At 37.0% G+C, this 72,089-nt stretch overlaps 3 protein-coding genes and 1 long non-coding RNA gene across 9 annotated transcripts; 1 reads left to right on the top strand and 3 right to left on the bottom strand.

Annotated features, from left to right (window-relative positions):
* Positions 1 to 32,973: 32,973 nt before the first annotated feature.
* Positions 32,974 to 33,599, bottom strand: LOC128204402 (calpain small subunit 1-like). Its single transcript, XM_052905820.1, has 2 exons — positions 33,455 to 33,599; positions 32,974 to 33,413 (listed from the first exon to the last, which is right to left on the bottom strand). The coding sequence occupies exons 1-2, from the start codon at positions 33,597 to 33,599 to the stop codon at positions 32,974 to 32,976; spliced, it is 585 nt and encodes a 194-aa protein (XP_052761780.1).
* Positions 33,600 to 39,222: 5,623 nt separating this feature from the next.
* Positions 39,223 to 46,520, top strand: LOC128205692 (uncharacterized). Of its 4 annotated transcripts, none has more exons than XR_008256311.1 (5): positions 39,223 to 40,695; positions 41,053 to 41,113; positions 41,738 to 41,910; positions 43,620 to 43,820; positions 44,236 to 46,520. It is a non-coding gene; the product is annotated as an uncharacterized LOC128205692 (long non-coding RNA). The 4 variants fall into 4 exon arrangements; XR_008256313.1 differs by having other exon boundaries at positions 40,673 to 40,695; positions 41,053 to 41,096; XR_008256312.1 differs by having other exon boundaries at positions 40,683 to 40,695; positions 41,053 to 41,122.
* A 72-nt stretch (positions 46,521 to 46,592) lies between these two features.
* LOC128205685 (uncharacterized) lies at positions 46,593 to 51,207 on the bottom strand. 3 transcript variants are annotated; one of them, XM_052907539.1, is made up of 3 exons: positions 47,779 to 51,207; positions 46,911 to 47,207; positions 46,593 to 46,805 (listed from the first exon to the last, which is right to left on the bottom strand). In XM_052907539.1, exon 1 carries the CDS (start codon positions 51,185 to 51,187, stop codon positions 48,806 to 48,808), a length of 2,382 nt encoding a protein of 793 aa, XP_052763499.1. In that variant the 5' UTR covers positions 51,188 to 51,207; the 3' UTR covers positions 46,593 to 46,805; positions 46,911 to 47,207; positions 47,779 to 48,805. The 3 variants fall into 3 exon arrangements, with proteins under 3 accessions (XP_052763499.1, XP_052763500.1, XP_052763498.1); XM_052907540.1 differs by having other exon boundaries at positions 46,593 to 46,785; XM_052907538.1 differs by having other exon boundaries at positions 46,791 to 47,207.
* A 6-nt stretch (positions 51,208 to 51,213) lies between these two features.
* LOC128204401 (uncharacterized) lies at positions 51,214 to 55,739 on the bottom strand. Its single transcript, XM_052905818.1, has 3 exons — positions 55,562 to 55,739; positions 51,354 to 54,990; positions 51,214 to 51,223 (listed from the first exon to the last, which is right to left on the bottom strand). The coding sequence occupies exons 2-3, from the start codon at positions 54,788 to 54,790 to the stop codon at positions 51,214 to 51,216; spliced, it is 3,447 nt and encodes a 1,148-aa protein (XP_052761778.1). The 5' UTR covers positions 54,791 to 54,990; positions 55,562 to 55,739.
* Positions 55,740 to 72,089: the final 16,350 nt, after the last annotated feature.

The following is a 72,089-nucleotide window of genomic DNA, read 5'->3' as shown; positions in this document are numbered from 1 at the left end:
TGACTTAGCTTGTGTTATGAAATGAAGCTAATTTACATTGCACAGTAAACACAATCAGTACAATCTTTGTAAAAAGTAACAAGGTTGTCATCATTTATGAAATAGATAAATGTCCCCGATATGGGGATGCTAGATGGACAGCTATTATTATATTGTCTAATAAAAGTTACAAGTTAAAAACTTTTATTTCATTAGAATTAAATATATTTCAACAAAATACTTCTAATTGTGCTCTACATGTCTGTGTGAAGATTGATTGAAATAAAACATGATGAAATCACAAAATTTATTGACAACCACATTCCTATTCTGTTGTACATTTCAGTAAATCTCGAATAAAATTGAGTAAGTTACATCTGAGCAAACATGAGTAATAAATGGGGACCGACGGACAGTGCGACTTTTATATCTCACCCTTTGGGTGCCATAAAATTAAAATGCTCACTAGTCTATTTAACCATGCAAATCATAAGTTAAGTTCAATATAACTGTATAGTGAAGCTCAATTAAAACGCACCGCTCAAAAAACATGATAAATATGTTTTGTGGTATACAAATAAAATCCCATCAACTGTCATAGTAATCTACACATAAATAGTGTATGGGAATTTCAAGCAGGCTGCTCTTTTACACTAACAGTTGAGTGTTGGAAATGATTAAGCAGTTTAATAATAATTAATATGGCCGCGTTAGAACGACTTTTTCCAGCTTGTCTGACGTTTACACTATTACTCTATCATACTGATGCGTCCATGTCACATGAGCCATTTCATTACGGCACTACATTGCGGTGCAAACGGTGTTTTTTTCTATCCGTTTAAAACGGCAATGTTAATATAAATATTTCAAGAAATATGATAGGATCAGGAAGTCAACAGTTCTTACGATTTGGCCGATTGCCGATTAACCTTTACTGTGACCTTGACCTCAAGTTAATAGTATGAGTGATAAAATAATTATTGCCACGCGTCAAATATTGATAATTTTGAACGTTGGCATTAAATGACTGTGTAAGATTTATACTATCAGTCAAATTTTACATTAAAAAACTACGATAACGATTGAGTGAGCTGTCATTGACTGTCAGAATAACAGTTTAATTCAAATTATATTTCAGATACATTCTATTTTCATTTCAATTACCTTCATGTTGTAAAATTACGATTATTTGTAATGCTTCTGTTTCAATATAACTACAACAAGTATATCAATATATGGAATTAAACGAATGGGTCATATAGTAAACTGAAAATTATAATTAGACGCTTTTTTAAAAACTGGTATCACGTCTCGCTCGGTGTACATTCAATGTCATCCTGTTTACATCGACCTAAACTTGCTTTAGGAGGCCAGAAAAAGGTCCTTTTGAATTTGATGAGAATTTAATGTTGTAAGTATATTAATGTTATTAAAGGTAAAACGATGATTTTTCTTATTATTAAGGCATAATGAATTATTTTCTCAACCAAAAGAATATATGTATATTCTAAGACCATAATCATACGGTCAGTTTAGCCATTGAAGATAAACGTTTATCACAGAACAGTGCAGGTTTTAATTGTTATACAACCATCACATATTTCCTTATATTTCAACAGTGAAGTAAATTGACATTGACTTCATTTTGCACAAATATATGTCAGGGTTTTTTTCGAAAACCAAAAAATAAAATCTTCATGATGGGGACTGTGTAACCATTTGTTATTTTCCAATAAACATTATTCTTATATTAAAGTCTTATCAATAAATAAGGGATTTGACTGCTAAAATGCATACTTATCAGCTGAAACATGTGTTTTCTTTAACCTCTCAAGCTAGTACTTTCCATTCTGTTACACACGATAGTTCGTTTGTAGTTGAGCGTGAATCTATGGTATTTTGAAGCATTTCTATACCCACTGTGTAGGAACGGACACCGGATATAGCTCAAAAAGTGATAAGAAAACAGACAAATATGCAGTTGTTTTTCTTTACCAGAGGTAAGATCTTGATGTGTTAACGCTTATCTACCGTATCCACAAATGAAACAAGTGTTTGAACTTATAGCTGAATGCTAAATTTGGCCTATGTAATACTTTAAAGTGCTTACGATTTAGCAGACCTCGAAAAATGTTTCTTCAAATCTGAGATGATCACCTCAAAACTTACAGAGTTTTGACAAGTATTGTTCTTTTTAGGAAATATATCGAATAAATAAAAAATCCGAATCGAAGGATTTCACAAGCATAATCTCAACTATTTTTATTGTTAGAACTGGCAATGTAACTTTTAAACTGTTAAAGATATGGCCTCAGAAATGTTCACAGTACTGTACTGGGGATAGCCGTATTATGTACTGAGGATAGTTTCAAAGTTGAGAAACGTTTTTTGGTGATAACATGTAAAATGGGACAACAATTGATAGTAACACTGTTAATATACAATATACATGTATGTCTATTTCGAACTTTCAAATAATCTGCACAAAGTGAGAGTACAATTTGATGGGAAATTATTGAGCAAACTTGAGTTAACAATGAGTTTGATCCATGCTCTTCTAAATGAAAGTGTATATGCTAGCTGCTTAAATATCAGGGTTGGTCACAATACATACTTTCTCACTGAAGTGAACGAGTAGAGACCATTATTCTGTTCTAAGTATTAGCAACATCGACCCAAGCTTAAAAAAAAGGCTTCACGTGTTCCACATTTGATCACATATCTCATTCCCTACTGATGACTTTCTGTGTGCAAAAACGTACCTACTAGATTTACAAAGCAATAATATATATATATATGAATAGCACCACATAAATTCTACGTCCATATGTTTTGTGTTCCACAATAAATCAGATTACCGGCATTTTAAATTATTTAGATATAGATATTTGCGACTCGAACGTTGATGCTTGTGAAAAACACGTCATGGTTAACTAATCTATATTAATGAATCAGTTTTAAGTGCATACAGATACAAAAAAACAGCAACTTTTTTTTTGCTCTCATCCTTCGATATGGACAACATCAAACAGTTTCCCTCGAGCTCGCGTAAAGGTAAATGGCCGTTATCATTATAACAGTCTCGTTATTTTAATTACATCGTTACTATCCTCAGTCATCTTAATAGCTATTCCCTGTGCAGTTATTTATTTGCTTCATCTATCCCCAGTACACCGCCAGGGCATCAAAAGGTATGAATATCTCCGTAACAACAAAACATATCGTATTGAAATCTAACACATTACTAGATAATGTAATAACAATGAAATCGCTCGATTCAATTTTATTCTTATTTTCAATTTGTTGATTAATGTTTGAAATCGTACCACATGAATGAACATTTGTGAGCGATCATGCAACTTTCGGCGAGAATTGGGCTATTATACAAAAGAGGAAACACATTTCCATCATAGTCGTGTATTGCACAGGGTCAAGTTATTTGAAACTCTTCGATATTGATAAATATATAACCATAAAATACAAAAAATGATAGAAAACTTTCCTTGTGTCAAAATCAAACGCTTATCGATTTATCATTTTTTGAGCTATATCCGGTGACCGTTCCCCCAGAATGATACCACTGGCACCGGATTTTTAAACTCAATCATTTTTTTTTTAATTTCAAATAAAATCTTATAATTCCGAACTAAAAGTTATAATACCGAAAATGTGAAAAAATATTGAAAAATATTTTTGTCATAAATATGCACTCTGTACTGTATAATATACTAACATGGTATTGAACGTTTTGCTACCCGGGTCACGTAATCATCTAATTACTCAGTTATCGGAATTTAGGGATATGATATCCATCTTCCAAACACTCCACCTTAGCCCGCGAAGAAATTTGCCTAATATCATACGATTTTTTTTACTTTATTCCCATTATTCTGTTTTCCTAGATTTTCTTCCACCCTTGACTTCCGGTTTCAGAGTAAGGTTTTATAACGGCTCATTTCATTGGTTCATGAACCCCGCGAGATGTTTCGCGTACAAGTGTCAACAACTGTAACATTTGGAACGAAAACGTTAAACACAGCGAAGTCTTTGGCATTAAGAGTGACTTTAGCGTGCTTATTTCGGGTCAGGCTGGTTCTGGAATTACACATACCATCGAAGCCGAATATGAAATTTCATGAGACAACGGAAAGTGGCTTAATATGCATCACAGGATTGACTTGTTTCCTTGACAGTGATCTTGACGCAAAAACTGTTCACAGGTAAGAAGTGCAAAATGTTTTATTTATAAAAAAAGAGCTGTTCACCAATACGCCGGTTAAATAATAATCTATATAATTGTAGAAACATGCATGTATTTTGTGTTTGGTTCATTTACACATGTATATTTATTAAGTAACATTATATATTTTATACATTTTGTAGTTTATGCTTTGTTTTTATGCATGCTCTCAGAAATGAGTGTCATCTCAATTTCCTTTGCAATTGCCAAAATTCTTTTAAAGGGACTTGGTCATGTTTTGATACCAAAAAAAAAAAATATTTTCTAAAACTGTAAATGAATAATATTATGTTAACATTAATTTTACTTGTATCACATTTACATAAATAGTTCAATGTTTGATATCAAAATAGTAAAAACATCGGGAATAAGTAATAAAAGAGATCGATCGTAAGTTTGATTTGAGTCTACTCGAGGAAACAAGTAAATGATTAGAAAATGGGTAGTCTAAAGCTAGGGTATGTGCCTGTACATGTATACTTGAGTTGTCTACAGGCATATACCATAGCTTTTGCTGAAAAGTTGAATATCAATAAATTAATTTTCATAACATTTATTATGAAGCAGATGCTTCATGTCCATGTGTGCATTGTGCATTAATTAATAGATTAAAAATGGATGTACAGTTGTAGCTAGGTTAAAATAAACCTGTAAAATCAGTTTTTATATCTTTGCAGGGAAGTGATGGATGGCAACACCAGTATTCGTGATGGTCATATATTGAAGCGTAGGCTTGTGGACTACAGTTCCACAGAGTGAGTCTGAGATACACCCGCACTATCTCCTATTACACCAAGATCTGGGCTCAGTGCAGATGTTACTTTGCGCTGTTAACAGTTTTTAACATGATATCACTACAACCTGGAAACAATGACTTAAATAATGACTATCTGCCGTCTTTATCTTTTTAAGACTTGGTATTTTGTTCCAGCTGTGTGTCATTGGTCAATAAAAGATACTTACAGTTGCTGAAATAGTATCTTTAGAAATGCATGAAATGTTGTATAGGTATAATGCTATATAGGTATGTATGTATTTTCTCCTAAGCTCAATATAGGGGTAGTAAATGTTTAGTTTCTCAGACCATTTTGTAATATTTCAGTAGGGAGCTGCCTCGGAGCACATAATGCTATTGTTTTTCCAGGGTAATTGCTTTCAATTTGTATTATCAGTTTGGCTTTAGAGCTGCACTCTCACAGTTTGACAGAGATATGAAGTTTTTTTGTCTCAGAATAAGTTCATGTTGGCATTAAAGCCTTAAATTCAGTTATCTATATAAAGGTAAATTACAATAGAACAAATCTCAATTGTTTGAAAGAACGCCAAAAATTCATTTACTTTAAGCGTTAATAACACTTTTTACCATAAAACATCCATTTTCTAACAAAAATATGAAAAACTACATTCAAATCTTACCATAAAACATTAATTTTCTGACAAAACATGAAAATCTTCATTCATATCTTTTGTTAGCAGTCTTTTATCACTATTTACCAGACATTCACTCCGTAAGAGTGCAGCTTTAAATCACTATAGAGCAAAAGCAAAATATTGTTTTTAAATGCAACTTTGAAGATTCATGCTTCAAAAGAAGCACCCTTAAAAGTATCAAGTGTTACTGATTCTTTTCGGCACAATATAGCATTTTTTAAACTTTTTATGAATAATCTTCATTATAGAGCTCTTTTGGAACTTAAAGTGATTTGTTACATTTTTAACTAACTTTTATTATGCTTACTGTATCAATTTTGACCAAGTCCGGTTTAAGTCATTATAACCATTTTATGTTTGTTTTTAATGTAGCTGTGTTGTAATAAAACTTATATAGCAAGATTTGTCTAATAAAACATTACAAATAATTTGCTTGATTGTGATGAAAGTTGATAACATAACAGCCTTAGTCTGTTTGGTAGGTAGAAACCAGGCGCATAGATACACGAAATACACGGCTGAATCCACATGATTCTGACAAAAAATAAAACAGTTCAGCCAAAGCTACATAATCACTATGCTTACTTTACAACATGATGTAACAGACATATGGACATTGTCATCGAGTATGTACACTTCAATGGCAAAAAGGACAGATAATTAAACTTCAGTAAGACAATCTGAGTGTTTTTCACATTATCGGACCTTTTTTGTTTGCTATTTTGTAGAAAAAATCTGCTGAGAAAAGAAATTTGTTGATTTATTATCCTAAAACTATCCATTTTTCAGTCTAAAGGACCTCAGAACGCCCAGAACACCAGATTGCTCCATTGTTTTCAAAATGTTCATGCCCCCCCCCACCCCGCAGCACAATTATGAATCAACATAAATAAAGTGCTAGCTAAGCCCCTGGAAACGGGTACTGTGTACATTCGTTCAAGAGGTCATCAGAATGTTCCATTTGTCACCAGGTTGGATATAACCAAATAACTCTTGGATTGGAGGCTGACATCTTAATCAACCAAACCACTTTCACCCTTTTTGAGTAGTACATTGGAAAAGACATCAGAAGATGATTCCTTCGAAAAAAAAATCCTATTATAGGAATATGTATTTACTTTTATTTACTTTTTTTTATTAATTATATATTTTTAAATTATCTATTTATTTTTTATTTATTTTTTGGGGGGACGCCGGGTCCGTTCCCCGATAGTTGTTAGTGGTTAGTCACTAAAATATCAAGAACAACAGAGAGTCTTCATTATATTTATTGATTTTACTTCGTTCTGAATAATAAGAATGTAGCAATATATAAGAAATGAACTGCTATGTTGAGTGCAATGTGAGCGTTGTTTTCTGTTATAAATATGCCTTAATCAATATTACCATTGTATTGCATCATTGCAACTTCATATTTTATGCGGACTTGCTTGTTAACGGAGTAGAAGGGCCAAAATGTAAGAATTTCAGTTTCTTAACGTTTTGAGATTTTAAATACGCCACAATGGAGGACATTTCATTCGACCGATCGAATGTCATGTTACAAACTGGACGATAAACAGTAATAAAACCGGTAGTCAAGAGTAGAAAAATGGGAATAAAGTTAAAAAAAATGAATGATCGGCGAATTTCTTCCCGGGCTAAGGTGGTGTGTTTGGAAGATGGATATCATGTCCTAAAAATCTGATGGCTTTTAATCTGCATTAGTTCTTTTGAACTGAGTAATTAGATGATTACGTGACCCGGGTAGCGAAACGTTCAATACCATGTTAGTATATTTTACAGTACAAAGTGCATATTTATAAAAATAAAAAATAAATCAATATTTTTTCACATTTTCGGTATTATAATTTTTAGCTATAAGATTATTTTTTGAATTTTTAAAAAAAAATGATGGAGTTTGAAAATTCGGTGCCAGTGTTCTTTACATGAATTATAAGCATTTATAGATTGTGTTTTGTTCATGTGTGGAAATGGTCTGTGTATTATTGACGTATTCCCTACCACCCAACTTTATGTATTAACCCAGAATGTTGAAAGTATATTTATTATTTTATATTAAGAATATGCTTTCAAGTTAAGACAAAACAATATACTTGAAACGTCTCCAATAATATATACCTAGCTAACTATGCTTCATTCAAATAAATAAATGTTTTAAATGTCTACATCTAGGTTAATACTACTTTGTAGCATACAGAGACAAGCCCAAAAGCAATACATTCAAGTTTGAATCATTACCAACTAATTAAAAAAACTTTTTATATAGTGATGGTGAAAATGTTGCTTTAAAAAAAACCTTTACTCGTTTCTGAAAAATGAGTTCTCAGTAATTTCCCTAAAGCTCTTACTTAGAATAATGTTTCATAACGTTTTGTTTTTATTTGTTTTAGTTGTCATGTTGTCGTGATTGAGTTTTACCTATGATATTTTAACATCACGTCGACAAACGTGTACATTGGACATTCGTGTTGTAATCCACGTCGATTGCTTTATACATTCTTAAAAAAAATGCTACTTTGAAGAGCCTTACCTGACTTTGTTTTCGTTAATTTAAGCTTCTCCATTTCTTCACTTTCTTTCTTTTGTTTTTTACTCAGTTCGTTTTTCCCCTTCTCAATGGTGTCTTTTAGTTTAAATATGCCTTCTTCGATTGTCTCATTCAGAATGTTCTTAGCATTGACTACGCACAAATCCAGCTGTGCAAGAGAATTGTCAGAAGATTTCTTTATATCGTTAATGACACTCTCACCTTGTTCCCTTATACTGGACATTAACATATCGTTGAGTTTTTCAATGTCACCCTTTATCTCACTTGCACGTTCGCTGTAGTTTCCTTCTTTAGCACAAGCAAGTTCCGTGATTTCTTGAACGCCTTTGATAGTAGCATCTTCAATGATATATTTTAACCAGTCCGCCTTGGGATCTATAATTTGGGTCTTCAACTGAAAGCAAAATAGAGTAAATATGTAATGATACTGTAACAAATGTTGACCCTGATTTGATTATTGTAATAAATGTAACCACATAACTCCGATTTGATGCCAGTCCGAAAACTCGATTTTGAGTGGATACTCAAATTTCTCAATGTAACCGGTGCTACCATTGAAAAATGGCAAACGCGCTAGTATATAAACTGTTCAATGAATTTCATTGATAATAGCAGGATAGGCCAGAGTCTACATGTACAGCTTGAAAACAAGAAAATGTTGGAACCACGACAAGAATGAAAGTCCACATACTATAAATCATGTTGAGGGGTAAAACTAATACGGCCATATGGATATGATGACATATGTTGATGCTGTTGCCCATTTAGTAAAACTGTAATAAATGTGTGAGAAAAGGTAGCATAAAATATTTGTATTAGGTGTTAATATATGTTTTAGCTTCATATCAATTAATACATACATTAACAAGAAACGCCGCAATGCGACGAAACCAGGTTTTTAATGATTGACAGAAGAACTTCAGTCTGTGTCTGTTTTTCTATTTTTATTAACAGTGACCTTGACCCTAGGGACCCCAACTGCAATCACATGAAAGGTATTCATAAACTCTTCCAATAGACCAAGTTTGGTCAAGATATGTCATCCCTAGCTAAAGTTATTCAGTTTCAACCGTTTTTCTATTTTTAGTAACAGTGACCTTGACCTTTACCATAGGGACTCCACACGCAATCACATGAAAGGTATCTATAAGTTCTTCCTGTACACCAAGTTTAGTCAAGATATCTCATCCCTAACTGAAGTTATTTAGTTTCAACCGTTTTTCTATTTTTAGTAACAGTGACCTTGACCTTGAACCTGGGGACCCCAATCGCAATCCCATGAAAGGTATTAATAAACTCTTCCTATTGACAAAGTTTGGTCAAGATATGTCAACCCTAACTTAAGTTATTCAGTTTCAACTGTTTTTCTATTTTTAGTAATGACTTTGACCTTCACCCTAGGGACCCAAATGCAATCTAATGCAAGGTCTCTGTAAACTCTTCCTATAGATCAAGTTTAGTCAAAATTTGTCATCCCTAGCTAAAGTTATTCAGTTTCAACCGTTTTTATATGTTTAGTAACAGTGACCATGACCTTGAGCATAGGCACCCCAAACGCAATCCTATGAAAGGAATCCATAAACTTCAGAAAGTTTAGTCAAGATATGTCATCCCTAGCTAAAGTTATTCAGTTTCAACCGTTTTTCTATTATTAGTCACAGTGACCTTGACCTTGAACCTAGGGACGCCAAACGCGATCCTATGAAAGGTCTACATAAACTCTTCATATTGACCAAGTTTAGTCAAGATATTTCATCCCTAACTAAAGTTATTCAGTTTCAACCGTTTTTCTATTTTTAGTAACAGTGACGTCGACCTTGACTCTAGGGACCCCAAACGCAATCCAATGAAAGGTCTCCATAAACTCTTTCTACAGTCCAAGTTTAGTTAAGATATCTCATCTCTAACTAAAGTTATTCAGTTTCAACAGTTCTTTTTTTAAGTGACAGTGACCTTGGCCCTAGGGACCCCAAACGCTATCCCATGAAAGGTACTCATACACCCTTTCTATAGAACAAGTTTGATCATGATATGTCAACCCTTACTAAAGTTATTCAGTTTGAACTGTTTTTCTATTTTTATTAACAGTGACCTTGACCCTAGGGACCCCAAATGCAATCCAATGAAAGGTATCCATAAACTCTTTCTATAGACCAAGTTTGGTCAAGATATGTCAACCCTAGCTAAAGTTATTCAGTTTCAACTGTTTTCTTTTTTAGTAACAGTGACCTTGACCTTCACCCTAGGGACCTCAAACGCAATCCCATGAAAGGTCTCCATAAACTCTTTTTATTGACCAAGTTTAGTCAAGATATGTCAACCTTGACTAAAGTTATTCAGTTTCAACTGTTTTTCTATTTTTAGTAACAGTGACCTTGACCCTAGAGAACCCAAATGCAATCCCATGAAAGGTATCCATAAACTCTTCCTATAGATCAAGTTAAGTCAAGATATGTCATCCCTAGCTAAAGTTATTCAGTTTGAACCGTTTTTCAATTTTTATTACCAGTGACCTTGGCGTTGACCCTAGGGACCCCAAACGCAATCCCATGAAAGGTCTCCATAGACTCTACCTGTTGACCAAGTTTAGTCAAGATATGTCAACCCTAACTTAAGTTATTCAGTTTCAACTGTTTTTCTATTTTAGTAACAGTGACCTTGACCCTAGGGACCCCAAACGCAATCACATGAAAGGTCTCCATAAACTCTTCCTATAGATCAAGTTAAGTCATGATATGTCATCCCTAGCTAAAGTTATTCAGTTTGAACCGTTTTTCAATTTTTATTACCTGTGACCTTGGCGTTGACCCTAGGGACCCCAAACGCAATCCCATGAAAGGTATCCATAAACTCTTCCTATTGAAAACGTTTGGTCAAGATATGACAATCTTTACTAAAGTTATTTAGTTTCAACCGTTTTTCTATTTTTAGTAACAGTGACCTTGACCTTGACCTAGGGACCCCAAACGCAATCCTATGAAAGATATCCATAAACTCTTCCTATTGACCAAGTTTGGTTAAAATATGTCAACCCTTACTAAAGTTATTCAGTTTCAACCATTTTTCTATTTTTAGTAACAGTGACATTGACCTTAACCGTAGGGACCCCAATCGCAATCCCATGAAAGGTCTCCATAAACTCTTCCTATAGTCCAAGTTTAGTCAAGATATCTCATCCGTAACTAAAGTTTTTCAGTTTCAACCGTTTTTCTATTTTTAGTATCAGTGACCTTGACCTTGTCCCTGGGGACCCCAAAGCAATCCCATGAAAGGTCTTCATAAACTCTTCATATAGACCAAGTTTGGTCAAGATATGTCAACCATAACTAAAGTTATTCAGTTTCAACCATTTTTCTATTTCTAGTAACAGTGACCTTGACCCTAGGGACCTCAAATGCAAACCCATGGAAGGTATCCATAAACTCTTCATATAGACCAAGTTTGGTCAAGATATGTCAACCATAACTAAAATTATTCAGTTTCAACCATTTTTCTATTATTAGTAACAGTGACATTGACCTTGAACCTAGGGAACCCAATCGCAATCCCTTGAAAGGTACCCATTAACTCTTTCTATAGACCAAGTTTGGTCAAGATATGTCAACCCTTACTAAAGTTATTCAGTTTCATGGGTGAGTTTGACGCCGCCCGCCCACTCGCCCGCCCGCCCGAACAACGACGTTCGCCTTTCTAATAATCAGGTTTCACTATGTGAAAACCTAGTTAAAAATATTTAAATATGTGCTATACTCTTAAAATGCATTATTGAAGAATATAATTATATCTATAGTGTGCTGAGTAATTATATATATTCATAATTTAATATATATTCTTATGTTTTTTCCATTTATTCATGCATTTTTAACTATATGAACTTTCATGAATTGCAAATAAAAATCAGCTCTATATTTGTTTTCTTTTTATAAAATTTAAAAACAATTTTTCTTAAAACTATACACGCAACTTTTTCAGCACAGTATAGCAATTTTCGCCAATTATCACCTATCAGCTCTATTGTTACAACACACAATACATCCCCCCAATCACAACCTCAATTTCTAGTAAGAAGCAAGAATAAGCGGTTGGGAAAGTGCAAACACACCTATGTAAACGCGTAACCCAATATTCAACTGAGGAAATAAAACACTTCTTTTCAATACTTTGTTACACACTAATACTCTTGTTATACGTAACAATTGCATTAACCACCTCAAATAGGATTGTTTTTTTCAGATTGTAACAACCTTTTAAAATAGGGGATGAAAATGGGTGTAACATGTCAAACCCGTGAAAACCATCCGCATTCTAGACTTGTTACAGGTTACTACACCCTGATAAGGTTGATACTACATGAGTTACAGCACATATATTTTAATATAAAATCTTGTTACAACCAGTTCCGTGTGTTATGTGTATCAATTACAGTCACAGCTACAAATATGTAATTTCCTAAGAGTTTTACAATATGGGGCATAATAGGAATGAAGCTTGTCAAAGATGGCTTAAAATCAGCGGTCTGGGCTTGATACATGGTGTAACACGATATTATATACGTTAAAAAAGCGAAAAAAAACATTTCGATCAAAATGAAATGCGAAAAAAGATTTTTAAGGATCAGTGTCACAGGTGTTGGCTTTGTTACACCAATATAAACATCCCGGGATTTGAAAAGGTGCGCCAATATCGGGTTCTGAATGTGACATGATTATTATAAACAATGCAATCATAAGACATGTGTCTACGACAAGATAGAATCAGTATTTTTCAGCCAGCCTTTGTATGTCAATTTTATGTCTCTCTTACTATCTGTCCGTAAGTCAGGAATCTCTCTCTACCTTATAAGAAGCCAAAGCTAAATTTAAATATTGTTTTCAAATACTTTTAAAGTCATCTTTATCATGATCTCTTAAGCAAAAATCTGATCTTATGAAATATGTTGATAAAATGAGACGAAAAAGCTATGTTTGTTCAGAACTACCCGCGTCTTTCTGGACACAAACATCCGGTGTATAATTGATTTGTATATTTCTAAAAAGAATGTATTAATGTATACATGTTTATAAAAAAAACTGACTTCTTAATATAATTATGAAGCTATCTTGCCTGTATGTTTATCATAGTTTCTTATATCACCATTTTAATATTTTGTCTCCCAAACCACTTTACATGTAAAAATATTTATTTTCATTTCACTCGCGTATATATCGTTTACCTATTGGTCGCTATTTTGTCCGCATATCAACCTTTTATCTCATCGCCAAATCTATATTCCACCTTATTGTGTTTTACTTTACCTCATCCAGCTGTTTGATTGCTTCCAGTATTTCTGGATCTCCCTGGAAATCTGGGTCGTTCAGCAACTTAAGCATGCTGTCTATACACTCAGTGGTGGCTTGGTCTGTCAGGGCCTTTGAACACAAGTCTGGCATATGCCGGATCTTGTTCACGAAATTCCGAGCCTGAAAGTTAAATTTACATTAAAAAAAAGTTCAATCCTTATGGTTAAACTGTCCATCGAGCATGAACTCATTTGAACATACAAAATAAAATTTGGCAATTGATGTTTGATTTTATAATCATGTTAATAGCCAGTGTGAAAGCCGTTAATGTTTAATTGTCTTCGGGACCGAGTGATAAAGAAAGAATATCATTACCTCATCAGATAGTTTTTCCACAGTGGATGTGAATTTCCCGCAGTTATATATAAAGGCTGCCAGTCCGTTGAAGTCAATTTCATCAAATGAAGATTTATCCTCATACCCAGCTGACTGCATGAATAGCTTGGCGACATCAAACGAGTCTAGCCATTTGTCAGTAGAAGCGTTTCGCCATGATGGTTTCGTTCTTTTGTGTATAGCTATGATTTCATTTCGAAGTTTTTCATGATATCGACAAGGTATTGGTTTGTTGTCAGATATACGACCATGGTCTAATGAACAAGTCTGCTCATTCGATGCCTTCTGTAAAATATCAGTGTGCAGATGGCTAGACTTTGTCTTGACAGAAGGCAAGATAGCTTTCCTCGTAATGAAAACGGCCCTCCACTGTTTCAGCCAGTTTTGGGGCTCTGGGCTGGCGAATGTCCTATATGCCGCCATCTTCTAATAGCCTGATAAGGATAAGGAAATTGAAAATATTATTTACAGTTTATAGTTTATAATAATTTCTTATTATTTCATCTTTAAAAGTTTCTTTGGTTTACATTCGTTCTATTTTTTTTCATATTAATTCAAACTTTGGTTCGAAGCTGTTCAATGCACTCATTCAAATCTAGTGTAAAAATGTATAGCAGTTTAAACGTATACCAGTTTTGCATGAAGATATAGCTGGTATTTAAAGAGCTATGGTCATTTGAACATTATGGAAATATGCACGCTAGAGCAGCACCTACATGTAGACAAGTGGTGCTAAATTTGAAATCGCGCTTTGCACAATATTCCAGATGGATTCACGAGTAATATTGATCTAATCGATATGAAACTGTACAGATTCACGCAGTAAGGTGCCTAGCTGTTCAAATCCTTTAGACATATAGATCTTAAAAGTGGTACTTTTTTGGCTTTGTTTGCTATTCGTCTTCATGGTAACGGCGTAGTCATTCAATGTTGACAGCATATATAACATAACTTTCATAAGTAGTTCACTCATCTGTTTAACAGGTAATATACGTCTACCGAATCGTCATATAATCTGATTTAAATATTGGTCAACAAACGCTGAATAATAACTGTTTTTTATTGGTCTCTTGGCCATCGAAGCCATTTGCATTGTGATAAGATGCCTGGAAAATCTACAATGTTTAATTAAGTTTCAAAATTTCAAGTTCGTTTCCCGGAAATTGTTTTCTAAATAAACTTCCATAACATGAGACATTTGGAAGACTTTTAACATGCCATTATGACTTTGTCCAAAATTTTCATCGGATGAATCGAATGAATATTGCAGACGATGCAGAGGTATAGCAAGAACATTCATTTTTTTTACTAATTTTTAACAATTTTTGTTGAAGTGCGAGGCATAAAAACTGTGCAATATCACTCTATTCCTGTAATACAATTGGGGATAATTATATGGCAGGATATCCCGAAAAGGACTCAACATGTTTAGCCTTTAGGAAAGGTTTGGACAGCATGAGCGTCTCAAAGCCTTATTGTGATTATCTTGTTTAAATGCACACGGATACACGTTGAGCATACACAGAGACACACAATAATACAACTGCAACTACGAGATCAATTTCGTATACAGCATTCGTACATATACTTAAAGATAAACGCGCCCTAGTTCTGAAGCAATTAACTAAATCAAATACTTCTTAGTTAACGGAAAATTGTGCAATCATGACCCATTTGCACTTATATTATTCATTGAATATTCTTTGGCGTCAAGCCTTTTACAGAATTGTGAGATATGCTGAGTAAGCCTAAATCATAATGACTGTGTGGATGAACAGCGGATGAAACATTATATATTTCATTGTGTACAATTTTAACATCCAGTAAGCCCTTGTTTTGCTGACCGGGAATTTATTGATTGCTTATGAACTTCATAAGCAGCCTCTTACTTTCATAGCAACCACTTATTTTATTGCAAACAAATACGTCCTAATCATCCAATACCTTAGCAATTACCTTTTGAGTATCCAAATCCAAAGACTACCTTTTCAACAAATGACATCCTTAGTAACCAAAGACTTTATTAACAGCCATCCCCTTCCCTAAATTTTCCACCAATTTCCACCAAATGCCATGGATTTTGGTGGCATTTGGTGGAAAATGGGTGGCACTTGGTGGAAAATGGCTGGCATTTGGTGGAATATCAAGAATTTCACCAATTGCCATGAAATTTCCACCCAATTGGAGGTGGCATTTTGTGTAAAGTTGAACTCAGTTTTTTTACATGTGGCACTTTGTGAAAAAGTTGGTGGTGGAAGTGGTGATTTGGATGGTGGTGGTGGTGATAATGATCGTGATGATTGTGGTGGTGGTGGCGATCATGATGATTGTGGTGGTGGTGGTGGTGATCATGATGATTGTGGTGGTTGAAGTGGTGATTTGGATGGTGGTGGTGGTGATGGTGATCATGATGATTGTGGTGGTTGTGGCGATCATGATGGTGGTGGTGGTGGTGATAATGATCGTGATGATTGTGGTGGTGGTGGTGGTGGTGGTGATCATGATGATCGTGGTGGTGGAAGTGGTGATTTGGATGGTGGTGGTGGTGATAATGATCGTGATGATTGTGGTGGTGGTGGCGATCATGATGATTGTGGTGGTGGTGGTGGTGGTGATTATGATGGTGGTGGTGGTGGTGGTGGTGATTATTATGATGGTGGTGGTGGTGGTGGTGATGATTATGATGGTGGTGGTGGTGGTGGTGGTGATTATGATGATGATGGTGGTGGTGGTAGTTTATGATGATGGTGGTGGTGGTGGTTATGATGATTGTGGTGGTGGTGATTATGATGATGGTGGTGGTGGTGATTATGATGGTGGTGGTGGTGGTTGTGGTGGTGGTGATTATGATGATGATGATGGCGGTGGTGGTGATTATGATGATGGTAGTGGTGGTGATTATGATGATGGTTGTGGTGGTGATTATGATGATGATGGTGGTGGTGGTGGTGGTGGTGGTGATTATGATGATGGTGGTGGTGGTGGTGATTATGATGATGATTGTGGTGGTGGTGGTGGTGGTGATTATGATGATGATGGTGGTGGTGGTGGTGATTATGATGATGATGGTGGTGGTGGTGGTGGTGGTGGTGGTGGTTATAATGATGATGGTGGTGGTGGTGGTGATTATGATGATGGTGGTGGTGGCTGTGATTATGATGGTGGTGGTGTTGGTGGTGATTATGATGATGGTGAGGGTGGTGGTGATAATGATGATTGTGGTGGTGGTGATTATGATGATTGTGGTGGTGGTGATTATGGTGGTGGTGGTGGTGGTGGTGGTGATAGTTGTGGTGGTGGTTGATTTTGACAATTGTGTTGGTGGTGGTGGTTGTTTGTGGTGTTGGTGATTATGATGTTTGTGGTGGTGGTGAAGGTGATCATGATGATTGTGGTGGTGGTGACAACAATAACAACAACAACATGTTGATGATAATGGTGATGCTGGTGATGATGATGCTGATGCTGATGATGATGATGATGATGATGATGATGATGATGATGATGATGATGATAATTATGATGATGATGATGATGATGTTCATGATGACAACAGCAATGTGATGATGATTATCATGATCATGATAATGATGAGTTAAACTCAGTTTTCTGTGTACATGTGCTCTGTTGCTATTTCCCCAAAGGTACAGGGATCCCATTTTTTTATTTAAACTCAGAATGACCTCTCTGCTGGAAAATCTCTTCAAAATATTTGAATCTTCTGACTGTTCTGACTAGCATTTGTGGAACTTTTAGTGAGAAATTTTTCGTGCAGTTTTGTTTAATTAAATGGATTGATTAAAAGGTAACTATTTTTTATCATATTATTAAACAGATAAGATCAGGACTTATCATATATGTTTTTATTTTACACATATTAGGCTCTTAGTCTGTGTTTAAAGCTTGACTAAGAGATTCATAAGCTTTATGCATGTACTGTCAAGTATGTTTCACTTTTTTTCCAAAAGAATTGACAAAATAATACTCATTATAGGAATGTACTAAGTTTAAAAAGTATCTTTCAATTTGTACAATAAAGTTGAAGATGTATAAAGAAATGTTATTATACACATATTATTTTCAGACCCCACCCCATGGCATTTGGTGGAAAACGTTCCAATACTCCACCAACTGCAACGTTTGGGTGGCATTTGGTGGAAAATATTGCCACATGGCATTTGGTGGAAAACGTTCCAATACTCCACCATTTACTGCCATGTTGGGGTGGCATTTGGTGAAAAATATTGCCACATGGCATTTGGTGGGAAACGTTCCAATACTCGACGTTTGGGTGGCATTTGGTGGAAAATGGTGAAAAAATAGATCTAAGTCCCATTTTCTTCTGTTTATCATCATTTTACACCAAGTGCCACCTGTTCCAGTACTCCAACAACTGCCACCCATTTCCACGTCCAATTCGTGGCAAATTTAGGGAAGGGTGGTAGCTAAGGCAGTCACTGGTTGTTAAAGGCCTAGTTTAAGGAATGTTTGGCATGACAATCCCCTGCTGTGCATCTCCTGCTAATATCACTGGTTTCACATTTTCCTGTGTATTTGTTTATTGGCTCAGGGCCATTAAGGGTCCATTTCTTTAATAAAACCTCAAAAATTGCACAGCAGGTTACTCAGATCAGAGATCTGATAAGACAATTATACAATTAGATAAAGATCAATACATCGAAGTTGTGTACTATACACGATTTTTTTATTTATTTTTTTTTTGGGGGGGTCACTTAAAGAAGGATTAATCTAGGCCTTTAAGGAAGTTAATCTTAATAAAGAACTAATAAATGAAGCTTCATACCAAATATCATGTGGCTAGGCTTTGCGGACTCATAGAAGAAGATGTAAAAGTGTTTTTCTATTTCAGTATATAGAAAACTTGTGATCCTTGGGGCATGCAAGCAAGTTTTGACCCCAGGGACATAATTTGACATTTTGAGATAATTTGGTTTGCGTCTGCAGATATTTTTTTTTACATATATTGCTATCTAAATTTATAGACACCAGCTGCGCGGCCATTTTACCCGTGAGACATAATTTGAACAAGCTTCAATTTCGTATCTAAAACTATCCCTTCTCCCTTTCCTTCTTCATCATAAAATATGCTCAACTTTGGATAAGAGTGGTTCGGTGTTGGTTCAGTCTTCACATCTTTGTCTTTTGTGGGTTCATGTTTTACTCCACCTAACACTTCTGAGTCTGGCAGCTCTTTCAGGATCTGATACATATGCCTTTAACTTCAAACTCCTAAGTAAACCAATCCTTTGGCTTTCTTCTTTGGATAAACCCCCGGAAGCTTCTACTTCCTCAGGCGCCTCTTCTTTAGCAGCCATGACTATCAAGTATTCACAGTTTATATTGATAAACTTGTTCACCTAATTAACACAGTTCATCTCTCTTTCAAAGAAAGTGTTAAACAAATAAGAGTCCTTCACTTCACAATTCCACTATTAATTTAAAAAAAATGTAATCACATCTTTCACAGGGTAATCAATATGCAATCCAAAGTAATCAATGTGCTCTAATACAATGGAATGAGCAAAAGTACAAATCAATCATCAAAGTTAACCAATTAATTAATTCACAATCAATGAGTCAAATCAATCTTCTATACCGAATATCAATGTATAATTATTCAAGTTATTTAAGTCAAACAAATATTTCAAAGATTTTCCTAAAATAATCATAAAAATTATAAAAAAAAAAAAATACGGACAAAATTCCAATCAATGACAAATAAATTCTAATAAAATAAGACTATTTCCAATTTAAATCACAATCAAACAGAATTAATCATTCAAATCAAATAAGCTGAAACTAAAACAAATATTATTCAGAGTGTCAGAAATTCAATCAAGCAATAATTAAATGGTAATGCTATTTCTCATCAAATTCACAAAATCAAACTAAATAAACTAAATGTTAAATAAATAAATTAAATGTGTACAATTTAAATCAAAATAAAGCTAAATAGTTTAAAAGCGTTTCTACAGGGTAACAATATTACATATCGTGGAAATAACAATGAAATTTCAATCAAACCGAAAGTAAGCAAATCGTAAAATGCATAAAGGTTTTTGTCAATTACATCGCCACTAAATTATTAACTGGTAACGAAACGCAACTTATCAATACAAAATGGTCGTGGTATGCTACAAACTACTATTTTCAACTAATTACTACGATACGAAGGAATAATAGGCAAAAATGTCAAGATAGTTTTCGATTACGTCCGTAATATTGTATGGCAAACAAGTGCGAGGTCATTAAGTTCGGTATTGTCGCTAAGCAATCGTGACGTCACATGACACCTGTACACAGAACGACCAATAGAATTTGAGATAAGATTCAGCGGGCTAATTACGCATTCATACGTCACAGTGAACAGCCAATGAAAACTCAATATCGCAATTCAAAAAGCACGCTGTCAAAGAATTTCAGTAAACAATTAAACAAAATCAATGATACATCATGCTAGTTCACATTCCTAATGATTTTACGCTCCAAAAGATATGTTTTTGAACCGATGTTTACGACCTGTTAATTAATTAATAACAGACAATCAGAAGAGACAAACCAAGTCAAATGTCAAAACAAACGCATGTATATTTAGATATTTATCTAGCACAAGAAATTAAATATAAAAATATTTAACTAAAATGGAGATAAGGAATGTCCGAAAAGCAGAATATTACAAGAAATAAGTAGAAATTCCTAGACACCAAGTATGTTATCAGAATTGTCCACCTAATTGGCCGTCAACGAGTCTTCTGACAATTTGTTTAATATGGCAGACTCGTGACGTCCACCATCCCAGCAAAAAGTAGCAAGCGGTCCTTGCGCAGAGAATCATCGCGGCCACAATTTTGAAATTATCTCCGTTATAAATTTAAATTTCTACGAAAATATTATTGCCTACTATTAAACACATATTAAGTGATGTCAGTATGCCCAAAAACATGTTTAGTTATCATAAAACACTTACAAGTGTCGATTGTTTATCAAGTATCCCGATATCGGTAAATCTGGGACAAATCTGACTGGTTGTGTACATGTATAAAGGTATTCGTGACCCATGATATATTAATGCGAAAATAACAACTCTAATGACAAATTTAAATGAGTTCAGATCACTGTCGGATAAAAATTGAACAACTGTGTCATTATTATTCAACATCAATGCATATTATTACAGTATATCATTTCGTCCGTTGTTAAATGGTAGAGAGTTGTAGCGTTACAGGGATACATAAGAAGTGTCAAAATAATAAAAAGAGTATCCCTGATCGCTCATTATTGTAGCTAGTTATCAGAAATGATAGTTTCAATAGGGTGCAGGACGAAGAGAACCATTTCACAAGAGAACCAGTTCCAAAGTGTACCATTTCAGGACCAAGTGAACCACATATGTATTATATAGTGGCTATTGTGTGAAAGGTGATAGTATAATATCTAGTAATTATCGCCATTTGAAAGCAAGACTTGACACATTTGCAACACCGTTAAAGATGTTTATTTAGCTGTTTAAAATTGAAAAGGCATGTCCAAAATCTTAGACTTTTAAGCTTCATGACAATTCAAATAAACAACAAACATAGAGAAATGTTTTAACATATACGGAATAAAATTCAACTAAGTAGGATGTATTTGATAATATATTCATTATAAGGATTAAATAAAAAGGTATTTAATTTTTCTTTTCCTTTTTTTCAAAACATTGTTATATCAAAATACAAAATTCTTATAATTAAACAGTTAGATATGATTAATAATTTATTCATACTATATATTAAATCATTTATAAACAGGAAAATAAACTCTGAAACATAGTAATATAACATTAAGATAATAGTCCCTATATAACATATAGATGGTTCACTTCGTCTCACCAAGTGGTCCACTTAGTCCTTGTTCACTTGGAAAGTGGTTCACTTCGTCCTACATTCGTTTCAATAACTGAAGTTGTTAAATATTCCTAAGCCCATAATGTTAGAGTTAATTGTGCAGTGAGATCTCTCTCCTTTTGACAATATCTTTCTACATATGTGTTATCCAGAAAATGGCAGCAACAGCTGAATTAAGCTGAGATTACAGCAGTAAATGTAAAATTACAGTAATTAATGTGAATTTAGATGCACGAAACTACAATTTTCGGGTAAACAACAAAATATATGTAATCACGCCCTCAGTAGAATGCTTTCGACTCCACTCGCAAATTGTGAATAACAGCCACTAGCACAATAATCAATATAGCAATTATAAAAAAAAATGTTTTAGCACTTGAATAATGTCAAAAGTAATGACAGTGTCCGTGGTCACTGAAACCTCCTGGTCCACTGGTGAATCCTCCTTGTAATGTCCTCTGAAATACGCCTCGATCCCTCCAGCTTACTGTTTGTAGGCAACAAAGTTTGGGTAATAGCTCTGTTTAATAAAAGCACTGTTACTTAATTAAATGCACCTTTCACAACGCACTGTTACGTATATATATGCACATTTAATCCTCTGTTCTGATATAAACAATGTTGATAGGACTAATTGGCTCGAATAAGGGAACTTGTATCACTAGAGTTATTCTCCCTTCCCAAAAAACGTCCTCGTTTTTAGGCCTTTCAACAAATCGCTCTGTACCGGGTCTGCCAGGATCCTTCCTTCCAGACATCTCAGTCACTCAATCTGTACGGGTCTGCCAGGATCCTTCTTTCCAGGCTCCTCAGTCACTCACTTTGTCCGGGGTCTTTACGGGTTTGGTTTGGTTGGGCGCCAGTTATAACAGTATGGTTATCCGGGTATAAGAAACCAACGCAAGTCAGGCTCTTGATTTGTAATCAATATCATGTGGTATTGAAAACTGCTTCAGTACATCTCTCCTCACGCACAGTGATTGAAATGGTTAGTTAGTCTCTTGAAACAAACCTCCAAAAGACTCGCATGGATTTTAAAGTTACTAAAATGAGACTGCAGAAAATCGTGGGAAACAGTGAGCGAAATATCCACGAACCAATCATAAGAAAGGTTACATAAACCTTTGACCAATCAGATTCCGTGAAAGTAAACCATGCTGAACTGATGATTAAAACAGAAGTATTCCAAAGGATATCAATAAGTAAAATCGGCAATGCACAGTCCGGTCAGATAATCATCGGTCTGGTCACAATATAATCGCATATTTCTTAACATAAGTATCCTAAGTATTGCGGAACAGGCATAATCGCACCAGTTTTTAAGAAGGGTGATATAAACGACGCTAAAACTTATAGAGGAATCACTTTAATAAACATCATAGCCAACTTACTCACAAATTCTCCTTAATAGATTAACCAACTACAGTATATACCATGTTTGCGTTGTGTACCCTTTTCAAATTCTTTACCAAATGTTCACATTTTTAACAATATCAACTTACTATTACTGTCTAACATTCTCTTCAACGCAAACTATTGGCTTTTTATTCAAAATATTCAGTGTCCTCAATATGAACATGTCCATAAGAAACGTTTGAGGTCCATTGCACATATATTTCTTAGTTCCCTTCGATGTGCCCTTATCAAAGTCACCTCTTATTTACCTCTTAACCTACGACAATAAATTTGGACTGTAACATGTACAGTGAAATAAACAACAAGAAACGCCGCAAAACAACGAAACTATGTTTTCAAAGATTGGCAGAAGAATTTCAGCCTTTATTGTTCGATTCAGTTTCAGCTAAAATGCAATTCCCTGAATGTTCTCCATAAACTCTTCCTAAATACCAAGTTAAGTCAAGATATGTCAACCTTAACTAAAATTATTCAGTTTCAACCATTTTCTATTTTTAGAAACAGTGACCTTGACCGCAGGGGCCCCAAATTTGATTTCCTGAAAATTCCCCATAAACACTTCCTAAATACCACGTTTAGTGAGGAGATGTCAACCCTAACTAAAGTTATTTAGTTGCAACCGTTTTTTTCTATTTTTGCTAACAGTAACCTTGACCCTAGGGGGTCCTAAATGCAATCCCATGAAAGATCTCCATTAGCTTATTCCATATACTGAGTTTGGTCAAGATATGTCAACCCTCACTTAAAGTTAGTATGTTTCATAGGTAAGTTTGACACCGCCCGCCCGCCGGAACGATGACGTGCAACATTATATTAGCCATTTTCACTATGTGAAAACCAGGCTAAAATCAATAGTGTCATTCACTAATTCACTATGTGTTTTTACCTACAGTCTAAATGACCTAAGGTAACCATTTAATATATATGTGACCCCCCCCCCCATAATGGTAAACACACTGTTGTGTATTGGTCCTAATCCTTGTAACCCTCTGCTGAACTGTCCTCATATCGATGTGGATATGCCAAAGAATAACTGGCCATTTCTCTTTTCTAAACACCACCTTCCTCCCAATTGAGAAAATATTAATACTAATAATAAACCTCATATATACTGCAATGATAAGCCTCATATTTTCATATAAGTTCCTTCTTTGCCTATAAAACTTTAATTCAATATGAGTTTTAATCGATTGACAGACTGGGAATTTGAGGAGTATATTTATTATATACAAATCCTATACTATTCAAACCAACATCAACTATTGACTTATTTTTGCAATTCAGTTCTTTTAAAGGAAAATAAATATCCTCTGTGTTTTTGTTTTGCTTTACGAGCCGAACAAAGAGAAGACTTCGTATTTTAAAGTCATGTCCAATTGTCTTCTTATTTCATTTTGTTGTGTATTGTCAGAAAACAAATCAACTGATTTGATTGCTTAAGAAGATATGTCAATGTATTCAAAGGGTACGTTTGTTTTAAATAGAAAATCTTGTCTGCTATTTCTGATGTTTTGCTCTTGAGCTATGACTAAATAAATATTTGTAACATGATACAAGAATAGATTTAACGTGCATTTCTTATTTCTTACTTCTTTCCTTGATTGTTGAACTGAATATTAACATTGTTGGCCTCTAGTGCGTTATGCTCAAAGAAAATAATATGAGCAGATGGAACAAGCTGAAGTAAATGGTTACCACCACCACCACCTGACTCACCAATTTATAATTGTACTGATTCAACTTACCCTGACAGGTTTTTATATAATACCGCACTGCTATTGATAGACATAATTGGAAACTGACCTTGTATTGCTCAATACAGTTCAAATTCGAACGGTCGATATTAATTATCTTTTTTAATTACCGAATTGGTTGTTTCTTGTGCCACCAAACAGGGTATATTTATTTTTATTTTCGACTACTGGGCTTGTCCCTGTAGTTTCCATTGTGCTATTGATAAATGTCTGTGTTCCAACAGAAGCTTAAAATCTAGATGCCTTATTTGAATCTACTAGGGTTCATATAGAATGTCACTTCTTTTGCTTAAGAAGGACCAGTTACGATATAATTAAACACCGGGGGATTTGCTAGCCTTTTTTCTGTAGAGCGGTCTTGAGGTGTTCAAGCTTCAAGAGGATCACATTAGTTTCCAGTTTCCAATCTTTACCAGTTTTTACGACAAAAGATATTATGTTGGTAAGGTATTCACGAGTTTACTTAAAAGGGTCTATCATTATTTCCGAAGTATCTGCTTAGGATTCAAGATGTACGAAGGTCGCTGTCTGATTTAAGCATCACAAGTATTTGGTTTCTTAAACGGGTTGTTATAGTCAATTGTAGCCGGCATGAGTCATTATTATCTACGTCATTCTTGGATTGGAGAGTAGTTTGTGTTCTACAAGCATCTGTATAACACAGCCCGAGTCCATGCTTTTGTACATTTGCTTTGCTGTTTGCAGCTTGTCACTTGACACGTTCGAGCTTGCCTTCCACCTTTTGGCGGCATAGGTTTGATTGTTCAACACGGATTTAACTAGAGTGCCATATGCATTTTTTGCAACTACATGTGTAATTCTAATCAGTGATCAAAATTGGGATTTTACACAAGCCCTATAATCTTGTTATGTGAATAAGTCCGATTAGAAATGAATAAGCCTGAAAGAATTCGCATCAATGATAGAATTTACATGCTATGATAGTTCTGTTAAAATACAAGTCGATGTGTACATTTTCCTTTTAGAGGTTGGTTAAATAGATTATGATAATAATTATTATCGATTTTTTCTGTTGATTGATAAAATATAGATGATATATGTACTCTACAAAGGTTAAAAAAGCCCCTGAACATCTAACAATATTTTGTCAATTGGATTCGTTCATGTACGTTTAAATTAAAAACTAAGCATATTTTATGAAAAAACAGACGTTCAACAAATATAACTATCAGTTGTACTTTTAGATGATAATTCATTGAGCAGTCGGGAACCAATCCAAAAATAAAAATAGAAGACTTCTACCCGCTCAAATAAGTTGCCGGTCGTGTTTTACCCACACGAAGAATGAACATGAGAGCATTTGCAGTCTATACTAACATTATAATACTTCTTGGCGTTGAATCTATTGTCCCAGGTGAATGCCCAAGTCTAAGGTCACGGGGATCTTTCTATAAGATGCGTTATCATCCATGACTTTTTTAAAAATTAAATACACCTTGGAAGACATTCTTTAGCCCCTTAACCGATTTCTTAAGATTTTCCACATCATAGATAAAGAGTCACGTTGTTTGTATATATTATTGCAGTTCGCATTGGAGTACGTGTATATTTTTTTGCTGCCCTAGTATGACTAGTAATGTATAAGAGTAATATCCGAGTACTTGTATATTTTCCCTGACAGATGGATATTAATTTTAAGAGTCATGTCCTAGTATATACATTTTTCCCTGGTATCTGTATATTATATTTGGTGTAGATGTCCGAGTCTGTGAATACCATAGCATGATCAATAATTCCCGAGATACTTGTTGAACCGTTTTACTAGTGAATTGTTCAGATACAATAGCTCAAATTGTTAATTTCGTTGACCCCGCAAATTCCCAGCCTATTAATAGAATAATCGTATGACCCTCCGGGAATTTGACTTCAATATTTACTATTTTAAGCAAAATGGGAGCTATATACAGACACATAAGGAAATAAATACCTAAAAAGAGATTATGCACCAGGCAATTGTGACCACGCCCCCCCCCCACCAGGCCCGGGGAATAGCCGGGACTTTGACTTTCGGTCCAGCCAACCCGGGTAAAATCCCCGTCCTGCGGGGACTAACTGATGGTAAAATCCCCTTCAAATGCCCCCGCACCCAAGGGACCCTAGGTAAGGCCCATTCCACGCTATATTTTGCGCGAAGAAAAAAACACCGCATTCACCCGGCACTGCGGGGCCACCTGAAAGGTAAAAACACGGCCCATGTCCCCGGCTATCCCCGGTATACCCCCGGACCTGGGGGCCGTGGTTACAATTGATTGGTGCATTAGGCTAACTACTTTTTGTAAACAGCATCCTTTTGAATGATACCAAAGTAATATAGGGTCGCCCGGCATTTGTGTGTCGGATACCTTAAATTGCCTCAGTAGGGTGAAAGAAGGCAACTCATGGCAGCTTTGGCGGCTCTGGCGGGTCTGACCTACCATTTTAACGAGTTTCTGTTGGGTCCGCGGAATGTCTACGGGTTCATAGATTGACAGTATTCATTTCAGTGGGGCATATGATACGCTACGAACAATAGCATTCTTCGCGTACGATATATTGATCTGATTATTCATTATTTTGTCATTGATCATTACAATAGTCGTGGTGAATTACAAGACCAGTGTAAATTCATATCGCTTTTAACAACTTTTTTTTTCAAATAAAAGACAATGAAGACTTCTTTCGGTAACGAGGTTTACCGAGTTTCCGCAAAACACCCTGCGCGTGGGTTGGGATGAACCTATCTTACACGAGCGGCTATGGTAGATGCTTTTTCTCCCACCTCAGTTAAGCAAAATTAAGTAAAAAAAGTATTTTTTAGATCTCTTTTTTGCATTGTGAAAATAAATGCGTATGGATATGTGATAATTCGTAAGTGTCATGGATATGCGCGCAGTGATTCAGATTATGTTAATAGTCAAATTTAAATAGTTCTGAGGAGAATGAAGCATTATTTCTTGAAGGTGCGTGAAAACCTTTTAATGATGACATTTGAAGCGAGAAATATTTAATTTGCATGCTAAATATTGCTACAAGACAAGATTTCTATGATGCTACAGACGACAGTCTTCAACAACGGATGTAATTACAATGTGATTACCATTAAAAAGGAGTTTCATACGGGTACTTGTTTTTCTTTGCCCGTGGGCAAGACTTTCTAGCATGGTTAAAATGTTGGATCTACTTATCTGAAGTGGAAGAAACCTTTTTCTAACGAGCTGCAGACATTGGACAGGTTTTGATTTCGAAAATGTCTCCTGGTCACCAATTAGAAGGGAAATGACTTGATAACTTTGTGGTCATCAAAGTCTACAATTACCATTTGATATATTTGAAACTCTCTGTGATATGAAGGAAAGTGTTCAGTTGTTTGCTTCATTCTTAAAAGAACGGTCGTAATGATAGCTTCCAAACTATTAGAGTTTGAATAATGCTCTCCAAGCATGATATTTTACCGAGACAGGCTTAAAACACTCGACAGTTGGTCGCTTAAAATAGACCCCAAACAAGTTCCAATTATCATCAGCCGGATTTTATTATATTGGTAGTTTTTATTGCGGTTTGAGATTACACCAGTTGTAGAAAGGGGACGAGTCGTTGTAAGAACAAAGAATGCATTCTCCAAGTTTTAAAACAATGGGCATTATAAAAACGTTCGATCCTCGTCCTCAAATGACTCATCCCGAGCACCATGGAAAAGGAAGGGAGCGAAACTCTGGCAGGTTTGCACTATAACGATATAGTCGGGTGACCTGAACAGAAAATTTAAATTCAAATTCAAATTTCAGCTTTTGTTGTGAACGTATCTTAGCAGAAATACTTAACATGGCTTGCAGTGAAGGCAAGGCACTATCTCAAGAGGTATATGAAGATGAACAGTGGATGTCAATGAAGGTAGATCTGAAAGTTACGGACTCTATAGAGAATCATCAACCAACTCCAGAGTTTACAAGTGTCAAGCTAATGAACTTCTCCTTTGACTTTGTTTACGCAAAAGCATTGTGCGAGATTATGGGTATGGTGACTAGACAAATATGACTGTCAGAGGAATCTCCCCTCCCAAACTAATGGTGACTGTATCATTGGTACAGATCCTGATGACGATGAACATGAAATAGAAATTTACTTCAGCGTCATGCTTAACGCTGTTCATGAAAGTAGTATACTATAGGGTTGGGAAGATATTGTGCACATTCAGAATATTTCCTCGGATACGATTGATATGCACAAACTTGTGCTAGAGAGCAATGACTTTCTGAAGCATATGAAAACCGAACAGTGGTGTAGAAAAATGAAAAGAATGGTGTTGACAATCAATTGCATGACTTATGATGACTTATTATTCTTATCCGTTTATGTAATTCTTTATTTTATTACCTAAATGATTTGTCATATTATTCACTTTATGTATTTCAAGTGATATAATGCGTGTCATCATATGTTGACTGATCTTATAGATGTTAAGTTTCAAATAAATGTATTAATTTGTAAACATGTTTTCTTTTCCTTTATTTCTTTACTCAATTAAGATACCCGTCTCACAGACTTGAAATATGAATGTTTGATCATGAATAGAACGCAGGAGGAGCATATCCTATCACAGTATTAGTTCGGTTCTAACAATGCAGGCAATCAAGCAAATGACTCAACAATCAAGATTCGTATGCTATTTAACGTCAATCTAGACATGCATATAATATACCGAGGGTTTAATTGGCGGGTATGAACGATCAGGGTGATATAGATTTAATGGCAGTTTATATTATTGATTAATACAACGATGAAGTTAGATACCTTCTCATTGTTAAGACATATAACATAACATACATAACATAACATTTATTCAGCATTAAATGACATATCATCTATAGCCAAAATGCAAAACATATTAAATAAATCATATGAAACAAATCATCGTGAAGAGCAAAGACATAGTCAATAGAGAAGTATACTATATATCATATCAATTCTCAACATAATTAGGTTCTAAATCGTAACAAAAATGCATGATATAAATATTTACTAACACAGGGCATAGTTTTTTCGCTGTCTGAGGACAAAAGGGTAATCATTTTTTGTTTTGTTGGCCAATGGCAAAAGTATGGTTTAAAGAATTGTTTTCGTAGATTATGATATTTTGGACATATGTTCACGTTTCTATCCGTTCAACCATTAGTTAATAAAATACCTAACACTGTATTGTCAGCAATTAAAGATAATCTTAGTGTCCAATAGTACCCAAAGTTTAGATCGGACAGAGGTTCTGAATTTATCAGTTATGATTTTAAAAACGTTTATGAAAATGCGGGAGTTTACTTGCTAATTTACAAAGCACTGATAAAGCAAACTATGCGGAGCGAGTAATTCGTTCCCTACGTGGGATGGTATTAGGAATGTTATCAACAAATTAATAGAGATACAGATCCCCTTCAAGATATTGCGAATAGTTACAATAGTTCCCCTCAATGGAGTTTGAATGGATTAGCACCTAGTAAAGCTATAAAGAAAAATAAAACACAACTTTGGAGTGAAATGTTTCTTAAACCTAAATTATATCCAAAATCGTCTTCTCGTTTTATATATAAAATCGGTGATTTGGTTAGATATAGTTACACTAAACATCTTTTTTAACGGGCTTACCAGCAGCAATATACTACAGACGTTTTCAAAGTTCAGGGTAGAGTATTTAAACCCGGGTTTCCATTGTATAAAATTATTGACTTGAATAAAGAACCAATATCGGGTTATGTGATTCAGAATGAAATCATTCCTGCTGATAAAAATGAAGACAGTCTTTGTTTTGTTGATAAAGTTTTAAAAAGAGAAAAGTCCAGAGGAAACTAGAGTATTTTGTTCGATGGGACGGGTTTGTGAGAGACAATGAAATCAACAATAGTTTTGTTGATAAAAATCCTTTTTAGTTTTAAAGTACAGTAAATATTTCCACTTAATTTTGATGGTTATTGGAAAGTAGCTTTAAGGGCAATCAGGTTACAAACAGATCTGATTGTAAGGTTTAACCAACATCGTATTTATTTATTTAAAATTAATATATTCGAAGGAAGTATTCCTAATTTAAGTGAACACACGTTGTTGAAAAGAATAGACAAAAACGAAGAAAAAATGGAATTAATAAAAGTATGTGTTTGACACTCCATTGTATTTGCCGTTAAATAGATCAGAGATTAAATTTGATATAAAAACTGTAAATGACAATTTTGCATTTGATTGCTAGTTCACAAGTGTTACTTACGTTTCACTTGAAACGCTTCTCATTTTATCCAAATTATGAATTAATCTAAGTTGTAAGTACCAAACCCACAAAAATGGATAAACTATTTGTAACAAATAAAACACACGGATATGCTTTACTTTTCCGGCTCAGCAAACTGTAAACAAGGCGAAAAGCGAACTGAAACGAGAAGGTTTAAAAACGCCTAAAATCTCATCTTTTTCTCATACATCAACCAATCCTTCAAGCGTTAAGAATTCGGTCACAAAAAGACATTGAGACATCAAACGAAAAAAGGACAAAACAAACTGCAAAAAAAAATACAAAAAAAATACAGAGACCTGTCACAACCTGGGACGTATTCGGTAATACAACATGTCATACTTCACACAAGATGGATTTTCTGAACAGAAGATTTCAAAAGTCAAAGAACTTAACAAACACTTATCAGTCATCATTTTTGCCGCAACCTCCGCCTTCATGCCGCCCCTGCCCTCACCTCTGGACCCACAGCCATCACCACCGCCTCCATTTTAACACCTGCTCCCAACTCTGGATCCACCATCGCCATCTCCGCCTCCATTGCCGAACCTGCCCCCACCTCTGGTTCTATCACCACCACCTCCGTCTCCATTGCCGCCCCTGCCCCCACCTCTGGATCCATCACCACCACCTCCGTCTCCATTGCCGCACCTGCACTCACCTCTGGATCCATTACCGCCACCTCCACCTCCATTGCCGCACCTGCCCCCAACGCGGGATCCGTAACTGCCACCTCCGCCTCCATTTCAACACCTGCCCCCACCTCTAGATCCACCACCGCCACCTCCGCCTCCATTGCCGCCCCTGCCCTCGCCTCTGGATCCACCACATCCACCACCATTTCCGCACCTGCCCCCACCTCTGGATCCACAGCCGCCACCTCCGCCTCCATTGCCGCCCTGCCATCGCCTCTGTATCCACCACCGCCACCTCCGCCTCCATTTCAGCACCTGCCCCCATCTCTGGATCCACAGCCGCCACCTCAAACTCCATTACCGCGCCTGCCCTCACTGGATCCACAGCCGTCACCTCCGCCTCCATTGCCGCAACTGCCACCACCTCTGGATCCACCACCGCCACCTCCGCCCCTACTGTCGCCCCTGCCCTAACCTCTGTATCCAACACCGCCACCGCCGCCTCCATTGCCGCCCCTCCCCCACCTCTAGATCCACAGCCGCCACCTCCGCTTCCATTGTCGCTCTTGGCCCCACCTCTGGATCCACCACCGCCACCTCCGCCTCCAAACTTGCCCCTGCCCTAATCTCTGGATCCACCACCTCCACCTCCACCTCCACCTCCATTGTCGCACCTGCCCCCACCTCTGGATCCACAGCCGCCAGCTAAACCTTCATTACCGCGCCTGCCCTCACCTCTGGATCCACAGCCGTCACCTCCGCCTCCAATGACGCCCCTACCCCCACCCCTGGATCCCCCATTGCCACCTCCGCCTCTACTGTCGCCCCTGCCCCCATGCCCCCACTTCAAGATCCACAGCCGCCACCTCCGCCTCCATTGCCACCCCTTGACCCCACCTCTGGATCCATAGTTGCCACCTCCGCCTCCATTGCCGCACCTGCCCCCACCTCTGGATCCACCACCGCCACCTCCGCCTCCATTGCCGCCCTGCCCCCACCTCTGGATCCACCACCGCCACCTCCGCCTCCATTTCAAAATCTGCCTTCATCTCTGGATCCAGAGCTGCCACCTCAACCTCCATTACCGCGCCTGCTCTCACTGGATCCACAGCCGTCACCTCCGCCTCCATTGCCGCACCTGCCCCACCTCTGGATCCACCACCGCCACCTCCGCCTTTACCATCGCCCCTGCCCTCACCTCTGTATCCCCCACCGCCACCTCCACATCCATTGCCGCCCCTGCCCCCACCTCTGGATCCACAGCCGCCACCTCCGCCTCCATTGCCGCACCTGCCCCCACCTCTGGATCCACCACCGCCACCTCCGCCTCCACTGTGGCCCCTGCCCTAACCTCTGGATCTACCACCGCCACCTCCGCCTCCATTGCAGCCCCTGCAACCACATCTGGATCCACAGCCGCCAACACGCCTCCATTGCCGCTCTTGACGCCACCTCTGGATCCATAGTCGCCACCTCCACCTCCATTGCCGCACCTGCCCCCACCTCTGGATCCCCAGCCGCCACCTAAACCTCCATTACTGCGCCTGCCCTCACCTTTGGATCGACAGCCGTCACCTCCGCCACCATTGCCGCACCTGCCCCCACCTCTGGATCCCCCATCGCAAACTCCGCCTCCACTGTCGCCCCTGCCTTAACCTCTGGATCCAGCACAGCCACCTCCGCCTTCAAATCCTCCCCTTCCCTCACGTCTGGATCCATCACCGACACTTCCGCCTCCATTGCCGCACCTGCCCCCACCTCTGGATCCACAGCCGCCACCTAAACCTCCATTACCGCGCCTGCCCTTGCCTCTGGATCCACAGCCGTCTCCTCCGCCTCCATTGCCGCACCTGCCCCCATCTCTGGATCCCCTATCGCCACCTCCGCCTCCACTGTCGCCCCTGCCCTAACCTCTGGATCCCCCACCGCCACCTCCGCCTCCATTGCCGCCCCTGCCCCCACCTCTGGATCCACAGCCGCCATCTCCGCCTCCATTGCCGCACCTGCCCCCACCTCTAGATCCACCACCACCACCTCCTTCTCCATTGCCGCCCCTGCCCTTACCTCTGGATCCGTCACCGCCACCTCCGTCTCCATTGCAGCCCCGCCCCCACATCTGGATCCCCCACCACCTCCGTTTTTTGCACCTCCTCACAAGTTTTTCACTGATAACCTAACTTATTGGGAATTATTGTGCTTCACCACTCGTGAAAATATGTTTTTATGACACTCGTAAACTAAAAGGTACATAACCCGATATTGGTTCTGGAAGGGGACTTCAAGGGCAATCACCTAGCATCGGCCAATATTGACCAAAATTGATCCCCAAACGTATTGGTACCCCGCATTTAGGTAAAACAAGCACACTGACCGGCTTTGGAAGTCTGGTAAGACCAGAAGGAGGCGACGGGACGCCTAAAGACCTGGTTTCAACTTCTTGTGAACCCTGATATCAAGCTCAGCTAGGCTCTGAAGTAACCGACTCAACTGACTCTAATATTAAGCAGACAGTTCTTTAGTTCCTACCAGTTCCACTCATGTATTAAAAACGGTTTGTTAGTTTTAATTGTTTTATGAAATTAGGTGCAACAACACTCGAACTGAGTTCAAATGTTCATACAGTACTAATATGTATTTATATTATATTATGATATTTATTATGGGTCACAACGTCTTTCGCTGGTGCGCACATTCCGTAAATACCGTATTATAGTATATATTATATAATACATTTGTTATATTAACCATAAATCCTGCAGTATAACGCGATTTTAATATTGGTCTGGTATGGCGATCTAAGCGAGATAACACACACACGTCACCCAACCTGCCAAATATATGTTGTCTAATTTTGATTTCTTCAATACATGTATGTTCTGTAAATGCTAAAGGCTATTATCAAATTTATCAAAATCAAACGTTTGTAAAAATACGAGTGTTTAATTTATAGTCCACATAAATTATATGCTTACTTCGCAAATATTATATCTAGCTATACTCTGTTACTATCGTTATTATTTCAGTTAAAACTCAGCTTTATTACTGTATCGAACGTAACGCTGTTCTGCTCCAAACAAACGCTTGACTCAGACTGACATCCAAAGAAACTCGCGACGCTTATATACTCGCACAGCAAACGTAGGGAAAATTATAAAAAAAATGAAAAACAGGGGGTCACCAGGCATTTGAAATCGTTTAATCAAGGGGGCTTGTTGGAGAATGTAGTGCTATGGGCAATATAATAAAACGTAAACTATAGAATTTCAGGAGCCTTACACCTATATACACATATTTCGGCTTTGAATCATAACTAACGACATAATATATAGTGAACCTGCAGCGTTTTTTTACTACATAAACTTAGAACACATGCATCTTTTGCGCATTTTTTAAATCGAACTTTACTTGGTTACGTAAAATTGACAATCATAGTGTACAATGTATTGAATCGTTCTTATTGATGTAACCGGATGCCTCCCCCCCCCCCTTGTATCCGCTAGCATGAGGGATGACCGATTAATAGATTATTTGAACCGGCTGGTGAATTACTTAAACTACTAAGACATATAACGCCCGAAGCCAGTCTAGAAATAATGAAATAAATAAAAGTGAAAATAGCAATAAAGACAGAAAAGGGTACGTGGGTCTGCTTTTATACGGGGCTGGCTTTGTTTAGAACTCTTTTGTATTCCTCGCTCCGGATTTAAAAGAAGAACGAATTTGTTAATTTGACATTAATTGCTTTCCCATAAATACTCTCCCCATTATGTAGGACACCTATTAAATATTAATGTGTCGGGGACATCCATGGCTATCACCTAGAACCACCAAATAGCATCCATCTTTGAGGCAGCTTTACCAAAATTGACCCCAAAAAGTATGGGGACCCCCTATTTGCGTAAAACGAGCACGCTATCACCTAGCACCGCCCAATAACTTCCATCTTGAAGTCAGCGGAGTAAAGCTGACCACAACGTCCTTGGACCCTGTATTTGAGTAAAACAAGCACATTTAGCTGCTTTGGTAGGCTGGTATGATCAAAATAAGGCGATGTGACGCCCAAAGACCGGGTATTGGTATTTAGGAGACATCCTGAGGTATCAACTGTCAATGCCTAATAACTTAAACACAATTGTTAAAACAATCAACCTGTGATAGTGCAGGTTTAATTGATGGTAACAATATGTACAAAACAGAACTTAATCTATCTTTTCGTCAAGGTCATTCAAGTTTGTATTTTTCAATGACGTTCAACCGACATAATTCCCCTTTAGTCTGCATATACTGTAGGGGGCTTACCTTAGTTTCACGCTATTGAAATTTACTTGACACAAATGTTAGTGGATGCCAGCTTTAAAGCAATATTCAGTTACAACTTCTTGTGAGCCCTGCTGACAACTCTGTTTGGCTCTCAGAAGACCGACTCAACAGTTTGTAAGTTTTAATTGTTCTACTATATTAGATTAATAAACCCTCGAACTGAGTTCAAATGTTCAAACAGTAATAACATGTATTTATATCATAATATTGATAAAGAGTCACTAAACACTACGTCTTTAAACCATGCAGTATAACGCAATTGTAATAGTGTTCTGGTATGGCAATCTAAGCGAGATAACATACGAAAGTAACCTTAATTGCTCAATATAGTTGTTTGTCCTTGATTTCTTGAATACATGTAAGTTCTATAAGTGCTATAAGCCTTTATCGAATTCATCAATATTGAATCTTTGTAAAACTTGGAATGAAAGTTTAAATTATACAAGAGTAATATGCTCACTGGGTACTTATTAGATCAAAAAGTTCTATATTGTTACTATCGTTACTATTTCAGTTAAAACTAAGCTTTATTACTTTATCGAACGTAACGTTGTTCTGTTCTAAACAAATGCTTGACTTAGACAGACTGTCTTACTGGAGAAAATCGTGGCGCTTTTATACTCGCACAACAATCGAAGGCGGGCGGAACGCTACTGTCCAAAACGTTGGCAGTGACAATCAAAATAAATGGCAGGCCACAAAAAAATCGATTAAGGAAATTAATGGCAGCCGTCTTGAAAAGTATGCATCTGAAACAAAGAAATGCTCTGAATATAGCCCTTAGTTTTGGAATGTAAACATAAACAATTTTAAAAGGATGAGTCACATTATATGCTCGTGACCTTAACACAGCAGAAGATGCTCAGAATAATACCATGCCGGCTGACATCATGTCAGTACAGAAAACTGACGATCAATAAATACAAGAAATATGGATATAATGTCGCACCAGCGGTGAGGAAAACAAATTCAAAAGCATGATGATGTTGAATATAGTCACCACTATAAGTTTGTATTTACCGGATGGGGTAAAGTCTCTTTTAATTGCACTTTTGACAAATGCAAATCAAGGGTCAGTTCATGATATTTTTACCCTCCGAATGTCAACATGCTCTCAATGGAATGGGGTAAGTGTAGAACTATATCAATTCTAACATATTATATCAATATTTATAATTTTCAGGTAAGTAAACACTAATGTTAATATCAATAACAATTCTAACTTAAAAATTCAGGTCCCTTTCATGAAGTGTCAAAAGATCTGGGCTAAACACTTCTCGGGAAACGCCCCAAAAAATGAATATCACGGGGTCACCAGGCATTTAAAGTCGTTGTGGGGGAATGTAGTGCTTATGCGCAATGCAGTAAAACTTAAACTATAAAATTTCAGGAGCCTTACACCTATATACATGTATTTTGGCTTTTAATCATAATAAACGACATAATATATAGTTAACCTGTAGCGTTGTTTTACTACTAATGTTCCTTCACAGCGTAGGTTGAAATCCCAGTGTCAACTGACATTTTCTTACTTTTTTTCTATGATTTGATATATCAAATGGTTTTATAATAAACGGTTAATATTATTCAAAACTGTGAAAATTACAAAATATCAGCACTTAAAACGGGTTAGCCACAAGATAAGACAATTGCTAGACAATACATGTAGATACATGTCAAAAACTTCTATAAAATTAACGTTGTGTAAAATCATTGAATCGAACTATTTGATGTATCACTTCGCTTAGAACACAGACATCTTTTGCAAATTTTGCGAATTTTTCCAATTCGAAATTTACTTGGTTACACGAAATATATATCGTTGTGTACAACGAATTGAATCGTTCTTACTGATGTATTCGGATGCGCCCCCACCCCCCTGGATCTCCTTGAGGTAGGAACGATTAATAGATGAATTTAACCGGCTGGTGAATTATTTAATCTTCTGAGAAATATAACGCATGAAGCCAATTTAAAAATTATTTAATAAATAAAAGTGAAAATAGCAAAAAAAGACAGAAAATGGTACGTACGTGCGCTATTCTACGGGGTTGGCTTCGTTCGGTACTATTTAATATTCCTCGCTCCGGATTGGAGGGAAGAACAAGTTTGTTAATTGCACATTACTTGCCTCCCCATAAATACTTTTCCCATTATGTAGGACTCCTATTAATATGTGAATTATGCACTGAAACAGGAACCGTCAATATTACTTTAGTAATGGATTCATCACTTATCCTTTACGGTTTTATTACATCCTGGATAATTAAGTATTACACGAGTATGTACACACATCATATATATTGATTGATTGGTATTTAAACGTAACAGAACAGAATTCAAATTAAGTCAATGAAAGTCACGTGACTAATGGAATGTTCCCACGGTGATTGTATTTTATAGTAAACAAAACCTTATAGGATTTAAATTCAGTCAATGAAAGTCACGTGACCAATGGAATGTTCCCACGGTGATTGTATTTTAAAGTACACCAAATTTTAAAGAATGATTTAACATAGTTATGATTTAATAAATAACATGAGTCACTCCAGTTTTGATTTTAATCTTTTTACAATTCTTAACTAGGTAAAGCATGAATAATTTCATACTAATTACTTATGTCAACTTTTGAGCCTGAATGTACTTTACTACCCTGTAAATCATTTATTATCTTTCGAATGTTTTTTTAATTGTTTTGCTATTACATTTGGTGTACTTAGCGGAATCTCAAACCCAGCCTTGTAAGGATAAAATTGCCGGTTAAAGAATGGTTATAATGATATACAGTCGAACCTCGTTATGTCAACTTTTTCGGGACCTAGTGAAAAAAGTCGAGATAACGAAAAGTCGACTCATCCTAATTACAAAAAGTATCACGAATCCCAACACGTTTGAGTTGGATTGTACGATGATTACACCCACAATTGAACGGTCTTGTTAAATATTTTCGTCGTGAAAACAGCAAACTTATTATTGAAAAATAAAGTTAAACAAAAGAAGAATTATGTGTGTCAAATTTATTTCTTTTACTTTTTTGGATCACAAAAAACACATATAAAACCACAATTGCATACATTTGTACATTGTAAGATTTTATACCGGGTCCTTCTCTGAATTGGTCGACCAGAGCAGTGGAACTAACATTTGACATTTTGAAGTTATTCTTTCTGTTCCCATTCGGGATTGATATCTACTCGGGGTGAGGGGGTGAGCTTATTTACCCTCGCCATCGGGTTATACCCATTCGGCGAGCACGCTACGTTTTACAGTATTTCTACAGATTTAATAACATTTTTAACATCTCTTCTTTAATCGTAGCGTGAGTGCTTCGGACTGTATATATATAAATATTCCTACACAGTATGTACAAATTTCTGGTTAAAAATTCAAGATTTAAATAATGTCTTAAGAATCTATCACATACGCATTAAAATCAAACACTTCAAATACATCATAGAAATTATGCTATAATTTTTCCTATACAAACATTTTAGGCTCAACCTACATTTTAAAAAGATGTCTAAATTTAAAAATTCTTTACACTAGTAAGTGTTTATATATACAACGTATCCTTGGCATAATAACAACTAGCTAGTGAGATTATTTTATTTTTTTTCAAATGACAGATTTCTCACTAGTTAGTTTCCTAAACCATCCCCATCAGGGATGGGGCGGTATAAGCTGGTTTGCACTGAGGACTAAGCCTCAGTGCGTTTGCCTGGATTTTGTTTTCCTTGACATTCAATAAAAAATAAAAAATAAATAAAGAAAAGTGTGTTATACATGTATATATAAGTGTCCAACTGTTGTTATTGTTGTTCTTTTTTTCTTTTTTTTCTTTTTTGGACTGGTATCGCTGTGTAACCAGGCAAACCAGGATGAAGAATATAACGATTCGCAGCTTAAGACTCCATCCTATGGTGTTACAATATGTGAAAGCGTTGCCAAGGACTGATTAAATTATGAAATAAAATAGAGATTGGTTGATCCTCCGGGGTGTATTTAAAATATCGCTATTAATATTAGAACCGTTTCCGGATGGTAGTTTAATACTGGCATAAACAAAGACTTTTCTAACTATTAGAAAGAAAACGATCCTTTTCAGGGCCACTGTTAAAATATTATATAATAATTTAAAATGTTATATACAATATTTACATAAAAAAAGGATTCTCACCCCGGAGGAACGGTAATTTGATAATATACAACGGCTGGTGAATTATTAAAACAACATATAAACAAACTCCCCGACGCCCTTCTTCACATAAATGTATGGGGTTTAATACTTGAAAAATAAAAAAGAATTAAATGTGAATGCTTGTGCTATTCTACAGGGGTGGCTCTGTTCAGTATTACTATTTTTCCCACCCTGGGATAGAGAAAAGAACGAGTTCGCCAGGTGTCATGATTTAGGCTACATGAATACTCTCCATTGAAGGAGATACCATGTGGGAGGAAAGTGTCACGTGACAAATTCACTCAATGGCGGAGGATTAAACAGACGGACTAACGAAGGGTAATTTTACCGTTAAATTCACAATGATTGTTAAATAAAACACACACCACTAGTAGTATATATACGGGTCAGAGTGTGCACAATTATATGACTACGATATATACTACTGGTCGATAGGTATTTCTCATGATCGAGAGTATAAACAAACTTGATCAATGAAAATCACGTGACCGTTGGAATGTGTTTCCCACGGTGAATACTATAAACATTATAGAAAACATTTTTAGTTGTGGTTGGTCAAATTGTGTTACTAATTTCCAACCGGTATAATTTGTTGATGAGAATATTTGGCTAGGCCTTGTATTGTTCACTTAGTTTTTCAATTTATGATGGATAATTAAATGTTATTTTTGCTAGGAGTCTTGTGGTACTGAACGGAACCTTCCCTACACCTGACCTGGGTAGGATAAAACTACCGGTAAAAGGGGTAACATTAATTATTAAATAAGATAAACTATAAATTAAAAATGTAAATAATAGCTTAGATTATATATGATGTTCAAAAATGAACAACATATAGAGCAGACTGTTCCTGACAGTTATGGGGCAATTAATTAAAAGTGCCGACAGCTTTTAGACAACCGACCTTTATATATAAAAATAAAATTAAAAATAATGTAACATATTGTATATTATGATATACAACACATTGTATATTATGTCTAAATTTTGTCGGTTATCCGGCAGTCAACCAGGAATTTGGCAAGTGACCTGAAGACAGACCTTTGGACAGCCTTGCTTTGGTTTAGAATATTATTTATATTATAATCCAAACCAGAAAAAGTTAAGGCTGCCATAAGTTCTGCCCTCTGGCCCCTGTAAGTGTCACAGTGTAACAGAATGTGGGAAGTGTCACAGGTCACTCCACACCGAGCACAGTTCGGATCACTTTTAAGAATATATTTTCCAGCACTTCCTGGGAGAAGTGATGTGCCCAGTCTCAGCCTCGTTATGCATTTATCAGTTCTAAAGAAATAAGAATATTTGTTTGGAGGCTGGAGACTCACAGAGGTCCTATCAAATGTATTAATGTATGTTTTAGGTGTCCTCGCCGACCGCCATTCATTTATGACGTGCCGGCGGGCTAGTGAATAGACCTCTGTGGGTGCAAGAGGGACCGGATCATTCACCTCCACACGCCTGAGGCCATCCTTTGCAAGCCCGTCAACCACTTCATTCCCCTTCAGGCCGACATGAGCTGGGACCCATACCATGGTAACCTTTAAGTTTTTCTCCAGACACTTATTATTTTGTTCCAAAATGTCATTTATCAAATCCGGTCTGGAGCTGCTACCTCTATTTTGTATAGACTGCAATGATGATAGCGAGTCTGAGAGGAAAGCAGTATGTATGGGCTTGTTTCTGATAACCCAGTCTAGTGCATCTTTAATTGCCAAAAGTTCAGCCGAAACCATGGAGAGATGGTTGCTGAGTCTTTTAGTATTTTTGATATTTTTGGATGGAATATAAAAGGCACATGCAACTATGCCTGTTTCTCGGTTTTTAGATCCATCTGTGTAAATTTTTAAATGCTCAGCATAATTTTGGTCAATTTGAGAGACAGTTTCAGCTTTGACGAGGTGGGCAAGTCTGATTTCGTTATTTTTTTAGAGATAGAAATGTCAACTGAAGGGTCCTGGAGGGTCCACGGAGGAACCTTAGACGGCCTCAGGTCTGCCACACTTACATCTTTGAGCCAGGCCTCCTCAACAATGCTTTGGGTGTAAGCGCCAAAAGGCATCGGTCTATGTTTACCCTTGTCATATTTTGCCTTGATGAAGAAGCCGGTCCCAAAGAGGTCACTTACAGGGTTACCTATTTTCCGGGACTGTACCCTAGCCCAGAAGTTAATGATTTGTTGTCTCCTCCGCAGGGTCAAGGGAAGTATCCCCGCCTCTTCCTCGAGCATGCATGCAGGGGTACAGGGAAGGGCTCTCAGAGCTATTCGAAGGGCTTTATTGTGTATATTTTCCAAGATCTTAAGACTGTTTGGCGAGGCATTAGCATAGACTTGAGCACCATAGTCTATTTTTGAACGTATTAAGGACTTATATATGACCAATAGACTGTGTTTGTCTGACCCAATATCTGTTCCACATAACATTCTCATTAGATTTAATTTGTTTTCACATCTTTCTTTTATGATCTTATAATGTTGTACAAATGAGAGACGTGGGTCAAGATAAAGGCCTAAAAAACGTACAACTTTTTCAAAGATGATCTTTTGACCTCCTAAAAATACGTCCACGGTTTGCCTTGGATTGTTGCCAAACAGCATGCCTACAGTTTTTGTTGTTGAAAGTTTGAAGCCCCAATCTATGGACCAATTCCAAATGGAGTCCAGACCTTTTTGTGCTCTTATTTTCAGGTCTTTCAAGTTGGACCCCATTCGCCATGTGCCGGAGTCATCGGCAAACTGGCTAATAACCATACCTGTTTTTTTATTATTTCAGGGAGTTCATTGATAATGATTGAGAAAAGAATGGGGGAGATCACAGACCCCTGGGGCGTTCCTCGTGATAGTTCGGCGGGATCCGATATCTCTCCCCCAACTCTGACCATGATCTTTCTGCCCTCTAGAAAAGCTCTGAGATAGTGAAAACAGTTACCAGTTACGCCATATTTCCGCAGCTTTTGGAGTACTCCAAAATGCCATGTCAAATCAAACGCAGCCTGTAAATCCAAACAAATAGCGAGGACATAGCGACTTCTATTTTTGGCATATGTGACATCGTGTTGTAGACGACCAAGCTGATCCAATGTGCTCCGTCCTTTCCGAAACCCGGATTGGAAGCGGTTAAGAATTCCATTGGATTCAAGCACGTGCTCAAGTATGTTTTTAATCATTATTTCGAGAATTTTGCCCTCATGAGATGTTAGACCAATGGGCCTGTATGACTTAGGGTCGCTTTTGTCTTTTCCAGGCTTTGGAAGAGGCACAACATGGGCTGTTTTCCACTCGGAAGGAACCACCCCACCCCGCCAGACCATGTTATACAGATGCAGCCAGATTTGAAGGGTTGCATCCGGCATGTGCCCAAACATCATATATGATATTCTATCAGCCCCGGTGGCGGACTTTCTCCTGCTAGCAATGGCTGACCTTACCTCACAAAGTGAGAAAGGTAAATTTAGTAGTGTTGAGTTGTCCCCTGGCTCGTTTAAAATATCTATGTTCTTTCTCGAACCGTGTTTGGAAGGCCAAAGTTTAACGTGGAAGATTACTATCACTAGATATTGATTTGTAATGTTTTATTAAAAAATGAGCCTTTTCAAGGGGATTTTTAGCAATTTTATCTCTGTATTTAAGTAGTGGTACAGGGCAGGTAGAATGACCTTTTATTCCGTGGAACTTGTTCCAAAAATCCTTACTATTTGACTTATTTAACCTAGCAGATTCACAGAAATCTTTCCAATTCTGAGTTTTGACCCTTAAAATCACCCTCTTAACTTCTGTTTCCAAAGACCTATATAAAATTAAATTATCAGGTGAGGGATTTCTTTTAGGTTATTTAATGCCTTTTTTTCTACCCTGTACAGCCTTGGAGCATTCGTCCGTCCACTATGGGACCGTTTGACGTTTGGGCCGCTTACCGGAAGAGGAGGGAATACAACTCTCAGCTATGGATAGAATTTTATCAGTCAACTGCCGATTAAAATGTTCCAGCTCATCCAGATCAAAGTCAGAGAGAGAGAGTCCCAGACACAATCTTTTGAATTCACACCAATCAGCCTTTTCAAAGTTAAAGGATGGTTGGCAAGTTTCATGTGAATTTAACCCTTCGATATTAACATTGTTGAGGGCTATAAGGCAAGGAAAGTGATCCGACCCAAGATTGCCGTCTAGGACCCCCCCACCCCCTGACGCGACACCTGCCAAACAGACACTGACTATGGTGAGGTCAATGCACGTGGAATTACCTTGTGCATCAAACCTGGTGGGTGCACCATCATTCAGGACTACCAAGTTTGAGTCTTCCATCCAAGTACAGACGTCCTCACCGTATTTACAGACTTTGGAGCAACCCCACACTGGTTGATGTGCATTGAAGTCCCCAGTGTATACCAGTTTCATTATATTTGTTTTACTCCGTATATTACTCTCGAGTGTAGTAAGAGCCTGAATGTTACAGCCCCGAGAGTAGACATTTATAAGAACAAAGAGTTGGTGCTTTGTTGGGTAAACAATAATTGCCAGTGCCTCTATGGCTGTGCCGCCATCCTTTTTTAACGGAACAGTGATTGGAAGAGTCTGGTATTGGATAGTGTGCTTTATATAAATTGCTAACCCACCGGCTACATTATCATTTAAGTTTGTATGATTTATAAACTCTGTATAATAGCCGGGGATTGATTTTGATGTACTCCCCTTAAAGTTAGTTTCTTGAATGCACAATATATCAATACTATTTATATCTGTTAGATGTTTTAACTCTGAATGTTTACTAGATGAAAGACCCCCACAGTTGAATGATAATATTTTTAAATCCCTATCCATTAAGAATGTTGTTAAACCTGCAGAGGAGATTAGACCTTTGGGTTTTGCTCATTGGAGACTGGGAGTAAAGTCTACGACTCATCCTCCCAGCCCTCAGTTTACCAGGTGTCGAGGGACCCTGCAGTGGTGCGCTGGCAAGTTTCGTGATGACCACCTCAACCCTGCGGTCTTGAACTAAATTTCCAGAATTGCCTGCTTTTCTTTCATTTTTTGTCTGGTTGTACAATGGGCAGCCATTATGGTTGCGATGACTCTGGCCTTTAAGAAAGAGACACACTGCCTGTAGGCAGCTGAGTGGGCATCACCACAGTTTTTACATCTGCGGTTTGGGTTTTTGCAATCCCTAGTAGAATGTAAACCAGCGCACCTAGCACATGCTAATGAAAGTGTACACTTAGGAGCCTTGTGACCAAACCCCTGACATTTTAAACACCTATCAGGGTCCTCTTGTCTAGGATGAACGTATAAGATAAGGCTCGTGCCACCCACCCTGACGTACCTCGGGAGGCTCGATAAAACTTATCCCCACCAGCCGGGGTAATCCCGGTGGTGGTGGGGCCTCCAGACACTCCAACCCCAATATATGACACTGGACGCCTGGCGGCAACTCCAGACGATCCCCAAGGCCCGCCAGGTCCTCATTCTCGGGAACCCCAGCCAACACTCCACGAACTTTGTGTAGGGAATGGGGTAGGGAAGCACGACAGTCAACCCCCATGAGTTTAAAAATGCCCATATTTATTAACTTGACAATTGCCTGGGCATAAACCAGTTCCAGGAGAAGGGCCCCAGAGCCTAGTGGGACTGATCGTTTGACCAGGCGGGGGAGGAGCTGACCCAGTTCTGATGCCAGTTTGATTATGGACCCCTAGCTGGTCAGCTTCAACCCCCACCCGCCCACAATAGCTCGAGGGATACACTTGTGCATCATAGTGTTATGAGTTAAATGATGACTATCCCTGGTGCACAGTGCATCCCCAAGCACAGGAGACAGGTAATTTGACTGTCTCCTGGTATTGTTTTTTGAAGAAAGGTATCACCAGCCATTGTTAACAATTAAGTTTGTAATAACATCAACAAGCAAATAATAAAATTTAATGGGGAACCTAGCCCCTATATGTAGAAATGCTAAGACTTTTGTATAAGATGTTGTGTAAATAATATTGGTGTAATAAATATTGCTATTGTTATCAAAAATAATAAAAAGTCCAATGCACCGATAAATAAGCCCACAAAGTTTATTGAAATAAAGGTGGAACTACTTGACATTTAATTAAGTACTACTGAAGGGTTTAAATTTAGAATTTAGTTTAGTCAAGCAGTAGCCTAAATAAAACCGAAAGCTAAAGGGAAATAAATAATAAATACACAAGGGAGAGAACACTGCAAAAAACCAACGTTTGACCTTGGCTTTTGTTTTTCACAATAATTAATGTCTTTCTGTCGAGCTTACTAGTTCACAAAGTCATGGAGGGCTAAATGTTCACTACAGGTTCGCAAATTGTCAGTTTATTAACTTCTGCAGGCTATTGTCTTCTATATTTTCTATAAATTCTTCTTATCTATTTTCGCTTTGTATATACGGCCATTGACTGGAAACGATGATGGATATCTAATCAATAAAATGTTTATGTTTTATACAACACCAAAGAGCTTGAGCAATAAATGTCTCTTTAATTAATTACAAAAGCAAACAACTTTAACTATTCGCACTTACCAATTACATTTTTGTATCCTCCAATTATGACAGTTTGTTATATTGACACGCACGGTATTTTGCGACATGCTGCAAACCGTCATGACTATTTTCTCAACTACGTCTCGATCTACAGTTCGACATAAAGAGCATAGGAAATGTGTGAAATTCGACCACTGCGACTGAAAAACGAGGTCGATATGCTGTCACTAGGATTTTCAATGACATAACAATCCACAGCTAGTGTCACCATTTTATTATCCTCATCTCGATAGGTTACAATGTGTTGAGACGTATAACGTTGCGTGCGGTGAAAAACTACAAATAAACAAAACAACTTGTGACTAGATCGTACACCATCATATATACAAGAACATATTAAAACCATTATGCAGCAGTAAGATTCATCTTTAATATCAAACAGTGTGATTCCAAACACAGAATGACATAATCATGTGACCGATCTGGGTTGACACTGTTTGCAACATTAATAAATTGGAGCTGAAATCCATACCCATTATAAGTACGAAGAAATATCAAATTATCTGTACTCTAATCTCAAGCACATTATTACGCACATTATTACGGTGTCCAATACTTTGAAACGATTTAAAATACTTATTTTATCGATTTAAAACGAAGTTACTGTTAAAACATCGTCCTACATAACATGTACTTGGCGACCTTAGGAAACTCCAAACATTCCATTCTAAAAACAATGAAGTGACGTCACTAAGAAACTCCACTCGTCTATTTTTAGAATGGCGGGAACAGCATGCAGAAATTCTGAATGATAACATTACCTTCCTACTAAATTACGGTTTAAAACTTTAGCAGATGCATGACAACCAAATCATAATCTACCATATAGCAAAGTATCTGTACTTACAGAGTGTGCGGGACCATACAAAATGCCAAAATGTTGGAGCTCAATCACAGCGCATCCATTCTAAGGGGAAATAACGAGACACAAACAAACGACGTACAAGTCCGAATGTCTCCGAAAATTAAGGAACAACAACTCTCCAACTTCCTCAAGAACTCGAGATAAGCATGAAAGAGTTGCCTCCCTTAAGCCACTATCGAATCGATATAGATTCTAAAATTGCTTACAGATTGAAAGGAAGGATAAACTGAAATCGGTCCAGAACACTCCCCGTCTTATATCAAAGGATATAACCACAAGACTTAAACCATTTTCTTAAGCATCTTTCCAAGTAAGTCTTGGAATACACAGGTTTACTGTAATTATTCAAACTTATACCATGACTACATAAAAAATGGCATACTTAAGAATAAATACAGTCAAATGCAATATCTGAAGAGATATTAACACATTGTATCAAAGACTAATATTTTTATGATTAAAAGACTGACTTAATATCTCAAAGTTCATACAAGCATAGTTGCTGTCTCGAGTCGCTGAAAGTTTCTCTCGAGCATGTGTTAACATATGCCTTTCTTAATGCCGTTTCACAGAAGTCTCATTAGAAAGGCCCTCATTGCAGGTCTTTCCGGATTGGACACCAGTTCGGAGAGCAAAATGTTTTGGATGATTTTCCTTTGAGGAGATACTCATTAGGCACACAGAGAATTACCCGAAGGCTTCTGCACATATTAACACTGATATTGCGCGAACGTTGCATAAAGACTTTAGTGTAGCAAATCATTAACATAGCAGAAAATTAAAAAAATTCATGTAAGGTATGTTTTCTAATTTCGCAAGAAGATATTTATGCAGAAAGCAAACTAAATTTGATTGTGCATAAAGGCTTCTGAGCGGGAACTTATGTTTAAGTTCTGACTTTGAAAGGAACAACTTCAAAATACTTTCAAGAATAAAACATATTTTACACAAAATCTTTATGCCTCAGTTAAATAAGATTTCTGAAACATTCTTCTGTTGTTGCTGCTTTCTACGACGACACAAGCAAAACAACTTCTTTAATTGGTCTCACATAAAGGCATTGCTTTCCATTCTTGATAACCCTGATTTGCAGCTTTCTAACAAGTCCGTCGTCACTAGGAAATGCCTTTGTCACAAGACCCATAGGCCATTCATTGCGCGCACAATCTCGATCGCGTAATAGAACTACATCATCAGCTTTGATGTTTTCACAAGGCGACGCCCACTTCTTCCTCGTCTGTAGAGATGACAGAAAATCACCCTTCCAACGTTTCCAGAAAATATTTGCCAGAAACTGCACTGTCTTCCACTGAGAGTGGTACATATCTTTCACACCTATGTCGCGGAAACTGCAAACTATCTCGGGAGATTTCTGTGTAAGTAGCATTCCCGGTGATAGGACAAATGGTTCTTCAACATCTGTAGAAACTGGGACAAGAGGCCTGGAGTTCATGATAGCGGTAACCTCTGCCATTAAGGTTGAGAGAACTTCATGAGTAAGTTTTCCTTGTTTGAAGTCTAGTAGCATTGCATCTAGAATGTGACGAGCAATCCCGATCATTCTTTCCCAAACGCCACCAAAATGGGAGGCATACGGCGGATTGAAACGCCAAATTATTTCATTGTCTTGTAAGTAGGTCTGAAATTGGTCATCTTCTACACAGACCGTTTTCATACCAAGCTCGGAGGCTGCTCCTATAAAGTTTGTGCCACGATCCGACCGAAATTCTGACACTTTTCCGCGAATTGCAATAAATCTGCGCATTGCATTTATGAAACAGGACGTAGACATCTCCTCTAGTAGCTCAATATGGACAGCTCTACTATACAAACATGTGAAAAGCACAGCCCAGCGTTTTGAATTTGCACTACCTCCTCTGGTACGTCTTGTCACCACGGTCCAAGGGCCAAACACATCCACTCCAACGTGTGTGAAGGGCGGTGAGGAAGTAAGACGATCTTGTGGCAAATCGGCCATTTTCTGTTCAGCGGTCTTTCCACGAAGCTTTCGGCAAGTTACACAGTGATGTAAAACACTGCCAATTAAACGCTTGCCACCGATTATCCACAAACCTGCATTGCGGACAGCCCCTTCCGTGAGGTGTCGGCCCTGGTGTTGGACCCTTTCATGATGATGTCGAACTAACAGTGTTGCTACATGACCTTTTGGGACGATCAAAGGGTTAACAACTTTAATTCCCTGGCTTTTCCGTAGCTTTCGAAGGCGGCCACCGACTCTGAGTATCCCATTTTCATCTAAATAAGGGGATAAGGAAATTATTGCGCTTTTCTTGGGAATGGGCTTGCCGGCCTTCAATGCACAAATTTCTTCAGCATAATGCCGTTTCTGGAGTTCAGACAGTATAAATTGCTCTGCATCTATTCGAACAGCAGGAGAGGATCTCTTCTCACACACATGCCATCCAGAACACTTACAGTCATTGCGTTTTGAGAACGTCCTGGCAATATGAATGAGCAAGCTAAACGCTAACACCAATTTCTTCCAAGATGAGAAGCGCTCACAGGCTTTAGCAACTGGATCCATGGAACTCTTTACATTTGTCGCCTTTACTACAACTTCTGGGCGAACCTCTGAATCTTCCTCAGGACACTGAAGAGGAAACTCTTTCACATCTCTTTCTTTTTGTTCTCCAATAAGGTAATTCGGCCCACTATGCCATTTCTCTAGCACTGTATGGATATTCTCAGAAGATGCCCTAGTGGCTGAATCTGCAGGATTATATTCAGTAGAAATGTATTGCCACTGTTCAGGCTCAGAGAATTCATGGATTTGTGCAACCCTATTGCTCACATATGTATAGAATCTACGGGTCTTATTCCCGATATAGCCCAACACCACCATGCTATCTGTGAAGAACTGAAATGATGATGATGGAATGTCCAATTGATGCGATACAAATGATGCCACTTCTGTGGCCAAAACGGCTGCACATAATTCTAGTCTAGGTATTGTGTGTCCAGTTTTAGGAGCCAGCTTGGCTTTTCCCATGATAAAGCCCACTTGTGGTTGGTCACTGGATTCAACGACGACATAGGCAGCGGCCGCTATAGCACTCTCAGATGCATCGGAGTAGACGTGGATTTGATAGTCTTTGGCCAAGCTTAGAGAGTCTGGTATATACATGCGAGAAACCTTGTAGCCATTCAGCATCTCAAGATTTTTCTTCCACTGAACCCACTCTTTATGAAATGTTTCTGGCAAAGGGTCGTCCCAAGCACTTCCAACTGAACAAGCCTCACGAAGCAAGATTTTCCCACTAATTGTGAAAGGTGCAGCAAAACCAATAGGATCAAAAATACTATTCATGGTTGATAGAAGTCCTCGCCTCGTAAATGGTCTGTCAACACTTGGAGCAGTGAATGAGAACATATCTGAGTTGATGTCCCAGGTTAGCCCTAGACTCTGCTGCATAGGGAGTGTATCGCCTAAATCCATGTCTTTCAGGGTTGTGCTAAGCTCCACCTTAGGAAACTGGTTCATAATGTCAACATCATTTGAGACGATTTTGTGAAGATGGATTTGACCATTTTCTTGCAGAGCCTTTCTGGTCCGTTGCAACAAGCTAACAGCCTGTTCTCGTGTTGGCTTAGATGTCAATGCGTCATCCACATAGAAATCTTTGGCAACAAACTGTTGTATGTCCTTGTCGACAGACTCAACAGCCTTGCGCAATCCATAGGTGGCAACTGCAGGTGAAGGTTTGTTCCCGAAAACATGAACTTTCATGCGGAAAACAGTGAATGGCAGCTCGGGGTTGTTGTTTTGAAACCAAAAGAACCGCAGGAAGTCTCTGTGTTCGTTATTCACTAGGAAGCGATAGAACATTTGCTCTATGTCGGCAGATACTGCATACTTATCTCTGCGAAAACGGAGTAAAACACCAAGTAGATTGTTGGTCAAATTTGGTCCTGAGAGCAATAGATCATTAAGAGATTGACCCCTGAAGGCAACCGAGGAATCAAAAACACCTCTTATTTGATCCGGTTTCTTGGGATGGTACACCCCGAATAATGGCAGGTACCAGTTCTCTTTACCATCTTCATCCCGAGTCGGAGCCTTTTCTGCCGCACCATTGTCGAAGATTTTCTGCATGAACTGGACAAGCTGCTGGCATTTCTCTGGATTCTGTTCCAGGCTCTTCTTCAAGGATACTGCACGTTTAAACACTTGCTCCTTGTTGTCTGGAAGCATAGGTCTAGGCGACTTAAAGGGCAATGGTGCAGTCCACTGTCCAGATTTGTCCATTGCAAACTCGGAATTCATAATTCTGAGGAAACTTCTGTCTTCGGCGGACAGGCCAACTTTGTTGTCATCGGGTTGTCTCCTGAAGACCACATCATCTGAGAAATCTGGTTCCTTCACAGTCAGGTAAGATGGGCATGGTCTGAAGATGGTCTCTCGCCCGTCTTTGCAAATGCTCGTAAAGTATGTATTGACAGAGTCTGGCTGGTGTACTCTGCCAAGACACACTTCCCCAACGATAACCCAGCCTAAGGGAAGGCGTAAGGCAAATGGCGTATCTTTGGGCCCTATTATCTGGTCAATTACGTGGTGGACTTCCAGCAAGTCTCTGCCTATTAGCAGCTCGATACCGCAGTCAGGTTCTAGTGGCGGCATGAATGAGGCAATCTTCTTCAGATGTGCAAAGCTACGTGCAACTTCTGGTGTCGGGATTTCTGATGTATCTTGTGGAATGGCATCACATTCGATTAATGTGGGTAGTTCAAATCCAAATCTGGAACCCCTTGGAGCACCTTTAGATGACACTGTCAGGCCTGAAACACGTCTCCCCGCCATAACGCTACTACCTGAACACGAGGATAGTGTGTACTCTGTCGATTCACCGGAAACGTTTAGTTTGTTGCAGAGTTCAGGGCTTATCAATGAGCGATTGCTTTGATCATCTAGAATGGCGTATACACGTTCTGTATTTTCATGACCTTTGTAAGCTACGTCGACCAGAACGATTTTGCCACAGGATCTGCCCCTAAAGCCTTGGCCACACAGAGAAGTACATTTTGAAGAAACTGTCACTTTGCTTTGGTCAGATGCAGGTACAGCCGAGTTTCGCACATTAAATTCAGTTCTATCTCGATGCATAGCAGTAAGATGATTTTTCTTCATGCATATTTCACAGGTGACAGAAACTGGACAGTTTGTGGAAGCATGATCACTTGAAGAAATACACCTGTAACATATACCCTTTTCTTTCAGCAATTTTCGCCTTTCTTCCCAAGTCATGTTCGCAAAGGTTTTGCACTCTTTCAAACCGTGTCCAGATCTGTGAATGGGACATCGTGTGATCTGATCATTCTTCATCTTGTCGTCACTGATTTCACTGCCTATGTGGATGTCAGTTTTACGATTGACTACACGCGCGTTTATAGAAGAGCTCTGTCTCTGTTTAGGTTTGGGGCAAGCTTCGACCACTTGATGTTCCCACTGAAATGCTGGGTCATTACGGATCTTGCTATTGTCACGCACAAACTCTACAAATACAGAAAAAGGTGGAAATGTTACTTTGTGTTCCTTTTTGTACCTTGCAGCATGGGAGATCCACTTTTGTTGCATATTAAATGGCAGCTTGCACACAATTTCATTAACAGCAGAGGATGAGTCATAGGCAGCAAACTGTGTGGCAAATTGAGGGTCCTTTTTAACTGAAAATACTTCGAGCAAAAGATCACTCAGTTCATACAGACGTTTATTGTCTTTGTTAGTCAACTGGGGGAACTTTCTAATTCTCAATTTCAGGGAAGCTTCAACTTTCTCAGGGGATCCATAGCAGTTGTCTAACCTTTCCCAGATGAGTTCTAAGCCATGCTCTGGATTGGAAGCATTTGCTGAATGTATGCTCTCTGCCCATATCTGTGATTCTGAACCCAAGTTATTTACCAACAAGTCAATCTCTTCTGTTGGGGTAACTTTCAATTCTTTCATGACGCTTTTAAACGTAGTTTTCCACACACCGAATGATTGTGGTTTCTCGTTGAATTTTTTCAATCTTTGTGGCATAATGTCTTTTCGCAAAAGGAAACTTGTTAAAATGTCAGCATCGGAATTCCTTAAAACTGATTCTTGATGTACACGTACTCTTGCTTGCTCTTCTTCACAATGATTCTCTTTGAGGTATCTCTCTGAGTTATGACTCACATTATCGCATTCAAAGTGTCTATCTGGATCGCGAGAGGCATACACTGTAGGTTTACTCTGTGTGCCTGCTGCTCCAGCTCTAGGAATTTCTGGTAAATTATCTATATAGTTTTTTGACCTTTCACTTGCAGCTTCATACGTCAAGTCAAAGTCCGCATTTCTTGACACACCATCAGCTTCTTCTGCGTATGACGCTTCTATTTCTGCTACAGCAACATCACCCTCTACCTTCAGCACATTTAAGTCTGCACTAACTTCTTGCTTTACCCTCGATGCTCTGGCAACTGCTAACAGACGTTCTTCTTCAATTAGAGCCATCTTCTTCATCAGCTCGGCCTCTCTCTTAGCGTATTCTAAACGAATACGAGCTGTATCTGCGCGAGCACGAGAACTAGACGAAGATGACACATGAGACTCCTTGGAACCATGTGATGACTTTGATCTAATAGAAACAGCGGCTTTTGAAGTCCCTATAATGTCATTTATCTTTTGCACGGCTTCACTTACGCGATCTCCTATCAACTTCACCTGTTTGTCAAATTCTTCAAGCTCGGCTTTACTACTCTCGGTTATACTTCTCGACAAAAAGTCTGCAAACTCTGATGATACAGTTAAATATGTAGCATGAGCACTATGGAGTCTGTCCAACAACACTTTATTCGCCTCTGGGTTCTCCAGATCCACATTAGTCTCTTCCAATGTACTACAAAGTCGATCATAGGACGTTTGCACCTTTTTATAAAACTTTGAACGCGTTTCTTCGTAATGTTCTAAACCTTTATCTGTCATTGTTCGTTTTCTAGTTTCTTCATCTGCCATGATTCAACGTGATATGGTGGGTAACTATGTAGATGCTGGTCCAGCTGTCCATATGTTGTCCCTAGATGACTCTTTTTTCACTATGCTGTCACTAGGATTTTCAATGACATAACAATCCACAGCTAGTGTCACCATTTTATTATCCTCATCTCGATAGGTTACAATGTGTTGAGACGTATAACGTTGCGTGCGGTGAAAAACTACAAATAAACAAAACAACTTGTGACTAGATCGTACACCATCATATATACAAGAACATATTAAAACCATTATGCAGCAGTAAGATTCATCTTTAATATCAAACAGTGTGATTCCAAACACAGAATGACATAATCATGTGACCGATCTGGGTTGACACTGTTTGCAACATTAATAAATTGGAGCTGAAATCCATACCCATTATAAGTACGAAGAAATATCAAATTATCTGTACTCTAATCTCAAGCACATTATTACGCACATTATTACGGTGTCCAATACTTTGAAACGATTTAAAATACTTATTTTATCGATTTAAAACGAAGTTACTGTTAAAACATCGTCCTACATAACATGTACTTGGCGACCTTAGGAAACTCCAAACATTCCATTCTAAAAACAATGAAGTGACGTCACTAAGAAACTCCACTCGTCTATTTTTAGAATGGCGGGAACAGCATGCAGAAATTCTGAATGATAACATTACCTTCCTACTAAATTACGGTTTAAAACTTTAGCAGATGCATGACAACCAAATCATAATCTACCATATAGCAAAGTATCTGTACTTACAGAGTGTGCGGGACCATACAAAATGCCAAAATGTTGGAGCTCAATCACAGCGCATCCATTCTAAGGGGAAATAACGAGACACAAACAAACGACGTACAAGTCCGAATGTCTCCGAAAATTAAGGAACAACAACTCTCCAACTTCCTCAAGAACTCGAGATAAGCATGAAAGAGTTGCCTCCCTTAAGCCACTATCGAATCGATATAGATTCTAAAATTGCTTACAGATTGAAAGGAAGGATAAACTGAAATCGGTCCAGAACAGTCGACATAGCGAAAAAGTCGAGATAAAAAATCGACACAAACAGATTTATTTTATACAGAATAAGAAGGAATAAATTCGGGACCGGAAAAAAGTCGACATAACCGGAAAGTCGACTTATCCGACGTCGACATACCGAGGTTCGACTGTACTTCCAAAAAAAAGTTGTATTTTATACAAAAACATGTTAAAATATGTTTACCATAACAGTGGGGCCGATAATAAAATTTGTACCGTCAGCTTCCAGAAAATCGACCAAATTGTTCAGGCGATCCTGAAGTTTGAAGGAAAACTAGTAAAACTCCAAAACTAGTGAATACTTAAAGGAAGATACATCCAAGGAGGGCAGACATGATCAGACATTATCACCCCTTCCCCCGAGAGCATCCTCTGTATAAAAAGTTAATTAACATGTATGAATAAATTTTGATCAAGAGTAAATTATTTCAGTTAATGCTCTAATAATCCGTGGTTTCAATTCCAATAGGTATTTCATTATTTATTTAAATCTTGACGGTTGTCTGGCAGTCAACCAGGAGTTTAGCAAGTGATTTGAAGACAGACCTCCGGACGGCCCTGCTGGGGTCAGACTATTAATAATGTTGAAACCGAAACCAGATGTCCTAAGGTCCACCCCGGAAGAAGTATTTCGCCCAATCTTACTCTCGTTAAACATTTGTCTATTTGTCTATTCTTAAGGAAGCAGAGTATCTGATAGGTGGTTGAAGACTCACCGAGACCCTATCAAATGTATTATTGTATGTTTTAGGCCGCCATTCGTTTGGGACGTGTCGACAGGCTAGTGCAAAGACCTCTGTGAGTGCAACATACGTTTAGGACCTGTAAAAGGCTAGAGAAAAGACCTATGTGTGTGCAATATAAAATTCACCTCCACATCCCTTAGACAATCCTAGGCTTCAACCACTTCATTCCCCTACCAGCCGACGTGGGACCCATACCACGGTAACCGTTTAGTTGTTCTCCAGACACTTATTATTCGGTTCCAAAAAATCTTTAATTATATCGGGTCTAGAGCTTCTGTCTCGTTTTCTATAGACTGCAATGATGATAACGAGTCTGAGAGGCAGTATGTATGGACTTGTTACTGATAACCCAGTCCAATGCATCTTAAATAGCCAGGCATTATACCGAAAAGATAAGGATGTGATTGCTGAGTCATTTAGCGTTTTAAATAGTTTGGGATGGAATATAAAAGGCACATGCAACTATGTCAGATAACCGGTTTTTAGACCCGTCAGTGTATATTTTAAGATGCTCAGCATAAGTTTAATCAATATGAGAAATAGTTTTATCTTTGACGAGGTGCGGAAACATTTAGATTCTTTGGCGATTCCTTAGCGATAGAAATGTATACTGAAGGATCTTGAGAGGAACCATAGAAGGCGTCAGGTCTGGTAAATTTACATCTCTTGTCATGGCCCCTCAAAAATGCTTTATGTGTGTATGGACCAAAGGGCACAGCTCTGAGCTTACCATTAAGTATCAAAATAATAATTATACATAATTTTGATACTAAAGTAAAAAAAACAGTTAAGGTATACATAACATTTTTTTTAGTATTGAAAGTAGTTACAACACATACACAATAAGAATTGAACATTGACCATTGCAAGTGCCCATTTCTGGGCTCGTTCAATGTGCATCTAAAGTGCCAATATCTGACCTAGCACCCTGTCCTTTCCAACTTCTTTCTGTAGCCCTGTGTATTTAGTTTAGATGAAGTAGCCGGGCCCCAATACTTCACTTACCGGGTTGCATATTTTCCGGGACAGTTTCCTAGCCCATTAGTTAAGGTAGCACACCCCTAATGAAAACCTCCACAAGAAAACTCTTCACTTTTAATGCTTTAGCCATTATGTTGTTACGCACATGACTTCAAATCTTTTGAGGGTTTCATGGTAGCGGTACGAATCGATCCAGAAGCATATTTCATTTTTCTCTTTTATTTTGTCATAAACTTTCATTTTTGCAGAAGATTTTACAGTAATGTCATTAAGAAGTAGTTAATTTCAGTTTAACACATAAACATTAGCTTCTTTGATGATTTTCTTACTTACAGTCACGGCTGAAAAAGGTTGAGAATTTCAAACCTTTAATTGTTTTAAACGAGACGGTAAAACATTCTGATTTTGTTGAAAGTTCGAAAAATGTTAAACTTTAAGTTAATTATTTATAAAGAACAGGTCATGAGTATTTCTAAAACTTTTTGATTTTACTATTAAACGTCAAGGTTCCAATTTGTATGTGTTAACAGTGTGTTAATACCATATGGCTATTTCACTACAGTTTGATTATATTTGTTGATGATTTGATCAATAATGTAAAGTTAATTCTAAAAACAAGCATATATTTTGTTACTCTGATATAAAATTATTACCAACATGTTGAAAAATAAATGGAATAAATTCATTATATTAATTAATAAAGCGCGATCATGTTCTGCTCGTAGTTAATGTTGTGTCATTGTCTTGTTATGTATGTACATGTACGTAAATGTTTAAGTTTGTGACGTATGAAAGTAGTTGGTACAGTATGAGTGATTTACCTATTTATAGATTTATAGAGGGCGCTTTTACTAATCAATTTACCCGTGCTAACTTTCCCGGTCACTCATTCCTGTACTGAACACTGCAACCAACGGACCACTATTCATTGTTTACGTAAAGTGTTTAATATTCTTGCAAAAGAGTATTTTGCTGCCGGTAGGTTAGATTTTTATTTCATATTAGATCGAGTGTATTGTTTTACTTTTATTCATTATATATATGTATATATTGTGTAATTATCATTAATTATTGTGTTATTATTAAATACTACTGCAAAAAGGTGATGAATCATCTTTTATATTGCAGGCTTCATCTTCAACATCTACAATAAATATATATTCAAGACCTATAAAGGCGTTATATTATACCCCCGCTTACAGAAGCATTAGTATATACTTGAGCTCCATAGTCTATTTTTGAACGTAATTAGGGAATAACCAGAAGACTGTGTTTGTCTGACCCAAAATATGTTCGACATAATACTATCATTAGGTTCAAGTCCTTTTCACATCATTATTTTCTTATCTTAACATGTTGTAAGATGAATGAGAGATATGGGTCGAGGTAAAGGCTTTAAAAACGTAAAACATTTTAATTTTAAAATGATATTTTGATCTCCTAAAGTGTTGCCAAACAGCATAGTTTTTGTTGTTTGAAATTTTAAAGCCCCAATCTATGGACCAATGGTTAACCCTGTTTTTTACCTTAATTGCAAGAAGTTTGCCCGCATGTGAGGGTAAACATATGGACGTATATGACTTAGGATCGTTTTTGTCTTTCCAGAATTTTGAAGACGCACAACGAGGGCCGTTATCCTCTCGGACGGAACCACCAAACCTCGCCAGACTAAGTTATAAAGATGCAACCAGATTTTATGGTTTGAAACCGGAATGTGCCCAAACACCAGATAATAGATTCAGCTCCGTTGGCGGACTTCCTCCTGCTGCCAATGGCTGATTTAAGCTCACTAAGTGAGAGAAGTAAATACCAAATCTTCAGGCGGAAGATTCTATCACCGAATACTGATTTTTTATGTGCGATTAAAAATTGAGCCTTTTCAATGGGATTGTTGGCAATATTATCTCTTTATCTAAGTAGTGGTACAGGGCAGGTAGAATGACCTTTAATTCAGTGAACCTTGTTACAAAAATCCCTAGGATCCTTGGAATCACATTTTTAGCTTAAGTTTCAAAAAACCTTTATAAAATCATATTGTCAGGCGAGGGGTTTATTTTAAGGTTATTAAATGCTTATTTTATACCCTGTACAGCTTTGGAGCATTTGTCCGTCCACTATGGGACCGTTTGACGTTTGGGTTAATAACCGGAGGAGGGGATACTACTCCAAGCTATGGACAGGATTTTGTCAGTCAACTGACGATTAAAATGCTCCAGATCATTCAGATAAAAGTCAGAGAGAGAAAGTCCAAGACACAATAATGTGAATTTATACCAGTCAGCCTTTTCAAAATTAAAATCTGGCAGACGACTCTCCCGTGAATTTGACGTTCGTTTTACCTTTTGGAGGGCAGTATGGCAAGGAAAGAGATCCGACCCTAAATTGTCGTCTAGGACCCCACATGACGTAACACCTGTCAAACAGACACTGACTATGGTGAGGCCATTACACATGGGTTGATATTTCCATCCAGGTACAGACGTTCTCACAATATTTACAGACTCTTGAACAACCCCAACCTGGGTGATGTTCATTAAAGTCACCAGTGTATACCAGTTTCATTATATTGGTTGTACTCCGTATATTACTCTCCTGTGTGTGAAGTGCCTGAATATCACAACCCCGAGAGTAGACATGTTTTAGAACAAAGAGCTGGTGCTTTGTATGGTGAGCAATAATTGCCAGTGCCTCGATGGACGTGCCTCCATATTTTTCAAGGGAACAGTGACCTGCAGGGCATGGTATTGAACATTATACTTAATAAAATGTTAAGCCTGCAGAAACATTATCATTTAAGTTTGTATGATTTGAAATTTAATAAATGTGATAGCCGGGGATTGTTTTTTTAGTTAGTCCTCTTAGTTTCTTGAATGCACAATATATCAATCATACTTGAATCAGTAAACTATTTTACTTCCGAGTGTTTATTGGCGGAAACACCCTAACACTTGAATGAACATATTTTTAAATCCTTATCCATTTATAATGATATTAAACATGCAGAGGAGATTAGATATTTTGGGTTTGCCCATTGGAGACTAGGAGTAAAGTCTACGACTTAACTAATCCTCCTAGCCTTCAGTTGACCAGGTGTCTATGGACCACTGCAGGGGTGCGCTGGCAAGTTATATGATGGCCACATGGGACCACCTCAGCCTTGCGGACCTATCCTAAATTTCTTAAATTGTCTGAATTTCTTTCATTTTAAGATTTTACCAAGTTTGTCTTATTTTTATTTTCTATATAAGGGCATGAACGGTGTTTTAACTAGAGATAAAAAAATGGTTAGATATTTTTAGTGGCCATTAACTTATTGAGTTATTAACCTTTAAAAATGTAACCATATTTGGAATTGGGCTATGACCACATATTGGGGTTGTTTCATATCAATTTAATATTCCAGTGTTACCTTTTTGTTATGCCTTTATACTAGAGTTATGGGAGGACCGGTTTGTAGCAGGGCTATGGTGGTTAACATTTTGGGGAAATAGTGATTCCATTTCACGGGATATATCTTCAGCTGCTTTCAGTGTTATACAATGAGCAGCCATGATGGTTGCGATGCCTCAGGTCTTTAAATAGATACACACTGCCTGTAGGCAGCTTAGTGTGAATTACCACAGTTTTTACAGTTTACGGTTTTGATTTTTGCTAAACATATTAGATTGTGCGAAAGCCCACCTACCACATGCTACTTAAAATATGCACTTAGGGGCCTTATGCCTAAACCCCTGACATTTTATACACCTATCATGGTCCTCCTGTCTAGGGTGAACATATAAAATAAGGCTTGTTCCGCCCGATCTTACGCACCCTGTGAGGCTCGTCTGGGGAATAAAAGTTATTCCAACCAATCGCGGTAATCCCGTTGGTGGTGGGGCCTTCAGGCACTCCAGCGCCAAGATATGGCACTGGTCGCATGGGGGGCAGCTCCAGATTGGTCATTTAAACTGAGCGTTGATTGGTCAAAATCCAAGCAATTTTATTTGCCAGGATCAGCTTTCTGAACTGGTCAAAACAACTATTGTATAATTAAGTATCAAATAAGATTCAGGCTTGTAAGATCCGCTTTGCGTTTTAAGATAATGTTATTGACTCTGGAAAAGCTTATTTAAGTTAAAAACAACAAAATAGCGATTTCTATCAATCATAAATGTCATTATTATATTTATATCCCGAACATGTTTTCTCAGTTTTACACGGCAGTGATAAAATTCGTCACAATACATTCTAGCTCTGGTGGAATGAAGTAACTGCGCATGCAAACCCAAGCCCAGATAGTTAATTGTTAACAAGTGCAAATTAATTTTACTAATATAATTTTGATGGTTTGGCAAAAAGTTAATTTAGTCAGAATAACCATTCACGACCAAAATGTCTTTTCTATATATATACAAATCCAAGAAGTATGTAAATGTAGTATTAACAGTTCAAGTTTTGCTTAAAAAATTGCTGACATGAAAACTACCAAATGTGGATTGGCGTGTTTCCCGAATTGCCTGATGTTTGCAGCTACCTAAAGAAATTCCAGTGCTACGACTTGCAGCATCTCGTCCTGCATGTCACCAGATATATATTTGTCTGTTTTCTTCTCTAGCCACCTGAGCACTGGCTCGTCTTCTTCACAATTATGCATATTTAAACAATCTAGACAATCTTGACCATTGATTTGTGTTGTTTTGTAATCAAATTTAACATAACACATTCAAAAGTGTCTGGATTATCGTCAAATCTTCGATTTTATTTTTTATGTGTGTGCCATTTACGTATGCTGGATTGTATAATTCGTGACTAATCGGATCTTAGAAAATAATGTTTCGTATTTTCATAACAGTTAAATACCCAGAGATATTTTGGAGATTCTAATATACTAGTATTTTTGATAATTCGTTCAATTATCACACGTTATTCATCAGTATGTTGAATGGTACATTTTATAAGTTTTGAAAATATTTTCCATACCATGCACATATTTCTATCTACCTCTCCTGGTAGCACGACAAACGTTGAAAATACATTTTAACTATGCAAACAGTTCCCTGCAGTACTTACGGTACTTTGATTAAATTTACAATAATTTTCAAACGTTTGAACAACTGTCAGCTTGGATTTCCATAAATAAGATCAAACCCCTCAAAACTTCTGTTTCGTCGACCCTTCCAAGGCGGTGGCCCCAACATTTTATTAAACATGTAGTGTTCTGTCTGTCTGGTTTACACATGATGTGTTTCCCGATCCAAGGGAGTGACCCCAACATGTTATTATACATGTATGTTCTATCTGGCTGGTTTACACGTGGTGTGTGTCCCGTTCCAAGGGAGTGGCCCCAACATTTGATTATACATGTAGGTTATTGCTGGATGGTTTACACGTGGTGTGTGTCCCGTTCCAAGGGAGTGGCCCCAACATTTGATTATACATGTAGGTTATTGCTGGATGGTTTACACGTGATGTGTGTCCCGTTCCAAGGGAGTGGCCCCAACATTTTAATATACATGTAGTGTTCTGTCTGGCTGATTTACACGTGGTGTGTGTCCCGTTCCAAGGGATTGGCCCCAAAAAAATTTGATACATGTAGGTTCTGTCTGGCTGGTTCACACATGGTGTGTGTCCCGTTCCAAGGCGGTGGCCCCAACAGTTTATTATACATGTATGTTCTATCTGTCTGGTTTACACATGGTGTGTGTCCCGTTCCAAGGGGGTGACCCAACATTTTATAATACATGTATGTTATATCTGGCTGGTTTAAACATGATGTGTGTCCCGTTCCTAGGGGGTGCCCCAAACATTTTATTATACATGTATGTTCCAGCTGGCTGGTTTAAACATGATGTTTCTGTAACGATTCTCATGACAATTATCTTAAAGAATGTGTTACGCTTTGATATCATAATTGTAAAAAAGTACCAAATTGTAAAAAAAAATTGTGTCGGAGACCGGGTTCGAACCCGTGTCGCCAAATTGCAGTCCAGACTCGTATCCACTGAGCTACGACGGCTAACTCTAGGAAGGTGACATAATTAAGCTATACACCTACTTCGGTAATATCACGTGATAACACCGACTAGCCAACTAGCCAATCACGCATAAGGAATGAATTCTACCTGGTAGGCATACTAAGTAATCTTTTTTAATGGAAAAATACGAAATAACTGCTAAACTTAAATACATGGTAAACTATGTGGTATTTCAGTTAGTAAGTTTCAATGCATTGTACATATCGATACCATGTTTATGTCAGTTTTCGACAATTTTCTTCTGTTTCCACTATTTTATCATACGGAGTACAGCCCCTTTAAAGAAGCGGAGCTCACGGAGAAATTTCTTAAAAAAAAGGACCGACTTGTTAGTGTAAGCACCTTTCAAATGGCATCAGCTTTAAAATGAATCCGTGCGCCTTTCAAAAAGACCTGTCAATCACTGCAAGATAGTGTGACGCCATTTAAATCAGAGTTGACACAGTAATCTGGCTATTGCAATACAAACAGTAGGCGTGACTATATCCGCATGCGCAGTTATTGCAATTTACTTAGTTATAAAGAGTTGTCTTCTGCAATAAGTAACGAATCTTCACAAATAAGAATCTCAACATTTTAAAAATAAAGCGCCCCTGATTGGCTGCCAATGTAGGGCAAACACTAATTTAGGATAACTATCGTTTACAAGGGTTATCATCGTAAACAATATGGTCTGCGGAAATCAACATTGGGTTATGACCCCTGATCTGATTGGTGTGAATAAAAGGGTCGTGTTCTTGCTTTGAAACCAACTGTAGTGCGTTCAGTATAGATGTTTTCGGCGAACGTTTGCTGTTTGGTTCCCCGCTTGCAGTTTATGCGCTGCCTTGCAACAGGGTTACAAAACGAAGCGAATGCGAGCGTTTTGTAAATGCTCGCCTTACTGAACGCACCGAAGTCAAGGGTGCTTAAATTAAAATTATTGCATACAATGTGTGTTTTTGGTCCGTTATCGTGGTGTGTTAAAACGCAAAAACCCGGGCGTTATCGGTAGAAAGCGTGCATTTTAAGTAAATTGACGTGCCGTTAATGACCGACTTTTTTTTAAAAAAGCTCGCATCATAACAATGGCAGCTGAGCGACCTGGTTTTTGACCGAAAGTGGGTTAACGATGCCAACTTTTGCACAAAAACAAATTTCAGCATACATAGCTGTATACAAATATCAACATATTAAATAAACCGCATTCAACTTACATATTTTCTTCTGAGTTGTCTTTTCCTGGCAAGCTGATGTGTTTTTACTAGATAGTACTTTCTGCAGTTGGTTTGACTATTTGCTTGCTTTAAAAGCACTAAATAAAGTCTAAAACGTTCAATTCTTCCGAACATTAGTTATTTTTGTCGATTTTATTCAAAACAAACGACTTATATGGACATGATTCCATTACGTCGTTTGCAATGAACAAAGAAATTTCAAATATTTTTTCTCTGATGCTGAAGATGCTTTAGATCAAGAACATGTTAAGAATTTTTTCAGGCTTAAATTAGTTATCAAAACAAATTAAGGTTAAAATTTCGGATGAATGCCGGGTCAACAATAGAAGGAGCTCGTAAAAGTAAATAATAGTGATTCATTGTAGTGTTTTAGCACGTATGTTTTATAGTGTTTATTTATTGTAGTGTTTTAGCACGTATGTTTTAATACTAAGTTCAAATTGACTTCAAGGTAAAATATAAAATAGTGTGGCTACTGCATTGGGAAGGACAACGAAACGTAAGTTTTGAGGGGTTTTACTTTGTTAGCAAACATATGTCAATAATTGCAAACTTGATCAAAGTAATGTAAGTAATGCAGGGGACTGATGGCAGGATGCTGCCTTGAAAGGCATATTGAAATATGTCTATGGTATTAAAATTGAATAAATTGGACCAGCCCAGCAGGGAATGTTGCGACGCGGCTTCGCGAAAACGATAATGATAACACGACAATACGATAATGAAAATGCGACAGTAAGATGATGAATACGCGACAGTAGGATGATGATAACGCGACAGTACGATGATGAAAAAGCGACAGAACGATGATAAAAATGCGGCAGTAAGATGATGAATACGCCACAGTAGGATGATGATAACGCGACAGTACGATGATGTAAAAGCGACAGTACGATGATAAAAATGCGACAGCAAGATGATGATATCGCGACAGTACGAGAATCAAAACGCGACAGCAAGATGATGATAACACGACAGTGCGATGATGAAACCGCGACAGAACGATGATGAAAACGCGACAGTACGATGAGGAAAACGTGACCGATGAAAACGCGACATTACAATGATGAAAACGCGACAGTACGATGATGAAAACGCGACAGCAAGATGATAATAACATGACAGTACGATTATGAAAACGCGACAGCAAGATGATGATGATAACGCGACATTACAATGGTGAAAACGCGACAGTATGATGATGAAAACGCGACAGCAAGATGATAAGAACACGACAATACGACGGTGAAAACGTGACAGCAAGATGATGATAACACGACAGTACGATGAGGAAAACCCGACATTATGGTGGTAAAAACGCGACAGTACGATGGCGAAAAGGCGACAGTACGATGGCGAAAACGCGACAGTACGATGATGAAAACGCGACAGTACGATGATGATAACACGACAGTATGGTGGTGAAAACATTACAGTAGGATGGCGAAAAAGCGACAGTACGATGGCGAAAACGCGACAGTACGATGATGAAAACGCGACAGTATGCTGATAATAACATGACAGAACGATGGCGAAAACGTGACAGTACGATGGAGAACACGCGACAGCACGATGATGATACCACGACAGTAGGATGATGATAACGTGACAGTACGATGCTGAAAACACGATATTATGATGATCAAAACACGACAGTAAGATGATAAAAAACACGACAGTGCGATACTACGATAACGAAAACGCGACATCACCATATTACCATGATGAAAAGGCAACAGTCCGATGGTGAAAATACGATAAATTGTTGCATTATGTTCATCGTACTGTCATGTTATCGAGTATTCGTTATCGTACTGTCGTGTTTTCAAAATCCTACTGTCGCGGTTTCGTTATCATAGTTTCGTGAGTTCGCGTTTTCATCGTCGTACTTTCGGTATCGCGTTGCAGTTCACCACAATCATTGGCGATGGCCATAACAGTATTCCACTTTACACGAACACATCCAATCAATTATTGCAATGAATACAATATAATGTACAGTTTATCATTTATATACATCTTAATCAGTAAGTTTGACTTCAATACCATAAAAACAACAAGTAAAAGAAATCATTTGTACCTTTTATTTCATTCTTTCATCATTTGATAATAAAATACATGCATGGAATATACACTAACTCTTGGTATATGTTATATTTCTACCATCACACTAACTCTTGATTATATGTTATATTTCTACCATCACACTAACTCTTGATTATAGGTTATATATTTCTACCATCACACTAACTCTTGATTATAGGTTATATTTCTACCATCACACTAACTCTTGATTATAGGTTATATTTCTACCATCACACTAACTCTTGATTATAGGTTATATTTCTACCATCACACTCACTCTTGAGTATTTGTTATATTTTTACCGTAACACTTACTCTTTATTATTTTTTTATGTTTCTACCATCACACTAACTCTTGATTATATATCATGTTTCCACAATCACTCTTACTCTTGATCTAATGTCATATCTCTACAATCACCCTAAATCTTGATTATATGTCATATTTCTACAATCACCCTAATTATTGTTCTACAATCATTTACTTTTGACCACTAGTTTTGTACAAATACTAATTCCATCGACATCAAGATTTATCTGCATTCCTCATCATCCATTTACATTGCAATATTTTACAAATAAGGTAATTCTCTCAGTGTCCAGTGAAGTATATCATTATGGTCAAATTAAGTATTTCATCAGTGTCACTTAAGTAAGTCATGAGTGTCAAATGAATAAAGTCATGAGGGTGAAATGAAGTAAGTCATGAGGGTCAACTGAAGTAAGTCATAAGGGTCAAATGAAATATGTCATACAATCAAAAGAAGAAAGTCATCAGGGTCGAATGAAGTAAGTCATAAGGGTAAATAAACATAATTATACCTATTGGTCAGAAAATAAATTGCAGACACCATTAACCTATGTTCATGTACCGTCTACTTAGTTCTATAGTAGACAACATAATTATCAACACGCGAAAAGTGAATAAAAAGCAGACTCCATTGACTTATGTTCATGTACCGTCTACTTAGTTCAGTAAATGCACATTATAATTATTACTATTGTAAAGAAAAATAAATTGCAGACACCATTAACTTATGTTCATGTACGGTATTCATAGTTCACTAAATGAACATTATAATTGCAACTATTGAAAAGTAAATAAAGTGCAGTCACCATTAACTTATGTTCATATACTGTCTACTTAGTTCAATAGTAAAACATATAAATATTAACACGGGAAAAGTAATAAATTACAGACACCATTAACTTATGTTCATATACCGTCTACTTAGTTCAATAGTAAAACATATAAATATTAACACGGGAAAAGTAATAAATTACAGACACCATTAACTTATGTTCATGTTCCGTCTACTTAGTTCAATAGCAAACAATATAATTATTAACACGGGAAAAGTAATAAATTGCAGACACCATTAACTTATGTTCATGTTCCGTCTACTTAGTTCAATCAATGAACATTATAATTATTACTATTAGAAAGTAAATACATTGCATATACCATTAACTTATGTTCATGTTCCGTCTACTTAGTTCACTAAATAAACATTATAATTATTACTATTGGAAAGTAAATAAAGCGCAGACATCATTAACTTATGTTCATGTTCCGTCAACTTAGTTCAGTAAATGCACATTATAATTATTACTATTGTAAAGAAAAATAAATTGCAGACACCATTAACTTATGTTCATGTACGGTATTCATAGTTCACTAAATGAACATTATAATTGCAACTATTGAAAAGTAAATAAAGTGCAGACACCATTAACTTATGTTCATATACTGTCTACTTAGTTCAATAGTAAAACATATAAATATTAACACGGGAAAAGTAATAAATTACAGACACCATTAACTTATGTTCATATACCGTCTACTTAGTTCAATAGTAAAACATATAAATATTAACACGGGAAAAGTAATAAATTACAGACACCATTAACTTATGTTCATGTTCCGTCTACTTAGTTCAATAGCAAACAATATAATTATTAACACGGGAAAAGTAATAAATTGCAGACACCATTAACTTATGTTCATGTTCCGTCTACTTAGTTCAATCAATGAACATTATAATTATTACTATTAGAAAGTAAATACATTGCATATACCATTAACTTATGTTCATGTTCCGTCTACTTAGTTCACTAAATAAACATTATAATTATTACTATTGGAAAGTAAATAAAGCGCAGACATCATTAACTTATGTTCATGTTCCGTCTACTTAGTTCAATAGTAAACAATATAATTATTAACACGGGAAAAGTAATAAATTGTAGACACCATTTACTTATGTTCATGTTCCGTCTACTTAGCCCAATTAATGAACATTATAATTATTACTATTGGAAAGTAAATAAATTGCAGACACCATTAACTTATGTTCATGTTCCGTCTACATTGTTCAATTAGTGAACATTATAATTAGTACTATTGTAAAGTAAATAAAGTGCAGACACCATTAACTTATGTTCATGTACCGTCTACTTAGTTTAATAGTAAACAATATATTTATTTACACGGGAAAAGTAATAAATTGCAGACACCATTAACTTATGTTCATGTACCGTCTACATAGTTCAATAGTAAACCATACAATTATTAACACGGGAATGTATTACATTGCAGACACCATTAACTTATGTTCATGTTCCGTCTACTTAGTCCTATCAATGAACATTATAAGTATTACTATTGGAAAGTAAATAAATTGCAGACACCATTAACTTATGTTCATGTTCCGTCTTCTTAGTTCAGTAAGTGAACATTATAATTATTACTATTGTAAAGTAAATAAAGTGCAGACACCATTAACTTATGTTCATGTACCGTCTACTTAGTTCAATAGTAAACAATATAATTATTAACACGCGAATGTAAATAAATTGCAGACACCATTAACTTATGTTCATGTACCGTCTACTTAGTTCAATAGTAAACAATATAATTATTAACACGGGAAAAGTAATAAATTGCAGACACCATTAACTTATGTGCATGTACCGTCTACTTAGTTCAATATTAAACAAAATAATTATCAACACGCGAATGTAAATACATTGCAGACACCATTAACTTATGTTCATGTACCGTCTACTTAGTTCAATAGTAAAACATATAAATATTAACACGGGAAAAGTAATAAATTACAGACACCATTAACTTATGTTCATGTTCCGTCTACTTAGTTCAATAGCAAACAATATAATTATTAAAACGGGAAAAGTAATAAATTGCAGACACCATTAACTAATGTTCATGTTCCGTCTACTTAGTTCAATCAATGAACATTATAATTATTACTATTAGAAAATAAATACATTGCATATACCATTAACTTATGTTCATGTTCCGTCTACTTAGTTCACTAAATAAACATTATAATTATTACTATTGGAAAGTAAATAAAGCGCAGACATCATTAACTTATGTTCATGTTCCGTCTACTTAGTTCAATAGTAAACAATATAATTATTAACACGGGAAAAGTAATAAATTGTAGACACCATTTACTTATGTTCATGTTCCGTCTACTTAGCCCAATTAATGAACATTATAATTATTACTATTGGAAAGTAAATAAATTGCAGACACCATTAACTTATGTTCATGTTCCGTCTACATTGTTCAATTAGTGAACATTATAATTATTACTATTGTAAAGTAAATAAAGTGCAGACACCATTAACTTATATTCATGTACCGTCTACTTAGTTTAATAGTAAACAATATATTTATTTACACGGGAAAAGTAATAAATTGCAGACACCATTAACTTATGTTCATGTACCGTCTACATAGTTCAATAGTAAACAATACAATTATTAACACGGGAATGTATTACATCGCAGACACCGTTAACTTATGTTCATGTTCCGTCTACTTAGTCCTATCAATGAACATTATAAGTATTACTATTGGAAAGTAAATAAATTGCAGACACCATTAACTTATGTTCATGTTCCGTCTTCTTAGTTCAGTAAGTGAACATTATAATTATTACTATTGTAAAGTAAATAAAGTGCAGACACCATTAACTTATGTTCATGTACCGTCTACTTAGTTCAATAGTAATCAATATAATTATTAACACGCGAATGTAAATAAATTGCAGACACCATTAACTTATGTTCATGTACCGTCTACTTAGTTTAATAGTAAACAATATAATTATTAACACGGGAAAAGTAATAAATTGCAGACACCATTAACTTATGTTCATGTACCGTCTACTTAGTTCAATATTAAACAAAATAATTATCAACACGCGAATGTAAATACATTGCAGACACCATTAACTTATGTTCATGTACCGTCTACTTAGTTCAATAGTAAAACATATAAATATTAACACGGGAAAAGTAATAAATTACAGACACCATTAACTTATGTTCATGTTCCGTCTACTTAGTTCAATAGCAAACAATATAATTATTAACACGGGAAAAGTAATAAATTGCAGACACCATTAACTTATGTTCATGTTCCGTCTACTTAGTTCAATCAATGAACATTATATTTATTACTATTAGAAAGTAAATACATTGCATATACCATTAACTTATGTTCATGTTCCGTCTACACAGTTCACTAAATAAACATTATAATTATTACTATTGGAAAGTAAATAAAGCGCAGACATCATTAACTTATGTTCATGTTCCGTCTACTTAGTTCAATAGTAAACAATATAATTATTAACACGGGAAAAGTAATAAATTGTAGACACCATTTACTTATGTTCATGTTCCGTCTACTTAGCCCAATTAATGAACATTATAATTATTACTATTTGAAAGTAAATAAATTGCAGACACCATTAACTTATGTTCATGTTCCGTCTACATTGTTCAATTAGTGAACATTATAATTATTACTATTGTAAAGTAAATAAAGTGCAGACACCATTAACTTATGTTCATGTACCGTCTACTTAGTTTAATAGTAAACAATATATTTATTTACACGGGAAAAGTAATAAATTGCAGACACCATTAACTTATGTTCATGTACCGTCTACATAGTTCAATAGTAAACAATACAATTATTAACACGGGAATGTATTACATTGCAGACACCATTAACTTATGTTCATGTTCCGTCTACTTAGTCCTATCAATGAACATTATAAGTATTACTATTGGAAAGTAAATAAATTGCAGACACCATTAACTTATGTTCATGTTCCGTCTTCTTAGTTCAGTAAGTGAACATTATAATTATTACTATTGTA

Source organism: Mya arenaria, chromosome 10 (assembly GCF_026914265.1).
Source record: "Mya arenaria isolate MELC-2E11 chromosome 10, ASM2691426v1".
Lineage (NCBI taxonomy): Eukaryota > Metazoa > Mollusca > Bivalvia > Myida > Myidae > Mya > Mya arenaria.
The sequence above is the reverse complement of the archived record's forward strand: the minus strand, read 5'-3'. Positions and strand labels throughout refer to the sequence as shown.

Excerpts from the sequence above, each read along its gene's own strand:
- LOC128204402 (XM_052905820.1), bottom strand. The coding sequence starts at position 33,599 with ATGGAGGCGGAAGTGTCGGTGATGGATCCAGACGTGAGGGAAGGGGAG. Across the intron at positions 33,414-33,454 it reads GGATCCAGAGGTGGGGGCAG|GTGAGGGCAGGCGCAGTAAT; the intron begins GTGCGGCAATGG and ends GTCGATCCAAAG.
- LOC128205685 (XM_052907539.1), bottom strand. The coding sequence starts at position 51,187 with ATGTTCTCATTCACTGCTCCAAGTGTTGACAGACCATTTACGAGGCGA.
- LOC128204401 (XM_052905818.1), bottom strand. The coding sequence starts at position 54,790 with ATGGCAGATGAAGAAACTAGAAAACGAACAATGACAGATAAAGGTTTA.